Below are 72,089 nucleotides of genomic sequence, written 5' to 3' on the forward strand. Positions count from 1 at the left end.
AGTTCCAAAGAGAAAGATCCTTGAAGAAGAAATAGTCAATTAATGCTCAATTAAGAATATGGATATTTTAGAAGAAATCTTGAATATGAGTACTCATGAGAATCTTAAAGTAAATAAAAATAGTAAAGAGATCTCGATAAAATTATACGTTATGACAAGAAATGGAATCATACTTAAATAACTTGACAACATTTTTGCATACAATGTTGCTCACGATATTATTTATGAAAATAAGTAATATGTACTAAGACATATTGAATAATGACGCGACGACACACAAATGATCGACTTATGTGAAAAGAAACAATCCAATCAAAATAAACTTATGTTTCAAAACGTGAGAACAAGTAGTTTAGACATTTAGAGAATGTCGAACATGCATAATACAAGTAAGTATTTGTTAGAAAAACAAATAGAAAGTAGGACAAGTTCCATAATAATTATCACAAAGAACTGGTATTGATTATATGAGAGTTACATATTCTCCTACGGTGGGATACAATACCATGAGATATCTAACATACACCTTATGGATGTAATCATTATACATTTATATGAATCTATTAATAATTCTATTCCTAAAGGATTAAATGTTCTAAAATCATATAATTCCATAATAAAAGAGTTACAAAATATTCCAGACGAATATCATCATCTCTTATTACATTGGTATAAAAATAACCCTTATTTGTCCATATGTTTTTAAAAGAAATCACAATTTGATGGTTTGAGTAGAAACTCTAGAAGAGATTTCAAAAACAATAGAATTTCTCTAGAAAGTATTTGAAATTATACGTTTTGTATTAACTTGCAAATAAAGCATAAAGCAAATAAAATTGAACTAGTTAAATCATTGAACTTTCCTATGGTGGTTTATTCACCTGGTCATTTGAAAAAAAAAAGATTATCTAAAGATAATGAAGAACTTGAGATCTTGAAGAACCATGATTTTGAGAAATAAGTGCACTTATATCTTTACTAGTTTATATACTCCCTGTTGTAATATCTTTAGTAATTTTGTTACATAAAAAAAATCTCCAAAAATATGGAAGTATAATTAAACTATGTTATGTTTAATGTAAGAATTATTAGCTCACATGAATTTATTATATTCTAATAGATCTAATTATGATCTAGTTGATTATGAAGATGCATTTTATTTATCTAACTCATGCGAGCTAGATCTTACACGAGTTACTTAGTACATATAGAAGATTTTTTATATTATGGCAGCATATGAAGCAGACCAAAACAACTACTTTAAATCATGCTACGATATTGATAATGTACAAAACAAGCCAATAATGTTCGTATGTGAAGACAAAACATTAAATGATGACATCAATATTCAACAAAATTCTTCAAAAGACAACATAGTAGACTTATTTACAAAGACAATTAACAACTCCGATATTTGAAAAGCTTAAGCACAACATTGAAATGTGACAACTCAAAGAGTTTAGGTGATGTACTCATGAGGGGAGTAAAAATACTGCATTTTTTTCTTGACTATGTTTTTTTCCATTAGGTCTTTCTAGTAATATTTTTAATGAGGCAGTTATTAAAGTATATAAAATGATGCAATTCACTAGGATTTTTTTCCCACCGGGTTTTTTCCTAGTAAGGTTTTAACGAGACATTTATTTTATATAATATGGACATCTAAAGAGGAAGTACTGTGAATATTCTAAATTAAAGTTAAATATTATTAGATGTCCATAACTTTCTTAGATTACAAATTCATCCATTAATCTTCATAATTATTTTCCTTATTTATGTTTGGTTTTGTAACTCATTATTCTCACAACCATATAAATAGAAGTTGTAGAGATCATTTGTATACAGAGTTCAATTGTCTTTTCTATTTCCTCATTTCTCTATTCTTTTCTTTGCGTTGTTTATTTACCTCTCTTTCATTGTTTCTTTGTTTTACAACATTTGGAAAATTTGAAAGAGAAAAGAATTAAATAACAAAATAGGAAAACGGTATCTTAAGTCCCATCTAAAGGACCGGCCACCAACACGGCCCCCTCTTTTAGAAGCTACCTTTACAACCGACCAAATGTTATTATTATTCTTATTATAACTTCAAAATCCAATCAAATTTGAACACGTAGCCAAAACTCAAGAGAGAGAGTATTGAGTCGGCTCCTCAACTTGGAAACATCCCAAATTCCAAAGTCCCTAAGCTTTATTGTTAATCACAAAAAGAAGTATAACAAAAACAAGCTATACTTATTTCCTTACTTAAGTTAGTTAGTTAGAGGACAACATTTGATTTTGATATAAGTGGTTCAAAATATATTTATTTTTAAGTGAGTTGAAAAAGATTAAATTTCATACCCACCACTACAAAAGTTATTTTGTTCTTGATTAAAATCTTTAAATGATTGTTATCAAATAAAGTAAAATAAATAAAAATATTTACAAAATATAGCAATATTGCATAGTTTATCTTTTTTTTATAGTAAACACAAATAGTAGTTTATATTAGTGTATTAAAATCTATTATAGTTTATATTGTGATATTTTGTTATATTTGTATGTTTTTTTAATAGATTTTTCATTTTAATTAATTTCTAATCTTTAATTCACTCTCATACATGAAATTTCTCTCTTAAATGTGTTTACTCCTCTAATCAATCTCATTTTATTTTATTTGTAATTAAAAACTTTCAAATACACATAAGTTTCTTAGTTGCGAACAAATTTGAAAATTTGGTGAACTTTTTAAAGAATTTAGGTGAGAAGTTACCAAAATTTATTTGTATTATTTATTTAGTATCATGTTTTAGTAAAAAAAAAAAAAAAAGAAAAAAAAAAGAAGAAGAAGAAAAAGAAAGAAAGAAAAAACAAAACAAAACAAAAATATTGCCATCATGATACACCGAATAAAATGATTCCATTGAATTAAAAAAAGATATATAAATAATTTCTGACTAGACTTGAAGATGACTTGTCTGCCACCTCAGTGACAGCATGTAGTCCAGGATATGGTGTACAATTAATGACTAGACGGGGAGGCTTTCGAGAACAAACCGACTAAAGCGCAACGTTTTGTAACTGTCCGTCTGCTGTCTTTTTCTATGTGCATGAACCAACACGTGGCATTGAGACAAACATGCTTGTACAATGGCGCTCCTTCTGCCAAATAAGACGGACACGTCATTGCTTTATTTATAATACCATCTGCCGCCCAAATTAAATTGATATAATCAACCTCTTTTCGGTTTTTTCTTAATAAAAAAAACTCTTTTTTAGTTATACACTTAAAAAAAATCAAATCCTCCAAATCTAAATTGATATAATACTGATTATTTTTGTATAAATTATTGTGAAAAATACTCTTTTCATAATTTTATATGTCATATATATGTTTTTATGAATGTTGTATTTAGTTTTTATGGACCCACTAAATTTCAAAATATATTATATTTTAATTTTTAATTTTGCATTCCACGACTTTTTTTATGTTATGGAGTCTTACGGATTGAATTTAGCTACTAGTTTAAAAATATTTTCTATGAGATCCCATCGAAGAACTAAAGCTATCGTTAAAACTATCTGAATCTGCTATTATTAATGAGATTTCAGACGTAGAAGAAATTCAGAACAAGCTCAAAGAATTTAGGTTAGTTTAAATTTGGTCTTTAAATTTTTTAACATTTTAGCTTACACTTTTATCCCATATTTTACTGACACTTTTTTTATGTTAGACGCAATTAGCATAATATATGAATTTAATTGTTGGGAAACTTACATGGATGTAACAAAATAGCAAACTATTTACGGTTTGTGTAACAAAGCCCATAAAGTTAACCATTTTTTAAATATTTCAGGTTTACCCTTCCATCTTTTTCTCTTCATCTCGATGAAATCGTCTTCTTCCTCTTGCGATTTCTTTCATATTCTTTCTCCAGCGATTTCTTTCATCGTCTTTCTTCTTTTCCTCTCTTTTTTCCTACGATTTCTTTCCATAATCTTTCTTATTTTTTAATTCTTTTTTTTATGTCGTTAAATCTTTCCATCATCTTTCTTCTTTTTTTTTTTTTTTTTCGTTGCGATCTCCTTCCATCGTCTTTCTTCTTTTCTGATTTTGCGATTTCTTTCAATGTCTATTCTTCTTTTTTTATTTTTTTACATCGTTTAACATTTTTTTCATCTTTCTTCTTTTCTGATTCTTTTTTACGTCGTTTAATCTTTCCATCGTCTTTCTTATTTTCCTTTTTTCCCGCTGTGATTTCTTTCTATTACCTTTCTTCTTTTTTTACGTCGTTTGAATTTAGATAACCAAATCTAAACGACCGTGTACAAAAAAATAGCAAATCTAAAAAATCGTGTATAAAAAATGAAAAAAATTATTCAGATTGAAGTAGCCAAATGTAAACGATCGTGTAGAAAAAAATAAATCATCGGTAGACAAATCTAAACAATCGTGTACCAAAAGAATTTAAAAAATCATTTAGCCAAATCTAAATAATCGTGTAAACAAATCTAAACGATCTTATAAAAAAATAAACGATCGTGTAGCAAAAGAATTTAAAAAAATCGTTTAGCCAAATCTAAACGATCGTGTAGACAAATCTAAACTATCATATAAAAGAAATAAACGATCTTGTAGTAAAAGAACTTTAAAAAATCGTTTAGCCAAATCTAAACGATCATGTACCAAGATTTGAAAAAAAAAATCGTTTAGATTTAAAAGATTAAATCTAAACGATCGTGTAACCAAATTAAACGATCGTGTAACAAAATTAAACGATAGAATTGAAAAAATAAATTATAACTATATCTAAACGATCGTGTACCAAACAATAGCCAAATCCAAATCTAAACGATCGTATAACCAAATTTAAATGTAACCAAATTAAAAGATCACGTAACAAAATTAAACGATAGAATTGAAAAATAAATTGTAGCCATATTTAAATGATAGTGTACCAAACAAGTCAAATCTAAACGATCACAAATATATTACGCACGCGTTGTTGACGGTGTAGTTGACGAGACATTTTTGGTATTTTACACGGTAGGCTTCTGAGCTTTTTCTATTTTCGAAATTGTTCTATACAGTGTAAATATTTTGCCACTTTTTTATATTTTTTAAAAGATCCCTTAATTGTTTTACATTACTTTAGTGGACATTAACATGAAGGATAAATTTACAAAACTTAAAATTTAAAAAGACCAAATTAAAAAAAAAAAAAAAAAAACTCAAAACTAGAAAATAAAAGTGTAATATTTTATAAGGGTAATTTACGTAAATGTAACAAAACCCAAAAGTTCATAACATCGGTAAGATATATTCATAATTTTCAAATTTGTCTTTCAATATTGCAAATGATTCGTCACTTCTCTTTCTTCTTTTATGCGATTCGTTCATCTTTTCTTTCGGATTTCTTCATTATTTCTCTTCCAAATTTTCTTTCTTCTATTTTTAAACGATTATTTATTCTCCTATTTAAATCTTCTATTTCATTTTCGTCATTTTCGGTAAGATTCTATGAAGCTACTTCGTCTTCTACATATTCGAGAATATCAATATTCTTTAAATATCATTTTGACATGGATCTAAACAATCGCTTACCATATGATCGTTTAAATTTGAAGTCGTTTTCCAATTTAAAATGAACTACACGATTATATTGATATGATCTAAACGATCGCTTATTTAGTTAACACGGTCATGTAACATAGTCAACATGATTGTTTGATTTGAAATTTTTAACGATCATTTACATTATACTATAGATCGCTTACCATAATCAACATGATTGTTTTTCATGATCAACACGATCGTTTAGCATAGTCAACATGATCGTTTAAATTTAAAGTCTTTTCCCTCATCATTAAAAAGAACTACATAATCGTGTATCATGACCTAAACGATAGTATCATTCGTTTAGACCGTATAGTACATGATCGTTTAGAAGAAAATTACTCGCTCACGTCTGTGGCCAATGAATCGCCTATATTGACTTGGGCATTTTTTGTTTTTTCTATTGCGGGCCTATGAGCTTTTTCTGTTTTTAGAATTATTCACAATTTTATGATTCATTACTTCTTTTGGTTCTAACCTGTGAAGTGGGGATTTGATAAATGATTTAGTTTGTTCCGCTTTTATTTATATCTCGTATAAATTCCCAATTAAAAATACTTTCACTTAGGTCATGTTTGCCTCAATTGAATGGGATGAATATCAATGGTAATTTAAAAAGTGGATTTCATTTGATTACGCATATTGTTTACTTGTGTTTTGCATTTGTATTGACATATGGAATCTAACGTCCAAACCCATAAACAAAAGCAGCAATTTGGATCGATAAGTAGAGAACAATTGATTTGACTGTATTTGAAAGTTGCATCGTATTGTTGCCATGCCATTATGGTTAGTTATCATTATTGTTACTCTTGCAAGAAAAAAAAATGACACATTATTTATTGTTTATGTTACGTGGTTTGACTCTCTCATAAGTAAAAGCAACCATAACAATAATAATAAATTTGACAAAATTTATAGTTTTTGGTAAACGCGAATATATTTACCATTGCAATCTATTATTATACTCGATCTATCTACATAATTCTATTACGATTACAATGATAACATCGCCTTAATTATATTTGATTGTGAAGACCAAAAAAACAATATAAAATAGACCCATCTAGTTGGTAAGATGCCTTGGAGCACAGGTTGCTTTAATTAATTAAATTCTTCCATCAAAACGCAACTGTCCATAACACTTTGTTTCTTTCTTTTCTTTTCTTTTCCTTTCCTTTTTTCCTTTTCTTGAAGTTAAAAAATATTAATGTCATTTTCATCTTATAATTTTAAGTTTAGGGTTTATCGTTTGTTTTATACAAAGAATCTGTTTGTTTTTCTATAGTTATTTGTAGTGTAAACTATACTTATGTCTCTAACATTATTTGAATTTAATTATAAGTTTATAGTTTGATAATTACTAATTTATTTTAAATTTCGTTTATGAAAATTTGGGTTTTGTTATTAGCTACATTCGTGAATATAATGGGAGAGAAAAATGACTTGCATTCTCATTATTTGTTGTTATATCATTATCTTTTATTGTATAATTTTCATAATATGTTTAAAGAAAAATAAACAAAAATATTGGTTGAACCGAATGAATATCAAATTAAACTAAATTAAACCGGTATTTATTTGTTTAGTTTTTTTAAAAAAATTACTAAATTGAGTTTGATTTTTTGGTATTAGCATGATATTTTTAATACCTTGAAGTCGAAGGTTAAATCTCTCTTCTTTTTGTCATAATAAAAAAAATAAAAAAATATAAATCAAATTAAAAACCGAATAGTAACCAAACGAAGAGTTTAAGCTTTCAAAACCAATCATTTAAACTTCGTCAATGATTTTAAATTTTTTAGAAGTTAATTAGTTTATAATGCATGCATCTTCTTGTTTTGTTATATAATTTGGAAGGATGTTTGTTTTCAAAATTTAAATGAACTATATATACTCAAAAGTTTGTTTGGTTTTCAAAATTTGAATTCAAAATGTATGTTAAAGGAACAAATAAAACTATCATAAAGAAGTAAGAGAACAACAACACCCTTTTCTTGAAAATAACATTATGGTTCTAAAAGAGTCTTATTTTTTTGTTTGGTTTAAAAGAGTGATATTTTAAATGTCACCTCATCCTAAAATTGTATTAACTTATAAATATCATTTAAACATTAACTTCAAATTTCAAAGATCAATTCAAAGATCAACTTTCATGACTAAATTTATTGTTTTTTTAAAACCTTAAAGACTAAGGAAAAAATAAATAAGTTTAACTATCAAAGACGGAAAAATATTATTTTTAAAAATCAGATACTAAATAGAATCTAAGTTCAAATCTTCATCAAATATATATCTCTATTTAACTGCAAACATTAAGAAGTCATGTGTATGAACCAAAATTGTTATTTAAAAAAACTACGTACAAAAGCAACATATTTAAGCGTTAGCTCCACAATGGCACGTTTCACAATTTCTCTGTGATTTTATTTAGATGAATATTGTTGGTGTGTTTACATCAAGGAAAAGAGGGTATAAATACAAGGTTGTATGGAATGAAAAAGGCAACAAATAATACAAGATAATACAAAATAAAATAAGATAATATCTTCAATTTTCTTAAGGACAAAATATACATTAATACCCTCCCTCAAACTCAAGGTGGTAGAGTAGCTGTCAGCTTGAGTTTGATACGTATCTGATTGAAGCGAGTAGATGGTAAGGTTTTGGTGAAGATATCGACTGGTTGCTCAGTGGTGGAGACAGGTTGCAGAAGAAGTGTGTGGCTCAAGAGATGATGACGGATGAAGTGACAATCATTTTCGATGTGCTTTGTATGCTCATGGAAAATATCATTGTGGGCAATTTGGATGGCACTACGATTGTCACAATGAAGGAGAGTGGGACCCTTGCTGGGGAACACCCATATCAGCAAGAAGCCAATGAAGCCATAAAAGTTCGGCGGTAGCATCAGCAAGAGCACGATATTCTGATTCAGTACTAGAACGAGAGACAACACTTTGTTTCTTACTACGCCAAGAAATGAGAGAATCGCTTAAGTAGAAGCAGTAACCGGTTGTAGAACGTCGATCAGTGGGATCCTCAACCCAATCTGCATCGGAATAGCCAGATAATACAAGAGAGGATTGAGAAGAAAACTGAAGTCCATGTCCCAAGGTTCCCTTGACATAGCGAAGGATACGAAGTACGGCAGTAAAGTGGATGGTTCGAGGAGCAGCCATAAATTAGCTAACAATGTGAACAGCATATGCAATATCTGGGTGAGTCACTGTTAGATAGATGAGACTGCCAACGAGTTGCCGATACAAACTGACATCTTCAAGAGGAACACCATCATAAGGGGTTAAATGAACGTTGGGATCTAACGGCGTTGAAGCTGTGTTAGAGTCAGTAATTCCTGAGCGGGCTAAAAGATCAGAGGCATATTTAGCTTGGGACAATAGATACCCGTCTGAGCGCCAAGAGACTTCAAGACCAAGAAAGTAGTTGAGAGACCCAAGGTCTTTCATTTCAAAATGTTGACCAAGGTAGTGTTGGAGATCGGATATGGCCTGTGGATCATTACCAGTGATAATCATGTCATCAACATAGAGAAGAAGAAGAACAATACCCTGGGATGTGTGACGAGTAAAGAGTGCAGTATCATGAGGACTGGAAGTAAAGCCAAGTTGAGTGATGGTAGAGCTAAACGTGGCAAACCAAGCTCGTGAAGCCTGTTTGAGACCATATAGTGCGCGACGCAAGAGGCACACCTTATGAGGAGGAGAAGAAGTACCAGGAGGTGGCTTCATATACACTTCTTCAGAAAGAGTCCAATTAAGGAAAGCATTTTTGACATCCATTTGAAGAAGAGGCCACTGCTTGGCAGCAGCAACAGCTAGTAAACTACGTACAGACGTCATCTGAGCCACAGGAGCAAATGTTTCTTCATAGTCAATACCATATTCTTGGGAATACCCTTTTGCTACAAGACGAGCCTTATAACGCTCAATAGTACCATCAGAGTGAGTCTTGATTTTGTAGATCCACTTCAGTCAATGGGTCTTTTACCAGGAGGTAAGTCAACATAGTCCCAAGTGTGCGTCTTTTCAAGAGCCCGTAATTCATCATTCATCGCTTTCTGCCATAAAGGGTCAGTACTAGCCTCTTGATAAGAGGTAGGTTCAATAAGAGAAACAATAGTAGAGAAACAGTGATAATCTTGGAGATGAATAGGAGGTTCCCTTACCCGAGTAGAACGACGAGGAGGGATGTCTGGAGGAGGGTCAGAATTCCCATCAGAGATGGACGACTGGTCCGAGGTTGCAGAAGTAAGTGCAGATTGAGCAAGCTCATTATCAGGAGTGGACTCAGAGAGAGGAAAAAGATCAATAGATGTGTCAGTGAAGAAAGATTGAGGACTAGAGAAGGAGGCGTGGAAGGAGGATAAACGAGAGAACATAGTGTGCTCCCAAAATGTGACATGGCGAGATATACGAAGTCTGTTGGAAAGGAGATCCCAACAACGAAAACCTTTATGTTTTGTGCCATAGCCAAGAAAACAGTAGCGGCGGGCACGAGGTTCAAGTTTAGTGTGTTCATGAGGATGCAGGAGAACAAAACAAGCACAACCAAAGACTTTAAGGTTGGAATAGTTAGGAGGAGTACCATATAGTCTTTCGAATGGAGAGATGTTTTGAAGGACGGAGGAAGGAAGACGATTAATAGTATAGACGGATGTAAGAGCTGCTTCACCCCAAAATTTCTCAGGACATGAGGCAGAAAGAAGAAGGGCACGAACTGAGTCAAGAATGTGGCGATGTTTGCGCTCAGCACGTCCATTTTGTTGGGAAGTGTGAGGGCAGGAGCGCTGAACAAGAGTGCCCTGTTGGGAGAGAAAAGATAGAAGAGTGGAGTCTTTATATTCCAAGGCATTGTCAGTGCGAAGGGTTTTGATGGGACAAGAGAATTGGGTACGAATCATATTAGCAAACTCAATATAAGTGCGAGATAATTCAGAGCGGTGTTTGAGAAAGTAAATCCATGTAAATCGAGAGAAATCATCAATGAATAACACATAATAACGATAACCATGGACAGTGGAGGTAGGGCCAGGCCCCCAGATGTCAGAATGGATTAAATCAAAAGGTTTATCACAAATAGAAGTGGATTTAGAAAATGACAAAGCAGGTTCCTTAGCAAGTTTGCAATTTAAACAATTAAAAGGGACAAATTTGGTAATACTATTTAAATTGTTAATGGAGATTAAATGACACAATTTTTCTGGAGAAGCATGACCAAGACGAAGATGCCACTGATATGTATCAGAGTCAGTGACAGGGGCAGAGATGGATGGAGGAGGAACCTGAAGTGATAGAAGCTCAAACAATCTGCCCACTTTGCAACCCGTCCCAATCGTCTGTTCCATCTATGGATCCTGAACCTGACAACCATTGGAAGAAAAAGAGACAGTTAAGCCAAGGTCGCATAATTGACCAACAGATACTAGATTAAAGGTTAAGTTTGGGACACAGTAAGTATGAGGAAGATTCAAACTAGGGGTATTGATGGTGCCCATGTGAGTGATATTCATACAATTGCCGTCAGCAGCATAAATGGGAGGTAAAGAGTTAGTAGGACTATGAGTGTTCATAAGAGAGTAATTAGATGTCATATAATTGCAACAGCCAGAGTCAAGAAGCCATCGATTACCTGGTGAGACCGCAAGTGCAGAGGAAGGTGATGAAATCAACTGATTTAGTAAACTTTGAAGATTACTTATCTGAAACTGGGGGGTGGTGGAATTATCCGGAGCAACAGTAGCAGCAGAGGAGTTACTGGATTTAGTAAAGTTCTTTGCTCTTGTAGAATAGTTGCGAGGTCGAGGTGGTTTTATGGGACAATTATCCAGGATGTGACCTGGCTTATGGCAGTACCTGCATTCTATTTTAGGACAATTAATAAATTTATGACTAGTGAGCTTACAATTTTTACAAAATGTGCTTGATGCTCCAGGTGGTGAATAAGTACTGGCAAGAACAGCATCAGAATGTTTAGAAAGATTGATGCCAAGACGTCTTTCTTCAAATAATATTTCTTGGATAGCGGCATCTAATGAGGGCAGAGGGCTGCGGTGTAATAAGGCAGCTCTAACAGATTCATATTCTGGACGTAGTTCCATAAGAACTTTAATAAGACGAAGATGATCTTTACTGATTGTAGCTTGATCAAGTTGAGTCCATATATGTTGAAGCACGGCTAGATACTCATTAACCGATTGACCAGCTTCTTGATTAAGATTAACAAGGCTATTGTGCAATTGATAGTAATGCGCTAATCCGACGGACTTGAATCGCGTGGACAAAAAATTTCATAACTCCTTAGCGTTTTCAAAAGCATCAAATTGTGTGTGGATAGCAGGGATTGACGTGTTACTAAGCCAGGTAATAATTTGATGATTTTTGCTGTCCCATTCTTCAAGGCGTTCTATAAATTTGCTATCATCTTCCTTGTCTTGTTTGGTTGGTTTGGTAATATCTCCCGTGACAATGCGCCATAATTTTCGTCCAATTAAGAAGCTTTTCATTTGATTGGTCCATGTAATATAATTAGAGCCATCAAGAATTGTGCTAATTGGACGAGCAATTTCACTTTTCTCCATCTACTCACAAGAGAAAAAAAAACCAAGTCAGCGAAAAGAAAAAAAATAATTAAATAAAGATAGTGCAATTTTCGGGTCGGGTTTCACGGAGATGGAGCGGGTTTTTTTTTTCAGGATCCGGGTCGACAAGATAATTCGGGTCGGGTTTCACGGAGATGGAGCGGGTTTTCAGGATCCAGGTCGGCAAGATGGTTTTCGGGTCGGCTTCGGATCTGATGGAAAAGCGCGGGTCTGTGAAGGACGGCGTCGGATCTGATGGTTTCGGGTCGGATCTGTGAGAAGGAGTGGATTTTTCAGGATTCGGGTTGGCGAGATGGTTTCGGGTCGTTTGAAGGAACGACGTCGGATCTGATGGAGACGCACGCTCGACTTTCGGGTTCGAACGGCTGGAGACAGGTTTCACGGAGATTCGAGCGACGATGGAGGTCGGAGACTAGAGTGTGAAGCTTCGACGAATGCGGTGGTAGGCTCGGGATCGACTGGGTTTCACGGAGGCCGGCTCGCACGCGCAAAAAAAAAAAAAAAAAGGCGCGGCTTCGGGTTCGCGGAGATCTGGAAGGCACAGAGTGGCGCGGCTTCGGATGGTTGTCGGCGGTGGCGAAAGCGGGCGTCGGATGGGTTGCGGCGGCGGCGGTTTGAACAATAACCTAGTTTAAAGAGGCTCTGATACCATGTGATTTTATTCAGATGAATATTGTTGGTGTGTTTACATCAAGGAAAAGGAGGGTATAAATACAAGGTTGTATGGAATGAAAAAGGCAACAAATAATACAAGATAATACAAAATAAAATAAGATAATATCTTCAATTTTCTTAAGGACAAAATATACATTAATATTATTTTAAGTTTAAGAGTATTTATGAAAAGTATCACTAGTTCAAAGAGTATTTTTTAAACAAAACTCGACGTTTTCCCTCAAGAAAATAATTATAAACCTTTTTTACAATAAAAGTTTAGGAATAGGGTAAACATAGGAGTAGTTTTCATAATTTAAGGGTATTGTGTGAGAGAGAAAAATGGGGTTATTTGATTGGAGGAATGATGAAGGGTGGGAATGGGCGAAGGACGTGGTTTTCTATTGATTGGAAGTTTATTACTTTAATGGACACAGCATATGAAAGTTCTCGGCAACCTTAAATTTTTTTAGGAAATTTTCCTTTTCCCCATCTACCCTCTTATTTTTTGCTTAATCACTTCTTCTACCAAATTTCGCCCTCTAATGCTCTCGCCCTTCTTAATCTTTACCTTTTCAACATTTTAGCCATTTACACCCCACCATTCTCCTTTGTTTTTTACATGAGATCAATTTTGTTTAACTCAATATTGAGTCTACTTTCTAATTCTGTAACGCCCCGACGTTCGAGGTAAAATTTTAGCATTTTAAGTAATTTCTTCGGAAATTTGAGTTTTGGTAAAACGATAAAATAATAATATAATATTGATTAGATTATTATTATCGGGAATTATTATTACAATTTTAATGTTGATATTTTCTTTTATTTTATTTAAAATAAATATTAATATTCTTATTTAATATTATTATAATTAATTGATATTAATATTCTATTATAAATTTATATTAATTTTATTCAATATATATATATATATATATATATCATTATTTATTTTTATTATATTTAAGATTATTATTATTATTATTATTATTTATTTTTATTACATATATATATTTATTATTATTATTTATATATATATATATATTTTTAAAAAAAAAAAAGGAAAGAAAAACCCTAGTTTGCGCGCCGCTCCCCCCCCATTCAAATTTTCTTCTTCACCTCCGCTTTCTCCTTCCTCACGCCGCGCCACCGCCACCCGAGCCCATCCATCTTCTCTTCTTCCTCCATCCCTTCCTTCCTCGTCTCTGCATCGCCGCCGGCGTCGTCGTCTCCGTCTCCGAAAACGAACAGCCGCCGCGACCATCCGTTCGAATATCCTCTCGGTTTCAACTCGCCCGACGCCGCCGCACTTCTCCGGTCTTTTTCTCTTTTCCGCCTTCGTCTCCGCCACCATATCTCTCCTCCTCTCCGTCTCCATCTCCCGTAACGCCTCCCAGTGTCGTTCGCCACCGCCGTCGTTCGCCGGAAGAGAGAGAGCCCTCCAAAACCGTGCTGCCCGTTTCGCCCAACCCGACCCGGTTCCAAGCTGACCCGACCCGAAACCGCTTCCAGTCCGAGCCGAGTGAGCCGCGTGAGCCGAGCCGAGCCGAGCGAGCCGCGCGAGTCGAACCAAGCCGAGCCGCGAGCCGAGTGAGCCGAGCCGCGAGCCGAACCAAGCCGAGCCGAGCCGAGAACCAAGCCGAGCCGAGTCGAGCCGAGCCGAGCCGAGCCGAGTCCAAGCCGAGCCGAGTCGAGCCACCTAAGCCTTCCTTCCCCCACTTCGGTTCACGGTGAGTCTTCGGTAAGGTTTGTTTTGATGAATTCCCTAATGTTACCTCGTCCGATTCGAGTTTGAATGTTGGATTAAGATATGGCCCTATTTTTCTCCCTTGAAGGTAGTACAGAGTTGACGCTTAAGTTCTCGGGTTCCGCGGCAGGCCTGGTTGGAGATAGCTTCCTTTCCTTGGGTAAGTCAACGGATGTCGCTTCCGACCTTTTTAAACGACTTCTACTAAAGTCATCAACTAAAACTTTCGTGTTTCGTTAGGTGGATCTGTCGAGCTTGGATTTTGATCGAGGGGCATAACCGAGTATCAAGTAAGGGTTTTCCTACTACTGGACCCGAGTCCAGGCTGAAAACGTAGTAATCCACAGGGGATTACACGTTAGTGACTGTACTGAATAACTGTATGCGTGTTGACTGTTAAGTACTGATATTATATTTCGTCTGATGTAAATATACTGTGACTGCCAATTGTGGATTGAGATTTTATGTTGAGGGACCTTGAAGTTACGGTTCAGTATGTAGTAAAACACTGGTCTGGATGTGGTTCATGGAGTTTGGACGGGGAAGGACAGTGAGTCCGGTTTTTGGTTGGTTAGTCGATTGGATCCAGGGTTTTCCCTAATGGTGTGCGAATCGGTAATGCATATAGCAACTGAGGGTGTAGATGTTTAAACCTATACTATCTGACTGACAAAGCCTATGGCGGAACTGTAATATGAATGCCGTTGAGATGTGATTGATGTAGACAGTTTAGAATGGACTGAGGGGTAACGGTTAGCTTCATCTATGGGGTAGTGTACCTTACGGATATGTGCATCCTTCGGGAGCACTAGACTGATATGTGCATCCTTCGGGAGCACTAGACTGATATGTGCATCCTTCGGGAGCACTAGACTGATATGTGCATCCTTCGGGAGCACTAGACTGATATGTGCATCCTTCGGGAGCACTAGACTGATATGTGCATCCTTCGGGAGCACTAGACTGATATGTGCATCCTTCGGGAGCACTAGACTGATATGTGCATCCTTCGGGAGCATTGGACTGATATGTGCGTTCTACGGAACCACTAGACTGTTATGTAGGGTACCCCCGAATAGGAAGTTAACTGTTGTTCCCTAACGGGCCCAGTAGTGGGTCCCTTACTGGGTATGTTTATACTCACCCTTTCTCTTCTTTAACTTTTCAGGTAGGGGTACAGCGAGGGGCAGACCGACGAGAGGCAGGAAGGATGCGTGAAGGCCATATGGACGCGTCTGGTTTTCTTATCGCTTCCGCTATGTATTTTGTCAGAATATTTTGACTTGTGATTTTGAACTGGTGACTTGATATTTTATTTTGTGACTTTTTGATTATTTAAAATAGGGCCCGAAACTGTCTTTTGTAAGATTTTTAATGTTTTAATGAATCGTAACTGGTCCGTTTTAAATTTTATGTTGAATGGTCGAGTTTTGGTGTTTGGTAGTGACCTCAGCTTAGTCCGGAAAGTTGGGTCGTTACAAATTCCATCTTTAAATTTTAAAATATTATATTTTTTAATCTAATCAAAATAAATCAAAATATTTATAAATATATATAAAAATATAAGGTCAAGGCTGACATTCTTCATTTGATTAAAAGAAGAGAACATATACAATGACCTATTTGGACATTGAGAAGATGGCTTGGGACAAAAGCCCAAGCCAATCTCCTCGGACAAGGATGAGTCAAGATGAGGCCAAAATCCACCTTCTTCATTTGGTGAAAGAAGCGTACTATGACCTATTTTGAGCCTTGAGTGGATGATAGTTTGGCCAAAAAGCTCAAACCAACCTCATCAACCTTGACTTGGCCAAGGATGAGCTAGGATAAGGCCGAAGACAACCTTCTTTGTTTGATGAACGAATCGTACTATGACCTATTTGGGCCTTGAGAAGAAATGATGGTTTGGGTCAAAAGCTCAATCCAACTGCCTTGCGCCTTGCCCTCAACCTAGACCCATCTTTGGTCGAGGCCAAGCCTCAAACTTTGATGAACAATGCGTGCCAAATTACACCCTTACCCACTTAGCTTGATCAAAGATAATCGAAAACTCATTTCTTAATCTTAGTTGAATGTTCTATATGAGATATCTAAGAACTTATAACTTATTCTTTTAACTAGTTCTCTTACTAACTTAAGTATTAAAGCTTTTTTATTTGTTTTCACAGGTTTTCTTTCTTAAATCACAAATTTGTCATTGATGTCACCTGAAAGTTAATTGTGTTTTCGTTTGATTAAAAGTTGACATCAATCAAAAAGCATTAGAATTTTTAAATTGTTAAATTTTTATTTTTTTAATTAAAATAAAATAAAATATTTTGAAGTAATTTTTTACCTTCTAACATTTAAGTTTCAATGTTATATTACATTGATAATTTCTTCGGAACAACTCATTCTTATAGTAGTAGAAGTTTCTATTACACTTATCAAAGACTTAATTGTTTATTATATTGATAACTAACAATTATTTAGAAGCATTTTTAAATATAACAAAATTAATCAGAATATTTGTAAATTAAAATATAGTAAAATTTTAGATATATCCTTTCATTTGTATTATACTGGAACCACTCAAGTCATTAGAATACCGATTCCTCTATTGAAAAGTGTTTCCTCCTATTGGATTTCTTGTCTATTTTCTTTCATCTCTCTCTTCTCTATCGGAGACCCATATTTGTTCCGATCCAAAATGATTCTATCATTTCTGTATCTGCAATTCAATATATATCAATATAGATAGATATATAAACACATATATTTGCCCCTCTTTCTAGATATCATTAATAGATTTTTTTAATTAATTATTTATTTGTAATTAACATTTAGTAACATGTTTTGTAAATTAGTGAATTAAAAAGGAGATAAACATGTGCAAAAAAGATTTTCCAACTCCTCACTTTTTGTTAATATATTATAGATTATAGATTTAAAATAATATTATAAATTTATTCCACTCATTCATGGCGTCACCTTCATCTTATGTACATGTGATTAACAAAATTAAAGTACCTTTTGTTCTTGTCTCTTCAAAATAAACTAAGTATATATAGTACAAAACTTCTTTTTAAGAGTAATTATTGAGACCTAATTAATTTAATAAGATATAAAGATGGATTATCATCAATAATTTCAAAAGATTTATCATGATGAAGTTGGTTGATACAATTTCAACCAAATGTAACTTTGTTGGAAATGCTACGCTTTTAATATCCATCTCAAAACTCCTAATTTTTTTTTTGTTTGAAATGTATCTATTTCAATTTCTTCACTTTTTTAATCAAATTTTTTAATTTTAAATAGAGAATGCATGTTAATTTTCATTGACTTAAATTTGCTTTTTAATTACTTGATTGTGAGTTTTCATATTAATTTAATTCTTTTAATCTAAACCACCATATAGATCAAAGTTTTTCTTTTATCAATACAAAAAGTACTTATAAAAAAAATATGTAATAGTAGAAATAAAAAAAAAAGAAAAGAGATTTAAAAGAATAATAGTATTACATAAATTCTTCTCTTATGAGACTAGGCTCTTTCTAATGAGTCCTCCTCCTGCGAATTCTTTTTAAGAAGCTAAACTCTCCTTATGGGTTATCCTTTGATAAGCTCTTTTTAGGAGACTAGACTTTCCTTTGTAGGGCTCCTATGGCTCTTCTTAAGAGGCTAGGTTCTCCTTACTGGGTCCTTCTTTTATGAGTCCAAACTAGGCTTGGCTTATGCTTACCTAATGGGTCCATCGAGCTACCACAGAGCTCGCTTAGGTTCCTACCTCATAGGTACACTGAACTCTTATTAAGCTCACTTAGCTAGGCTCACCTCATGGGTCCACAAAGCTTTCTCTAGGCTCGTTTAGGTTTACTTCATAGGCCCATTGAATTTTTACTAAAGCTTGCTTAGGCTCTCCCACAAGTTCTCTTTTGACTAGGCTAAAATTCACCCACAAAAGGCTTGACTTAAAAACCTCATATAGTTAATGAGAACCTAATTCCATATTCTCTCGAACACCACTAGCTAGAAGTTCAAGCAAACATCACATGAAATTCTAGTCAATATTAAGAATACAACAAGAGATTGAGAATGTAAATTTTCATCAACAACATTTCAATATACTTTTACCTCATAGTGGGGGAGCCTAAGAGAAGATTATGATCATATGTCACATAAATTATTGTTGAAATTAATGTAATGATATTTCTAATTTTGGATGCATGTCCAATTGAATACCATAAGATTAATTATTTTCCCTGTGTCTCCAATTTCAGTTCAAACTAAGAAATGCATTAAGCCAAATTAACCAAAAAAATCTTGAATTGAATTCTTGGCATCCTTGTACACCAGTTCTGGCTCGCGTGGACCTCCACGTAGGAATGAGGTGGATGACCAAAATCATGTAATGCCTACACATAAGTTTCTCCTAGCCACTCAACTACCCTACATTTATTATTATTTCAATTTCAAAATCTTAAATCAAACAATTTTGTTTTTAAAACTACATTATTAAATTTATTCTTTTACAATTATTTTATGTTCGTCATTTTTTTTTAAACCACATTCTTCTCCACCTTACAACATATTGTACTTAAGACTATAAGTAATTTAAATAAATAAATCATTTAAAGCAAAGAAAATTATCATTAAAATGTATTATTTGTATCTAAACGTTTAAAAATTCTAATTTTCAATTTCAAAAGAGATGTATGATATTTTTAACGAGAAATTATATTTATAAGAATAAAGGATCAACCTTCCAACCTCTACTTAAATTGTATTATTGTTTATTTCACCAATAATATATTATTTGACCTTGAATGTATGTATTTGAAAAGGAAAAACAACCCTTTAGTATATTCTTTAAAGACCATTTATAAAGTCATCTACGTAGAAAGGTCATTTGAGTCGTTGAGATGACTAATATTTATTTAAGACTGAGTGGCACTAATATTTAAAAAACTTTTTTCTAAAGAAAAAAAAAACACTTTTATTTATTTATTTATTTATTTATTTATTATTGCTATACGGAAAAATAATAAATAAAATTTCCTGTCCATAGTTTCCATTCCGTGGGTTTGAAGAAAAACTCAAAACTTTGCATATGGGTGGAAGTGCCACGTGGGAGTTCAATATTCATGCACGGAGATAAGGGAAGTTATTTGGTGTGGCCAAATCTAATTGAGACTGCCAACAGATTAAACAGAAGAAGGAAAAGGAAATATTATTTTTTCTAGAAAGAAAAAGAAAAGTTCAATTATAAACAATGCTCCTAAAATTTATCGACATCAAAAGTATCTTAATATTTTAAAAAAGTGGTAACACTTACCTTTACTTTTAATCAACTTTTCTCGGACTGGAAATTATTTAGAATCTTCTCACGAGACATTAAACTAATATGTAAATTTGAATTGTCAAAATAATAATAATAATAATAACAATAAGGGTTGAATGATATATGAAAAGTTCAAGGTTAATATTGTAATTTTACGAAAACTATATGTCCTTTTTACTTTAATTTGATCCTACTTAGTTGAATTCTTAAAAAAAAAAAAATCCATTAAATTTTGGAAAATTTTAATTATGTCCTTAAACTTTCAAAAGTGTAATTTATTCATTTACTTGGAAGTTTGTTAAAAATATTAGTACTTGAATCTCATGCTCATTTTGAGCTTCTATGGCCTCTATCTCACTTCTCCCTAGTTTGATCTTGAAATACTCCAAATCGACGTACATAAAAGATTTGACATCATTTGTCAAATATTCTGTATTCTGTTGATTAAGTTAGAATAATGAGTGTTTGGTTCAACTAAACATAAAAGAAGTAAGATTTGATCTCTCATTTGAAGATTACTTACTCTCCCATTTAGGATGGTTGAGTATGATTATTTATAAGTCATTCCCTAATTCATGTCTCTAGTTATGTTTGATAACGAGATATCAGTAAGAGACATATATAGTGTTTGAGGTTGTTGAATATTAATTCCAATATATATTTGTTAGAGGAATATCGGTGTTTCATTGATGATTCATTGATAATAATGACAGATTACAGCCCTATATATAACCATATTAAAACACACTAAAGGAAAGAATATACAAGAATAATATAATATTTCCTAAGAATAATATTTCCTAAAAATACTCTAATTATGTCAATAATATTCATTAGTTAGGTTCGTCAGCCAAGATCTTGAGATATTGACATTTTTCGTTTGGATCATGAACTTTCTTGTATCTCCTTTCAATACCCTCTAGGCTTGGGTATTTTCATGAGATTGGAGTGCATGTTTAGTCAATAACTATTATAGAAACATTGAAAAATACACAAGACGTCTTTTATAACTTCAAAAATCAATTACGTAAATAATTTTCCAATAATGCAATAATCTTTACCTTCCACATCACTATAAATTTATCAATAAGTTGTCATTATCAATTTTCATCAATATATAAGTGTGTGTGTGTGTATATATATGTATGTAGTATTTATTTATGGTTATTTTGAATAATTTCAAAATTCAAGGAAATCCCTAATTTTAAATATATTTAAAAATTCGACGGTTTAAATAAAATAAAAAGAAAAGAAAAAGAAATAAATAAAGAAAAAGAAGGATAGGAAATGTGACCGTAGCATTGGTTGGCACGAGGGGGGCCCACTCCGATCTTCATAGAACAATCGTTCGGTTTTGGTAACGCCAGGTGGCGAAAGATAAAATTGCAATGAAGAAGCCAACATGGAAGAGGGGCAGTTGCTTAGCCTTAGAGTGGAAAATGTAAAATTATAGTCAACGCGGAAAACAGTTTGAAATACGAATGGCATTTTTATGTAAGAATGCGGTATAGTAGGGGTATTTATGGAAGTTAGTTTTTATGGTCTTGGTTACCTTCTTCTCGTTTGACTGTTGGTGAAGAATTCGCTAGTTCAAAAGAAACCAAAGGAAATTTCGACTTATACAACCTCAACCAAGATCATCAAACCCAAAACCAAGATTGAATGAAATCTGTTCATCAAATCTCAAGAAAATACGTCTTTTAATTTCGTTTTTCTCTTTTTCTTTTTGTTTCTTTTGTTTATTTTTTTCTCGAATCAGAGGCTGAAAGTGTTGGGAAGAGTGAGTGAGCTGAGAGAAATCCAAGGAAATTTTCGTTTGTCGAGCTTCTCGTGGAGGAAGTACTGTTGTTTAGTACTAACTTAAACCTTCTCGACAGCTTTGAGATATGGTGTTTCTTCCCTGGTTTCGCTCTGCAAATTCATCAGGTACTCCGATTCATTATGTTTTTATTCTTTTTTGTGGATCTGATTTAACTTTTTAAGATTTTGGCTTGATCTGATGTTGGTTAGTGTGATACTACTTTCATTGCTCTTAAATTTTATGTTCGTTTAGTGTGTGTTATACTGTAATTGAGTTTTTTCGGTTAGATGAATCTGAATTCTATTGTAAACCTAACGGAGTGTTTGTGATCGTAAAGTCTACCGACAGTTTGGGGGGACGTATTGTGATGGTGGATGGATCCTTATTATCCATCCTCTTCGTTGTCTAGTTGTTTTGTTTTGATTACTCAAAACTAGAGTATCGTTGTTTGTTTCTAATGGATTGACTTGGCTTTGATTGTACAGATCGTAAGTTTTTGTTTGACTTTAATCAGATGAAGGAAATAAAGAATGTAGAGTATTTATGAATTTCAGTGTGGATCAACTAGTTTTAGAAAATTGATTGTTTTGAGTCTATGAATCACAAGAACTTAAGCTTGGTAGCATGTTTATCGCTGACGCTGCCAGATACACTCAAATTCTTCACCACTTATCGGACATGCGTCAAACACTTGAGTGCTTGATTATTGATCTATTTTGAAATATTGGTGCAAGTATATTTAAACTTGCCTTTTTCAGTATTCAAATGCACGATCATGATTGACTCAACATTTTCTATTCTATAAGATGCTAAATAATTTGAAAGAATTTTAAGCTGATTTTAGACGTTTCTCAAGCATTGTATGACATTTCTGAATAGGAAACTAGTCTCTTAGATCACTTGAAATATTGCTCACACCCATACTTCTCTTTTAAATTTTCATTCTAATGAAAATATCGTAAACTAAATTAATGTTAAAACTAACCAATCATATGTGTTTCCTGTGTCATGTTATCTGTGTTGTTTTTTCTTCGTGTCTGTGTTTATACTTCTCTGGCTGGAGCTATCAGGTTACTTTAGTGATGAATAGTAGTTTTGATGGTTTGTATAAGTCTTCTTTCACAGCCAACTATCTTCCGGGATATAGCAAACAATTTAAAGCACACATGTTTCTTCTAGATATTTATATGTATGAGATCATATCTGGAAATTTCAATTGTTTTCCATATAAAGACCTCTTGTTTGCAAATCGAAATGTTTCGGCTAATTTAGTTACTTTTTACTGTTTCTTATGGTTTTTTTTTTCTTTTTTCTTTTTCATATACATTCCCTTTCCTGCTATTGTAGAACCAATCTGATTTCCAAGCAGCTTTCATTGTTGTCTTTTGACTGGTGGAGCTAGTTCAAGTTTGGCCGAGTTAACTCTAAAGTTTAAAAACATGATGGTATGGAACAGTCAAGAAATGACCAGTTCCAATGCACTCCCATGCATTATGGATTTGGGGAACTCCAACCTGCGTCTAAATCATCCATAGAGAACCCTGCGAGCATTGTTAACATGCAAAGTGATGGAAGAACCATGGACCTTAGGATGTCAGATGTTAAGCCCGTCCTTAATTACTCCATACAGACAGGTGAGGAGTTTGCATTTGAATTTATGCGTGACCGAGCAAATACCCGGAAACCACTCGTTTCGGACTCTGTTAGTGACCCCAGTTGTGCATCAAGTTATATGGATTTAAAAGGAATTTTAGGCCTTAGTTGTACTGGGTCTGAGTGTGGCTCAGATAATTCTATGATCATTTCAATGGAAAAAGGGTCAAAAGATTTGGAGCAGAAAAACTCTTCATTACACGGAGGAGACAGAAATAACCATGGATCAGCTCATCACAAATCACCGGAGCTATCAAGATATGATAGTGGTCGAGCAATTGGTCATGGCTATGCGTCTTCTGGAACTTCTGATGGCTCATCAGCGAAGATGAAAGTCCTCTGCAGTTTTGGTGGGAAAATTTTACCTCGTCCAAGTGATAGTAAGTTGAGATATGTTGGGGGTGAAACTCGCATCATTCAGATAAAAATGGACATCTCTTGGCAAGAGCTTATGAGGAAAACATCATCAATCTATAATGAAACATATGCAATTAAATATCAGCTTCCCGGTGAGGAGCTTGATGCTTTGGTTTCAGTTTCTTGTGATGAAGATCTTCAGAATATGATGGAGGAGTGTAATGAGTTCAAAGACGATAAAGGATCCAAAAAACTTAGAATTTTTTTGTTTTCAATGAGTGATTTGGATGAAGGGCATTTTTCTATGGGTAATGTGGATAATGACTCTGAGATCCAGTACGTTGTTGCAGTCAATGGCATGGACAGGAAAAACTCAAACCTGCATGGTTTATCAAGTTTTTCTGCAAATAACCTGAATGAGGTAGATGGACAGAGCATTGAGAGAGGTACAGTTCTTAAGGACTTGGTTGGTGTAAATGCTTCAGCCTTAACTGCTAATATTGCATCGTCATCCTTGCAGTCTTCACAACCTGTTCGGACAAGTGCCTCTAATGCTTATGAAACCTTTGTACAGACTTATCATGAACCTCAAGGACAAAATCCTGAGATACCATCAGCACAGTTGAAAAGTAAGTTAAATGATTCACTTGAGAAAGAAATTCATGATGAAAGTGGCTGCTCTTCAAATCCTTCTCATTTTTTTGATGGCAATCCCATGACTTTGGATAAAAAATCAACACCAGTTTCCACATCGCAAGGTGAGTTTCCCTTCTTAACCACCAAGAGTGAGACAGAGCTCCAGAGTTCTGAAGGGCTTCCTTCGATGCTTGCTTCTGGAAATCCTATAGTTTCTAGATCCAGTGATATGGATAACATGATTCATAACATGCCATCAAATGCATATCCTCATGGCCATATAGACAGTGAGTCAAAGATTGTTGATTTGAGTCTCCTTGAGCCTCCAGCTGTTGTGCAAAGAGTCTATTACTCTGAGAGAATTCCTAGGGGGCAGGAGGAGTTACTGAATCGGTTGTCTAAATCTGATGATTCATATGGTTCCCAGTTTCTAATCTCTCATTCACAGTCTGATCAGGACCAAATTCCAGACTCTGCTGTCAAATTGCAAGATAGCAGTAATTACGAATCTGAAAATTCCATTCCCATGGAAAAACCATCACATAATGCTACTAAAGTCCGGAATGATGGGCTTTCCCATATTCAAGATGGCAGAAATGCTAATGAGGCAGTTAGTGGAAGGAATTGGAATATTTCACACGAACCAGATACCGAGTTGAAGTTGCAGAACAACTTTGATGTTACACATGATTCAAAAGTAGATGGGGTTGTTAAGGCTGGCAAGGACCTGAATTCCCCAGTGAATAACAATGAGAAGCTTGCAGGTCATAACTTAAGTAGACCGGAATCAGAATTATTTGCTCTTGGCCAAGTATCCTCTTTAAAGAATCATGAGGATTCTGCGTTGGATCTTTTGCAGCTCAACTTGAGCGAGGTTGTTGGAATGAGGTGCACCAATGATAATAGTCTTAAGCAATCTCAGTTAGCTTCTAAGGAAGAAATTTTAATTAACAATGTTAATGAAAAACCATCCACGGGAAATGTTTCCAAACCAGTGCAAGGAGACATTGTTATAGATATTGATGATCGATTTTCTCGTGATTTCTTATCTGATATATTCTCGAAAGCAATACCTTCTGAGAATTCATTAGATAGTTGCAGCCAACTGCAGAACGATGGAACTGGTTTGAGTCCTGATGTGGAAAATCATGAACATAAGGGCTGGTCATATATCCATAATTTGGCACAAGAAAAGTATGTTCAAAGTGATGTTTCTCTTATTGACCAAGATCACATTGTTTTTCCTTCTGCTCCTAAGACAGCGGGAGATGATTTTACACCTTTAACAACTATACTTCGTGAAGATTCCCAGCTCAATTTTGGTGATGATCAGAAAGTACATAGGACAAGTGGAAATGATGCCACCAATTTTCTTTCACCTTATGATCATTCCCGGACGAATGGCATTGATAGTTCGCAATTTGATGCTATGATGGAAAACCTAAAGACATTGGAGTATAGCCATGAGGTGCACTTAAGTTTTTACTACAGATCTGTAATTCCTTTTTTTAATTTATTTTTAGAAAATGACACAAACTTTGATGATTTTTAACTAAAAATTATCCTCCTGGCAGAATGTTAAGGTAGCATCTAAAGACAGTGGCCTACCTCCTCATGATCCTTCTTTGGGAAATTTTGATCCTAATTCATTACAGGTATATTTCTTTGATGTTATTCAATATATGATATCCTCTTTGCTGGCTGTAAATGACTTCTTCTGCCCGATTAATCATTGTGATGAGTAGCAATACGAGATAATTAGTATATATGAGTCTAATATTTATATAATTGTTAATTTAGATTAATTAGCATTTTAGAATTAATCTGCTGCATCACCTTACACATCTGTCCTGCGGTAAAACCACCTGGTTTTCCCAAATAACTCGGGTTGCGTAATCTTAATTGAAGATCAATTTCAAACTAGCTTCTGTCTTGTTTTTTATCCAGAATCTGTACTATCTTTGCATTTTGCTTACCTTCTGCATGCACATATTAGATCATAATGAACGATGATCTTGAAGAGTTGAAGGAATTGGGTTCTGGTACTTTCGGCACTGTCTATCATGGAAAGTGGAGAGGAACTGATGTCGCGATTAAGAGGATAAAAAAAACCTGCTTTATGGGTCGATCTTCAGAGCTAGAGAGATTGGTAATTTTAATGGATTTCAGCTGTTTGTTGCTGCTGCACTATTTTCGTTGTTATTGTTACTATTATTTTGGACACTTTACAACACACCATTAGTTCCTGGCATTTATTGGGGAAAGTACTAAGAAATAATGCCGGCTATGTCATACTCATCTTGTTTTTTTTCCCTTTAATCATGGGTATCTATGGTCTCTATTCTATTTGGGTTGCCATTAACACCATCATTTTTAATCTTTTACTTTTCTTTCTTTCTTCCCCTATAGACTGTAGAGTTCTGGAGGGAAGCCGACATCCTTTCAAAACTTCACCATCCCAACGTGGTAGCATTTTATGGTGTTGTGCAAGATGGTCCTGGCGGAACGTTAGCTACTGTGACAGAGTACATGGTTGATGGTTCCCTTCGGCATGTTTTGCTTTCCAAGGATAAGTAAGTCTCCAGATATTGCTTTCTGGTTTTGAGTTGGTATATTTCAGGATCTATCCAGATATAAACCAAATTATATCATTAATATGGAGACTAAATCGATTGTCTTAAACAGAGAGACTTTGATCTGTGTCCCAGTTTGTTTTCATTGTTACCTTTTCGATTTTACAAAATTTGAACTTGCAGGCATCTTGATCGACGTAAGAGGCTAATAATTGCTATGGATGCAGCATTTGGAATGGAATATTTACACTCAAAAAATATTGTCCATTTTGATTTGAAATGTGATAATTTGCTTGTGAACTTGAAGGATTCTCAAAGACCAATTTGCAAGGTAATCCGAGGGTGTTTATGCTGTTTTCTGATGTCAGTCCATTTAAGATATATATGGTTTACTATGCGCATGTCACCTATTTCAGGTAGCTGATTTTGGCCTCTCAAAGATCAAGCGAAATACCTTGGTGTCTGGTGGTGTAAGAGGAACCCTTCCATGGATGGCACCTGAGCTACTAAATGGCAGCAGCAATAAGGTCTCTGAAAAGGTGAATGACACGTTTCGCCATCTTATTAAATGCCCTACTAGAAAATTAACCAGAATTTCTCTGTTATTCCAGCTACCATTTGGATTCATGGAAGTTTGGGATGGCATGGGAATTTCCCAATTGCCTGTATTTGATACTGAAATTTGAAAATATTCCAAAAACTCTTTAAATCTGCATGGAAGATAGCTTTGTTTGCATGATATGGTTTCAAATTTAAGACGCATGTATTTTGTGGAATTACAAAAACACATAACTCTCTCTCTCTCTCTCTCTGAATACACACTGACACTACATACATACATACATACATACATACATACATACATACAATATATGTTCTGGTCTGGCACATCCATTATATGGGGTGGCTAAAGAAATAATTCCGAATCTATATTGCAATTGGAAACAACATGGATACAAAACTCTAAAGCGATTGTCCACCTGACAAAAAGCCATTTGATATACAGGTTGATGTGTTCTCCTTTGGTATTGTCTTATGGGAGATTCTCACAGGAGAGGAACCATATGCGAACATGCACTATGGGGCTATCATAGGTAAGATTATCTAGACTCTAACCTTGGTCCTGCTTGTTAAAATGCCATCTCTATGTTGATTCATGCACATATGACCTTTCTTCTCTTCATCTCTCATATATCAAAGAAAAATATAGTACTGATTATGGTCCATAACTATACATGCTATTCGAATTCAGGCATTCTAAATCAAGCTAAGTTTTGGTTATCAATACCTGTTTTAGTTTTATGGAAACCTGACAAGTAATGACTGTGTATTTATGGGAGTTTGTAACTAATTTCTTTTGTAATTTCCAGCTATGTATTATTTTTTAGATTGGAGGTTGTTTTTGTAGGTTGTGTTCCGTTTTTGTGGGCTCTCCTTTATTGTGTGTCTGTGTATGCTTTCAATTTCTTTTTATCAATGAAAGTTTGATTTTTCGTATAGAAGGGAAAGAAAGAAACTTATTCTAATTTTGGATCCCGCTGGTTTTGACAATATGAGCACTCGAGATTAGCAATACAAGTGATTTTAAATCGTCTCTGAGGCGAAACTTGATCTTGAAGATATCACTCTTATTGTGCAGGGGGTATTGTGAATAACACATTGAGACCAACCATACCAAGTTACTGTGATTCTGAATGGAGAAGGTTGATGGAACATTGCTGGGCGCCAAATCCTACAGATAGGCCATCCTTCACTGAAGTCGCTGGGCGGCTGCGCGTTATGTCAACAGGTGCTAGTAGCCAAACAAAAGCACCAGGTCCCAAAATACCAAGGTCATAATGATTCAAAAAGATTGTTGAGTTATTCACATGCTTTCCTTATATATATTTGTTCATTCTATTCTACAGTCTTGAAAATTGTGTGTATTTTTGTCAATAGAAGGTAGATAAGTGTCTTTCTTGGTGTGAAAATATATTATTGTGAACCTCATATAATTCTTTATTATAGTTGATGCAAAAACTGATTAAGAAAAAAAAAAGAAAAAAAAAAATAGTCATAGCCAGGCATTGCTGCAATTGATTTTCCAACCTAGTTTCTGCTTTTGGTTGATTCACAAATTGAGTGATCATCTACTTATATCTGAAACATGCAACTATCTTTTTTCACTCCCCTTTTTGTTAGTTAATATGTTGTGATTTGTAGTGCGGTTGTGAAATATTATAGAATATTGATAAACGGTATGTCTCTCGTTTTAAGGGTGTGTTTAGGTGTTTATAAGTAAAAAAAAAAAAGAAAGTTTCTATAGTTATTTAGAAAGCCAATTCACACTGGCCATAATCCATCGTGTCTTTGAGGTAAAATCTTATATTTCTTATTTGAGGTAAAATATCTGTTTTGGAACTCACCAGCAGCTTCTTGGTTTTTTTACTCAGTTCATACAAAGTTTTGGTCTTGTTTGTTGTTACGTTATACCTTACCCTCTTTAAAAATTTATAGTTTGGCTCCTTTGAAGTTTTAAATTCAGTTTTTCTTTTCTTTTCTTTTTCTTTGGGAATCAAAATTCGTTCAATTGCTATTAAATCTATACCTTTTGGTCTGAAACATATTTTACTTTCCTGACTGTATGATATATTTCTATAATTTTAATAGCGAAAAATCATTGAGATTGAAACTTCAGAAGTTCAAGTTGGTTGAAAGGTTTACTATTTATTATTATTATTATTATTATTATTATTATTATTTTATTGAGAAGATTCAAATCTTACATGTTCTCATGTTGCGTTTACAATTCTCTTCATAAAGATTCGAAGATCATAGAAAAACTTCCAAATGCTATTTTAATTTTTGTAATTGCAGTTCATGCAACTTTTCTCTATTCATATGTAATCAAAATTTCGCATACAGCAAATAAAATAGCTACTTTTAATATATTTAAACCAACAGATCTTTTGAAGTTATAGCACTAAAACGGATGAGACGAAAATGAACAAAAATTGAAACTAAAAATGTAATGGTATCATTAATCATTAATCTTTAAAAAGTGCTTTAAACCACTTTGTTGGAAAGAAAGGAAAAGAAAAAGAAATAGAAAGTCCTTGAGACACTGGGTGATTTCTTTGTTATTATATACTTAATGATTTCTTTTTAAGTTTTCACGAATTCATATTTCCTTAATTATATATTAATTATTATATACTTAATTATATTTTACGTAATGATTTTTAATAATTTTTTATAATTTTTGTAATAATTAATTACTCCTAATTCTTTTAATATGAACTTCCGTATTTTTTATCTGTTTGGCAATTTCTTTTTTTATTTTATTAGTATGTTTTTCTTCTCAATCTATTTAATAACAATATTTAAAATAATTTGATATACCAATAAAGGTTTAAGGAATGATTTACAAATAATCATATTTAGGACATCAAGTAGGCAAACCATTAGAGATTAAGAATAAAATTAATTTTATGCATATGTGGTCCTTCAAATAACAATAGAAATTACATCAAGATTATTACATTGAAATAAAATACAAAAACACTATGATCAATGTTGGTATTTCTACATTAACTATTTCTCATTTCCACCTCGTTTGGGACATTTTCGTCGATTATGTCTCTCTTGTCTTCAAACAGTGCAATGCGAGGGTGTCGTTGTGTCCCTCCTATCCATCTTGTTATGTATCCGAGAAGTGCATGGTTTGCCTGTACTTCGTATTGTTGTCTCATCCAAATAGATGAATGGAAAGTTGGGATCATGCCAACATTGTATGTCAGGGATAGGCTCAAACTGAGGTGAATAACAAGATATGTAAGCGGAAGTCTTATAGTGATGTTCTATGTAGCCCAAATAGACCACACACCAAGAGTTCTACATGTTGCAATGGCATGGGAGCATGGGATTCTGTAACTTTACCACTTGTTACGTGTGCATGTTCATTCACTTAGTTTCACTCAATGTGTGAATCTACCTTTTAGTGTTAACAGATTAATTGTAAATGTTACATCGCACAAACCTGTCTAGTGATCGTAGATGTAACATCGTGCGTGTTTGCACGTCTTTCCTAGTGACGTAATTTTTGTATTACGTTGATGAATAACAAGTTTTTGAACATTGAGTAATCATATTGTATAAGTTTCAAATAATAATATACAAGATGAATATACCTTATGAAACTTTTGCTTGACTAAAGAGTAGCTTCTATTTCTACTTTGACGCGCAGCAAAATATGCAATGGTTCATTAAAATGTGGCTTGTGCGAGGGCAGTAATTGATAGCCTCCTAGCCCCTTTTAGAACATCGTTTACACACAGCCACGTTCGTAGTTATCCATTCATAACGATGACCACCATCATGAGACTGAGTCTATTGTCTACACATCTAAATTAGTAAACCATTGTAACACATCTGGGGTTGGCATCACGAAGTTCTTCCATGCATTCATTAAACTTCCGAAATTGATATTTAGATATTGCATGGTACACCATACTTTTAAGCCAACCGTTCTCGTACTTGTCATTGAAATTGCTCGCTACATGTCATAAAAAATGATGGTGTGCATCTTCCCAACCATTATTGATATTTAATGAAAATAAAATTGTAAGGAGGTATATTTTGTTGCAATAATTACAATAAATAAGAAGAATGATTTTTTTTTAGTTTTAAAAAACTTCTATTTTCCAAATAAACTATATAGTAAAATATTAAGCAAACAAATTTTATTTTCCAGCTAACTGTGACAAGGGGCTAATTTAATTTATTATTATTGTTATTATCATTTATCATTATCATTCTTATTGTTGTCATTATTATTATTATAGTTATTGTTATTATTATCATCATTGTCATTAGCATTAGCATTATCATTATTTTTTTTTTAAATGTGGTATATTTTAACATTTAAATATGACCATTTTTTTTTCATTTTACAATATTAGACCTCAAAATTGTGGGTCACCCTCTATTTACACTCAAACTTCTCCCAGCTGCTTTACTTTATGTCTTATATATATTAGATTTAAGTCCTATATATAGACACACACATACATGTTTTTAAATTCAATTTTGTGTACTTTTTTAACAAAAGTTTGAACTTGTAAGAGGGTAAAAGTTGTAACATTTGTTTCAAGCTTGCAATATTAAAAGTTTAAAATAATTCCTAAACTTTTTTTTCATAATTAATTAATTAATTAATTAAAAAAGTTGGGTTAAATATATTATTCCTTCGTTCCTTCGAGATAGGGTCTTTTTTTTTTATAGTCAATAGACAAAATCATTTTCTATTCATTTTCTTTTTTTTCTTCTTATTTTTGCAACTTCTTCAAATGTATCATATAGTTAAACAAAATGCAGAGGAAATTAAATATATGTTTATTGGATTGCAAAAAATAATAATAATAATAATAGAATGATGATATGATGATGATAATAACAACAATAACTTTTCATACCTTAAGTTTGTTGATAAAATCGAAGTGTAAATTATATCTCTAATATTGTAACTGTACGAAGATAGTAAACTAGTGTTATTTTGTAATATAATAAAACGAAAAATTATAAAACTTATATAAAGAAAAGATACATTATTGAATATCTCGAACAAGTGACTAGATGAAGAAATGAGAAGAAATGAGATGTTATAGAATATGAAGGAGAGTAGATGGAAGAAAAGATTTTTTTAAAAATGAAGAAGTAAGATGGAAATTGTGAGAAAAGAGAAGAAGAAATGGTGCTTTTATAGAAGAAGAAATGAGGGAAGAAGCACGAGTCTAAACTCTCTCCAATAAATATCATGTCATTCTCTTGTCAAATCAAATAACATTATTTTTTATTTTTTTGTGCTAACTGTTTGTGAAATAATGGTGAAAGTGAAATAATGAAAGAAATTAGACAGGAAGACGAGGATTTAAAAGAAAAATAGAATGATTCCACTAAATGTAAAAAAACAAACCTTTTACCTAAATTCCCTTTTAAGTAATAACAAACTACAGTATGTCAAACAAATTAAAAAACACAAAGGTGCATAATAAAAAAAATTAGGAATAATAAATTATTACAAAAAAAACTTTTAAAAAATCATTAAATAAATCTAAATTTATGAAAATATTTTAAAAAATTATTCAGTACACAATGATTAAGAAATCATTAAAATTAAAAAATAATAATAATAAAGACACTAAGGAGAGGAAATTTCGTAAAATAATAAAAATAAGAAATATGATTTCACTAAATAAAAAGTAAAAAGATCCATTGTACCTAGTTAAATTAGTATATTTTAGTACTATGATTTGATTGAAAATAAATAAATAAAAACTAGAGCAAAAAAAACAAGAATGTGTTTGAAATATATTTCTAAGTTGTTTAATTTAAAAATTGAGCATTTTAAAATATAGAAAAATGATTCAAAATAGTTATAAAATAGAGTAAATTTTTTCATATTCTATTGATAAAAATTATTAATAAAATCTAAAAATTTACAATATTTTATACATCTTTAGCAATATAGTTGATTACCATCCAAAATTTCTTTTGAGATATATTTTTTCCATCAAAAGTGTTGAAATAAAAAAAAGTTCTTTGAGAAAAACAACAGAGCCTAAGAATATTCTGATTTTCCAATTGAGAAAAAAGGTATACAAACCTTTTAAAAAATAGAAAACAAAACAAAATGAGACGCGAGGTTAGGTAATCAAAATTTAAAAAACTATGGTACAAACATATTAAAGAGAAAAAGAAAATACAAACACAAACATAGGACCCCCTCTACCATTACTTTTTCTTTCTAAGGCAAGAGCCAAAAGACACTAAACCGCTGGGAAAATAATTACACATATATTAAAGTTAAGCAATATCAAAATTTTGATGATGGTAGTTGAGATTCTCATACAACCAACTGCCAATTACTCAAAAGTCTTTTCTTTTCTTCTCCTTTTGTTCCGTTTCTTCAATAATCCTTTCTCTGCCAGTGTTTTTAATTTCTGTTTCTTTCGTTCTTTCACTTTCTCCTCAAATCCATCATCCACCATCTTCATTTTTGCCACATGTCTAGCTTTGTAAACCTGTGTATAAACGTTACAAGCTGAATTAAATTCGGTCGCCTCTCAATATAACGACAAGAAATGCAAAAACCAAATATCATCTGATCGCCAGATGAATGTTATGAAGTAGAATGACTGAGATGATCAAACGCATGCGTCCTGTCATGCACAGATGATCCCTCAAAAAACAGATGTTGTCTAGTCACCAGTATTGCAAAATAACAAAACAGTTTCACTATAGATAACTTTTGTGGTAAGAACTCCATGGTAATCTAATTGGAGAGCGGGAAGTTGTTTTTCCCTCCAACGTTAATTCAGCTTGAAGTTCAATTGGCAAGCGGAATAAAAGTACACTGACAAACTCATTTCACATCCAAAGTTTTGTCTTTGCGTTGGAGGAGGAAAATAGCCAAAGCATCCAAAACTTACCTTGGTGATATTTTCAAGCACTTCGTTCTCCTTGCATTCAAAAATCTCCAATTGCTTTCCAAGATTGGCCTCTATTTCATGAATAAGGTGCACATCATTCTGCAAAACGAATTGATGTTTAAGGGTAAGAAACAAATATATCTCAGGAAAAGTTGCTTAAAGCGATGAAGACAAAAAGATATATGCTAACTTATAACTTTTCTGCATGGATATACCATGGTAGATTTTTCAATCGCAAAGACTTTGATTATAACTTATAACTTACAATAATATCTTTGATTACAAATTCATTTTAATATTGCACAGATTTGCTAACATGAGCGTAGCTCAAGCATAATTCGCATCTACATGAACTTTTTTCCCTAGGAGTTGGAGATTCAAATTTCATATCCCCACATTGATTGTACTATTACCCACATTCTTTTAAATAAGTAACCCATGTAAATTGGAGAATGTTTAATATGGAAGAAATAGCAAGAACAGCTACTATATGATATTACTAGCATGATGCAGCTTACTGATAACCATTCACTAAATATGAAAAACGACTTCTTTAAGAAACTATTTAACATTTGATGTTGAGCTCATCTCCAAGAAACATGTTGAATTAAAATATTATAATGATCACACCACATTAGTAACACCCACCTGGGTAATAAAGCTCACAGCCAATCCTCCTCTGCCTGCACGTGCAGTACGTCCCACTCGGTGAACATAATCTCTTGGGAACCTGAATTAAAATGCTACTACAGATATGTCACAAGAAATTCTGAGAACACTTCTAATGTAAGCAGAAGAAATCAATTTAAAAGCCCACCTTGGAATATCGTAGTTGATAACAAGATCAACTGTTGGAATATCCAAACCTCGACTAGCAACATCAGTTGCAAGCAACACAGGAACTTGTCCTGATTTGAACCGATATAGTGCAGCAAGCCTCTCAGACTGTGACTTAAATGAATGCAATGCCGCCACCTCCTGATCAAGTGCTTCAAGCAACAACCCTAACAGGTGACAACTTCTGCATACAGTTGGAGGAAAGAATAAACACCAGCTTTGGGTAGAGTAGTTCAAGAAACCAATTAATTAAAGCATTTACAATGCTAAGTCAATAAGATGTGAAAGTTAAAACCTATGCCAATGCCCATATGAACATCGTGGGAGAGAGATAGACAGAGAATAAGGAGGAGTGAAGACCAAAAAAGGCATACTTGCAAGTTTGGACAAATATGATTGCTGATCGAATACCCATGTCTTCCATTTTAGACAGAATATGTAATAAATACAGATCCTTCACATCCTTAGGTATAAATACATATTGTTGCTTGAGCATATCAACTGTCTTGAAACCTTCATAAGCCTCATAAAAGTACGCCTTGTTTGCAGAAAGCTCGAGTAGTGTTTCCAGATCCTTTGTCATCGTTGCAGAGAATAATAGAGTTTGACGGTTGCGTGGCAAGCATTGGAAGATTACTTTCAATTCTTCTTCAAAGCCAACATCTAATACTCTATCTGCTTCATCCAGAACTAAGAACTGAAGTATAAATGGATAATGAAAAAAAGTCACGAACATGAGCTGCTTGGTCATTATCCAAAAAAATGAGAAGTTTTGCAGCTATGGGGTTATGCAGATATGAGAACATGAACATTACGAGCAAGACAAGCAACTATGAAACAACGAAACAGCTTCTTGGCGCATGAGAAAAAGAAGCCAAAATCACTCGAAAACATGTTTTTAATAATTTAAAACCAATTTTCACAACATTTAAATTAAATTTAAAAGTATAAACTTAAATACTCAATTAGTTGCAAGTTTTCAGCGCATCTTGGAGTGATCTAAACAGGACAAAAGTGAAGTTAACAATTTCACAATCACTCCCAAGCATAGTATGAAAAATCACTTTCTTTATCTTATTTACCATCAATGGTATATCTCGTCTTATGTGCAAGAGAAAAAATTGAAAAATCTCAGAATCTCAACTCCTGAACTGAGAAGTTCTCACCCATTAACCATTAGCTCCATGTAGAACTTGGAAAATTTTTTTCCCCTTTCATCGTTTCACTTCCAAATAAATGTAAATACATATATGGCATTTCTGTTCATCAACCGATACCCATTAATCATCTGACCCCTCAATACTAATCAAATTCAAATTAGCTAGTCCCACATCTATAATAGAAACGAACAAAGAACCAACTTAACGAACCTTAGTCTTGGAGAAGACGACAGGGATATCAGGATTCTCCTCCAGCAATACCTTAACCCTTCCCGGCGTTGCAATTACAATATGAGGCCTCTTCAACAAACTCTGCGTCTGGCTCAACATATCCATTCCTCCCACAACCACAGAGCATCGCAAATTCAAGCAGGAACCAAGTGCTCTAAACTGCTCAGCCAATTGATAGGCCAGTTCCCTAGTGGGAGTAACCACCAACGCAAATACACCAAAAGGGGTCTCTGAAAGTCGTTGAAGAATAGGCAACGCAAAGGCAGCAGTCTTCCCACTCCCAGTTTGAGCAATACCAAGTACGTCGAGGCCAGCAAGAATCTTAGGGATGCAGTGGGTTTGAACAGCCGTGGGCTTCTTCATAACCAATTCTTTGCAGGTCTGGACGATCCATTCAGACAATCCCAGGTCGGAAAATGTAACATTGTTGGTGGATTTAGTGGTAAGTTCTGTGGATTTCTCAATCTGAAGGGAACTTTTCGGAGCAATGTTCTCGACGGCGGCGGTAGGGTTTTCGGAAGGTTTATGCTTTTTCCGATGGGGTTTTGAGAAAAGCGGGAAATTCGCGTCGACGATTACTTCTTGATCCATGGAACGGGGGAAATCAGCGCATGGAAAGTCGGTGAAAGGCGACGAAGAGGAGGGACGGCAGGGTAGCACAGCCCCTATTCTTAGGTCACCAATATTTGGGAAAATTTGTCAAAAGAAATAATCAAAAACTCAAAAAAAAACATCTTTATATATTATATTATTATAAGGTTTAAATTTAGATTAGTTTTGGCTTTTTGAGTATTAAACTCAATTCTTCTTTTATATTTTTGTTTGTTTGAAAAATGCATAAAAATTAATCTATTGTTGGAGGAATCACTGACTTTTGTTGACTTTGACTTCCAGACCCAAATTTTTCTCAATATTCTATTTAATTAAAATCATAATTAATCACATTAATTGATGAAATCAATTTTAATTAATTAATTGAAATTTAATATCAAATATTAAATTATTATTTTAATCATCAATCTCCATCAATCCAAATTTAGCTAATTCAAATTCCTATTTGAATTTCCAATGTAAATTTTATTTAAATATTATTTTTCTCTCAACTTGTAATCATTAATTATATCAAATGTTACCCGATGTTTTATCCTCTAAATGAATTTGAATAATTCGAATTTTCCGATCACACTATTCTAAGTTTAATTTCGAAGCGAGCTAGTGAAAGAACTAATGTACCTATAGATAATAAGCTCCAACGATCCATGACCGGCTAAACTCTTTAACCTAATTAACCAAACATCTATTAACTACAGGACTATCCACTCTAGCATGAAGCTGCACTCACCTCGCTATAAATATATTTGTATCTATTTTATATAACTATGATTAGTAAGTCAACCTTTCATAGATTGTTCGTAATCTCGACTTAGTCAAAATATCGTTTTATCTCCGACGTTACGCCTTGTAAGTTCCATTGATTCTTTAATAAACAATTAATTTACTACTAAGTCGAGTCCCTCAAAGGTCAATGCAAGGACGCGACCCCTTATTCAAATATTGGAATCAACACATAAGGGAACAACTCTCTGTCCCCAACTATTTAGCCAATCTTACCTCTAGAAAGTTTATTGGACAAGTGTTATTTATCCTCACAATTTCAAATCTGAAGATAATTCTAAATAAATAGAAATTCATAATTAGATCAGGATCAAGATCAAGTTACATAGGTTATCGAAATCGAGACAGATAGTTTTAGATAACAAATGATACTATAAAGTAAAAGTGACTATGTCATGATTCGATCTTATACAAACTCTTTACATAATAAAATACCTAAATACAAATTAGGTGCATCCATATTATCTCCAAAATAAGGTGTTCAACCCTAGTTCTATATACTATTTGGCCTACTAACTCAAACTTAATTCACTTTTATGCCACTCTATTAAATTCAAATATTCATGTCATAATAAAGAAACCTTAATTTATTAGATTTATAGTTTAAAAGGAACAAGTCACTTATTAAAATAATAATTTATTCAACAATAATTCAGTAACAATTTTATTAAATAATAGAATTAGTTAACATTTACCGACTACAAGTTTTAGGACATAAAACTTAACAAAAACTTCAAAACCTTCTAAGGTTAAATGAAAGTTTGAATGAAAAATTTTGAAACTTCAAAGAGTGTACACCCCAAACTAAACTAAATTTAATGAAAGTTTCAACTAAAATTTGATGTTTTAAAAATTTATGAAGCAAAATTAAAAAAATTAAAAACCTTTAATATAAATTTGAGTTATGAAACCGTGAGTTTTTAGCTCAATTGACCTTTTATCTTTTTCACTTTTTATTTTAATTCAACCACTACAAAAGCAAGAGATCAAACCATAGATACAAAACCTTTTACATCTATCGATAGCATTAAGCTATGCCCCAATGAGGGCCAACAATGAAGATGGCAGAGATTGTTCTTCCTGAAACATGTTGATTGCTCTAATGGCAGTCATCTTACTTATAATTAGAATTGCTAAATAAAGAAAGAATACAATACAAAGGTGTACAAACACATAGCTAAACTCTTGATGCTTCAGCCCAAAATCCTCAAGAAGACTGACATTTGACTCTCTTATTATGTCAAGGTTGAGGCCTGTCGATGTCGAGGCCGAGACCGATGCACCATACAATCACTTGAGGTGTTCAATTATGCATAAAGCAAGGGCCTCTGTGCTTAGCTCCTCCTTTGCTGGCTCTTGACTGCATCCACCAACATCAAACAAAGCAACACCAAGAACAGAAACAGCCCCTTTAACATCTGTGCAGCGGCGCGGGGTAGATGTCTAGAGGTTGGAATCGCAGTTTATCCTTATGTGGCAGTGCTCCCTCCTAGACAGATATTCCAAATTAAAATTGTCCTATCCCTTACGTTTAAGATCAACTGCTTAATTTTGTTAGAAAAAAATGATTTCTAAATGAAAGTGAGCATAAAGAGAAAGCAGTGAATGGTCATCTCCTTTAACAGTTGGGTTACCTATATAATCTTGTTCAAGCTAGGCTCTTCTCTACATATTTAGGACAAGTTTGGATTAACCAGAGAACACAGTGTTTTTCAAAACCATCATTTTTATTAACTCTTTTGATACAAAGAGTTTAAAATATAATTTAGAAATGTTTCAAATGTTATTTTGATTAATTATCGAACGCTTAAATTTTTTTCAAAATAACTAATTTTCAAAATTAAACACTTGAAAAGCTAAACCGAACGGTCTTAGTTGATTGAAACAGGAAGAAATGAGATTACCACATCCAAGTCTATCTGAAATGGCTTGACGAAGTCCTCGAACATGGATGGCGACAGGTCCTTCATTTTCTCTATAACTTCCTACAAAAGAGAGCAAACAGGGGAATGATAATTCAATTGGTTAAAAATGATTTCAGTTTAAATCTCAAAAAGTAAAATAAAAGCTCCTCTGGCACTAGCACTAATACAATCAATAATGATTGAACCAAAAGAAGCAACGGCAAAGAAAATAATTTCAATTTTTAGTTTCATAGTATTTATAAACGGCCCTATTCTCCATCTCCCTTTTGTAAGCAGGTATTTGTCCATCTATATTGGTTCATATTGCAAGATAGTAGTATAAATGGACAAGATTTTGATATTTTGCTCATGTCACAGTAGAGAATACATTTTAATTGATACTAATAGCCTTTTCATCTAAGCATCTTTCGTAATCAGGGATGCTTTAGTCTGGATTCATGTATCGGTGCACGTGTGTGCCTGCTTGTGTATGTGTGTCGCTTGTATCTCTTTTGTGGGATGGAGGTTTGGGGGATTAAATCACTATTTTAAGTCAATACTGTAAACAAAATTGCATCCCAATTTGACGTAAGCAAGCAAAGTAGATGTTAACTTACCAACCCAGTTATTCTAGTCTTAAACAGTAGTTCCTCAGCAATCATATCCAGTATGTGCCTGTTTTCCCTCAAACCGTTCATCGCCAATTCTTCCGTCTCTTCAATATACTGCAGAAAAGTACTCATGCTTAAAGATGAGCTCCAAAGATCATTCAAGGGTTTTCCTTTTTCTTTTCTTTTCTTTTCTTTCTACTTTTTTTAGCGAGTCAAAGGATAATTTTATACCACAAAACCAGTAAGTGTACTTAAGAATACTGTTAACACAGCTCTTGTTCTAGAATAACAAATTATTGGCTAGATTGACCATTGATTGCATAGCACACTTGATTGTTTATAGACTTGCATCTTGAGACATTTCTAATTTTGTGACAATGATGGAAATCTATGGTTATGCATGAGACAAAAATACTAGCAAACATACAATTTTTCAAGTAGTTTATGGATGTGAATTTTCCAATTACTTTTTGCTATAAATATTTGCATATTAGCAAGATGCTCTTGTATTATATTTTCATTTAATATTTTGGTGTCTAGCTACAAGTTGGATAGATGCAATGATGTGAATCATGTCATACATGTAGTCTCTTCATAGCACAATAAGATACAGTCAAGGGAGATTTGAAGCAACTAAAAGTACCCTTGTCAACTCCCGTGAAAATAACTCAGACAATTCAAGTGTCATGTTGGCCGGAATCACTCGAGGATCATCCCACTGACAAGAAAAAGCAGAAGATAAGCCCGTTAGATGAAGGTACAAAATCAAAAGTGAATAATTCCGGGGTTTTTGCCGTCCTTTTAACCACTAGAGAAAAAGATCACCCTATATCTAATCAATTCGCCATCTGGATTATCTGTCTGATCCGGCATCCCGATCCTCTTGGTTAAAGCAGCAAGCCCAAGTCTTGAATTCTGAGGACTAATTACCATCTCCCTAGCAATCTGGAAATATAAGGAACCGAAGAAGTTTAACTTAAGATAAAAATTGCATACGACTTTTACTTACAAGCCTGCCTCTTCAATTAAGAAAGTAATTTTAAGATAATTCGTTTAGAGCAAAGAAAAACAATCCAGATTCCAGCTTTATATGCTAAGCAGTTTACAGCTTCTTGAGTGTAAGGAAATAATTGTAAAATTTTATTTAATATTAACAGCCACGGCAGTTAGTTCTGTTTCAGATTATCCAATATAGTAATAATTTTTCAAATTCTTCCACGAATAAGACTAGAAGTATCGACCTTTGTTATCTTTTCTAGGTCATCCTTTCCTCCATCAGTTATGTCGTTACCAAATATAAGACGTTCAGCACAGCGTCCTCCATGAGCAACTACCATTTGCATTTTCATGTAACCAAAGGTGATGTAACCTTGATCAACCATATCTTCTCGAGGGAAGAAAACAGAAATTGCCGTTTCCTAATGTTGAAAGAAAAACATGTTAATATATAATCCTTCCAACGGAACAAGTGGCGTCTGAATTCAAATTGTATGGAAGAAATTATCACCTTGCCCCCTGGTAGAAGCTGAGAAAAGGCATGCCAATCAAAACGAGGAAACAAGTGTGCTAACAATATATGACCAGCTTCATGTACAGCCAGCAGTCTCCTTTTTTCTAAGGACACCTGTTGTTCAGTCACCAAAAAGTAATATTATCAATGATTCAATAATAATGACCATAGTTCCATGAACAGTTAATCCCCCCCCCCCCCCCCCCCAAAAAAAAAAAAAAAAACAAAAGTTAAAAGGAACGAGAGCAAGATAAGTTATACTCTTTCTTCACATTTCTGTTGCTCTTCTTCGGTGAGAAGTACACCCATACCCTCAAGCAGTTGTTTGTCTAAAACATCAACAATGTCTTGTTGGTTGATCCTAGAATGTCCCTTCCTCACCTAGTATCCAGACAAGTGAAGAGTAAACAGAGTCTCTACTAAGAAGTGACAAGCGTTGGTATCAAATACCAATTAGTGATACACTTCAGAATCAGATGTAGAACAAAAGGATGGTATTTAAGAGATATGTAGCATACCGACATTATCGCCGCCTCATTGACAAGATTCCGTATATCTGCTCCAGAAAAACCAACTGTGCGGAAGACAAGCTGTTGAGTACAAGATGGTGATCGTAAGTAAAAGTCCAAGACTAATTTGAAGCTCAATGAGAAAATGCAACATTAAGAATTGAAATATTAATAAAGCAACCAAAGAACGCAAGTCAACACTGCTACTTCAGCTTGAAGCATTGATATTTTTAAAAAAGCAACTATTGGGAGTATAGACGAAAAACAAACCCAATTTACATGAAAACCCTAATTAAGAGAGAAAAACCAAGTGCTGATAATTTTATTATTTTCTAATACTCATAGAGGTACAAAGGGAAAGTATTTATAGGCAATACGAGCCTAACTAACATAATAAAAATAGGGCAAAGAAAATTACGTAACTACCATTGGGCTTTCAACATGAACTAAACCCATTATTTCTAACACTCCCCCTCAAGTTGGGACGTAAACATCATAAAGATCCAACTTGCTAACACACAAATCAAAGCTTTGTCTGAGGAGCCCCTTTGTGAGGATATCAGCATTCTGTTGGTTTGAAGGTATGTAAGGAATGCAGATGCTACCATCGTCAAGTATCTCTTTGAGAAAGTTTATCAATCTTCACATGTTTAGTCCTGTCATGTTGGACCGGATTACTGGCAATCCTAATTACTGCCTTGTTTTTGCATAATAGCTTCATAGGCACGTTATAGTCTTGACAAAGATCAGACAACACCTTATGGAGCTAGATCTCCTCCAGATCCTCAAACTCATAGCCTTGTATTCGGCTTCAACGCTTCTTCTAGCCACAACCCCAAGCTTCTTACTTGTCCAAGTAACAAGATTGCCCCATTCAAATCCCGGAGGCAGACTCACGTACACTTCCTCTTTTAAATCCTCATTCAAGAATGCATTCTTAACATCAAATTGATATAGGGAACCGACAGCAAAACTCTAACGGTGTTTAAATTTGCAACAGAAGAAAAAGTCTCAAAATAATCAATCCCACAAGTCTGAAGGAATCCGTTTACAACTAGCTTAACCTTATGTCTATCAAGGATACCATCTGCTCTATACTTGAGTGTAAACACCCATTTGCATCTTGTGTCCCATAGGGAGTATACAGAGATCCCAGGTTTTGTTCTTTTCCAGGTTCTCATTTCTTCCATGACAGCAGCTTTCCGCTCCAAATACTTTTGGGTATTGTGGTACAGTCAAGACTGGCAATAGAAGCTCCGAACTATGGTGAGAGATTCTCATATGACACATAATTATAGATGGAGTGCTTTGTACACAACCTAGTACCTTTACTTAGTGCAATAGGAAGATCAAGAGATGGATCGTACTTATTGGTATTTCTTGAATGGTCTGACTTAGTTTCGCTTTCAGTATGTTCAGCAACAACCTCATTCTCATCAATCTTGTCCTCTTTGTCTATAATGACCCCATCAATACTGGTCTGCTCAACCATATCTTAAGGAATAGGTGTTTTGGACCAGTCATTCTCACCTGCCTTACTGTCGGTATGTGAGTCAGTTAAATTCGTCTCGGACCTATCATTCTCACTCATTCTGTTATTACTATTTGCGTTAACGGCATACCTTGATCTCTTATTAGTTCAAAACCCTAGATTGGAGTTGTCTAAACAGCAGAAGGCTCAACTTCCTTTTTGAGATTCCTCCTTTAGTAAGTTTTTCACGGAACTTGATTTGTAGGTAAAATTGTACTATGAGGAATAGGGTCAGGTAAGGTAGCCACAAGTAAGGTAACCACAATACGACAAGTAGACTCTAAGGGAAGCATATAGTTAAAATCTTCACTCACACTCTCCCCTAAAGTAGTAGGAAAGAAAGGACGATTCTTAATAAAGGAGACATCCATGGTAATAAAATACCTACGTGAATATGAGTGGAAGCATCTATAGCCTCATTGGTGCAAAGGATACCCAACAAACATGCAAGTCTGAGCCCGAGGAGTGAATTTAGTTTGGTTAGAATCGTGGTTATGAACATAGGTTGTACATCCAAACACCTGATGGGAAACATCAAGGATGAAACGGGTGAAGGGATAGGATTCTTTGAGACAATCTAACGGTGTCTGAAGGTGAATGACACGAGAAGACATGCAGTTGATGAGATGAGCTGCAGTGAGAACAGCATCACCCCAGAGATAGGAAGGAAGAGAAGTGGACAACGTAAGGAAACGTGCAACTTCCAAAAGGTGACGGTTCTTTCACTCGGCAACCTCATTTTGTTAGGGGGTGTAAGCACAAAAACTTAGGTGAACCCTTTAAAGGATAAGAACTTGTTAAGAGGGTGGTTTTGAAACTCACAATCATCGTCACTCCGCAGGATTGCAATCTTGTATAGAATTGCATTTCTATGGTGTGATAGTAGTCCCGGAATGTGAAGGTGATTTCGAACTTGTCAAAGAATAGGAAAACCCAAGTAAGACGAGTATAGTCATCAATAAAGGTCAGAAACCATCATTTCCTAGAGGAGGTAGTGACCTTGGATGGTCCCCAAACATCACTATGGACAAGCGTAAAAGGTTGGGTTGGCTTATAGGGTTGCTAGGGAAAAGAGACTCGGTGTTTTTTAGCTCATATGCACACGTCACAAGATCTACCAAACATCAACTTTAAAAAAAAGATGAGGCAATAAGTATTTCATATATTTAAAGTTGGGGTGGTCTAAACGGAAATGTCACAACATACAATCTTTTTCGAAAGTAGTGAAATAGGAAGATAAAAGACTAGTCCTAGAAATGCTACTAGAGTAGGCATCATCATCAAGCAAGTAAAGTCCCCTACTGTGCCAGGTAGTGCCAATCATCCTCCTCAAGCTCGAGTCCGAAAAAGAAATAGAATCAGGAAGAATATTGCCTTGCAATTTAATTCACAACTAATCTTGCTTATTGACAGAAGATTATATGAAATTTGTGGCACATGCAACACATTGTGTAATGATAACCTGTCAAAAGGAGAAACCTACCCTGTTCCCGCAATGGGAGCCAAGGAGCCATCAGCAATTCTTATCTTCTAATTTCTAGCACACGGAATATAGGACACAACGTGTTTAGAGGAACCAGTTAAATGATCTGTGGCACCAGAGTCCAGGATCCAAGGGTTCTTGCCATCAATACTAATGAGCCTAAAGGACTGAGGTATATCTGACTGGGCAATAGCTCCAAGTGTGGTCGGACTAGCAGTCTCACACACGTAGGCTCGTCCTGTGCTTTGTTTGTCGGTGGAAGATCGTCTCTTACCTCTTAGGGGACGACCATGCAATTTCCAGCACTGCTCCTTGGTACACCACTGCAATATACACAAACAGGTATTGGTTATTCACTATTCTTTTCACTATCATGAACAGGGGTCTTCACATTAAAGGCAGTGGAATCAATAGCAAGGGTAGGCATAATCCTTATGAAACTTGTATGATCCTCCTCAAGATGGACTTCAAAACAAACTTCCATCAGAGAGGGAATAGGTTTTTGGCCTAGTATACGTCATCGTACATTGAACTTAAAGTGGAGACCAACAAGAAAGACATAGATCCTGTCAATTTCTCAATCCTGGAGTGTTGTATTCCATCACTAGGACAGTTCCAGATAATTTTCCTACGCATAACCACTTCCTACTAGATAAGAGAGTTTTCTAAAATAAGACATCACATCCATAGTCCCCTTTTTGTACTCGTGGACTTGTTTATGCAGAGTATAAAGCTAGAGGCATTCTGACGCTTGGAGTACAGTGTCTAGGCCGTATTCCAAATATCTTTGGCGGTTGCAGCATACAGTAATGCTTACCAATTTGAGGTTCCATACTATTGATCAGGGTGGACCAAATAAGAGACTCCCCCAATTTCCAATATTATTCTTGGGGTCTCCTAGTGAGGGACGAGGTATCTCTCCTATTAAAAACCCAAACTTGTCTTTAAGAATCATTCTAATAGATTGACCATGAAAATAAGTTTTAACCATTTAGTTTCTCCCCTGAAAAGTACCCTGGAGACTATGCCACTGTATTAGACACAGAAAAGAGAAAAAGTAAGGAACGAGGTTATCAGATTCCCATAATACATTGGTGGGGTCAAGTGGGTGGTGGAAGGGGCCCGTAATGTAGCTTCAAGTGCTGTAAATTGTTGTCGAAGCATGTCTAATTGATGTTGAGCAACATCAAGAGACAAACCTTGTACATGTGGTCGTGATTGCATCGAGGATTCACCCACCTCAAAGTTGAGCGGGCTTGAGGGTTTCCAACGTCAGGACAAAACTAAGATTTGTGGCTAAACCAGAAGTTGGTGGCTGGATAGAACCTGAAGGCAACTCGTGTGATAGTGTGTGGACTGACTAGGCAATACCAAAAGCAGGTCCGTATAAAGAGTGCACCTGTACGGGCGGCACTACGTGAGAGTTTGGCTAGACAGTAGCTGACAACACATTTGATGGAGGAATCAAAGCTGGTGGCACGTGCAAGCCTTGTGCGGCTGACGGAATGGAATTGTTGGAGGACTGCAGCTGAGTAAGGTTGGCTGGTGAGTTTTGTAATTGCCAGAACCATTTGTCAATAGCGACGCTAGTCCGGGCTTCAATGGTGGCGGCCCCGGCGGCACTAACGTTACCGGCAGTCTCTTCTGCTAGGGTTCCACAATGTGTAAGATCATCTAGGGTTTCTTCAATATCGTGCTCTGATACCATATTGAAAGTAGAGACTAAGAACAAACACAATTTTACGTAGAAACCCTAGTACAAGGCGAAAAACCACGATGCTAATAATTTTATTATTTTCTAATACTCATAAAGGTACAAAGGGGAAGTATTTATAGGCAACATGAGCCTAATTAACAGAATAAAAATAGGGCAAAGTAAATTACATAGCTGTCCGTGGACTTTCAACATGACGTAGCCCCATTATTTCTAACAGTAACTGTGTTCTTTACTTCCCCTCCCCAACACCCTATCCAAGTGTATCACCTCAAAAACCTATAAAATAACTAAACGTTCATTGTTCTGAACAAAAGAGAATATATGTAATAAACCCTTTTCTACTTGTACGAAGAGGACAATATCGACTGCAAATCAAAACAAAGAAAAACCACTTCATGGTCAAGCCTTCTCAAAATTCAGTCAGCAGATAAGGAACAAGCTATAATGGATCAGATAGAAGCTTGTCCAACCCTTTTTCTATAAAATCCTGAATTTTGACCTTGAATTTATGAAATATAATAATGGCTAGTAATTAGTGAATTGTAAAGGAAACACCACTTTTAATCCCTACACATTTATTAAACTCACAAAAGATAACTTAGTTAGAAAACTTGAAAACAAAACAAGCTATTGGGAGAACTATGTTGGGGCCAATGGTGGCTAGATCACCAAAACCAATAACTATGTACAGCAGTTAAGGAGTTGTTTGAGAGATATCTTAATAAACAGCACTATGCATTTGAATCAAATTCTTAGTGTAAATATGCTTGACATGCAATTCGAAATCAATTTTCTGTTTGCAAAAGGATCCAAAGCAGATTGAAAAAAAGGAAGAAACCAAGTTCACCTTCCCAAAATCAACGTCCTCTGCAAGTTGCTTTCCTGCACTGTGCACACCAAATATTTGCACTCTCTGTTTTGTATCTGGCAATCCTATGTACAAGCGACGATCAATGCGTCCAGGACGAACAAATTCTATGTCTAACTCATCAGGCCTATTGGTTGCACAGATGAATATCACAGCTTGTCTAAGTGAGAACCGGTCAATACCAGTGGTTTCCTTCCTAATTATTACCGGACAATAAAACTAGTCAGTTAAAGAGGGCAGTGCTGAAAATGTTTGCAATCCCTAAATTTATATGACTGAAATTTTTATCTCATATCAATTGGACTGCACTATACGACACTAAATACTCAGAACAGAAAGAAAACTACCTAAAGCCTGGGGTAGAGGAAACCCCAGCACAGTAAACTTTTTTAGTATAACATGCAGAGATGATGTTTAGGATCCCACGTCAAAAAGTCAAGGGAGCTCATAATCTTAATACAACAGATGAGTTACTTTGCTCATTGTTAATTGGTTTTAAGATGGAACCCAAAATATAGCATTAGAGCCCATGAAGACCAAACATGCATCCAGTCCCAAAAAAATTGTGATCCAATTAAAAAATGGTGAACCAAAAGAGGCACCATCTTCAAGGGGCATATTAGAAAAATCAATGGAACTCGTAATCTTAATATGATAGATGGATGGACTACCCCTCTCGTTGCCGATTGATTTTGAGTTGAAACTCCGTGTTATCTAATATGTTAGTTAAATTACTAATTGACCCAAAAGCTTAAGTTGATGGAATAGAAGTATTTGTCTTATAAGCAATTTAGGTTTTCTTATATAGGAGAGAGAACTCTGTTAGAACTCTACTTCTTATGCTGAATTCTGCTCTTTATTGAATTATGAAACTATTACAATATAGGAGAATTGAGTAGATCTCAATTCGTCTCACAACTCTCAATTGTACTTATCTCTCTCTCAAGAAGTTACAAAGGACTAACTTCACTAACAGATTTTTCATGCCCCCTTTCCCGCCTAACAGAAAACTTTTTATACTAAAGGTTAACCGACCTATTACTAATTCACACGTGTGTATCCTGTGATTTACTTTTTATTCTTTCTCCTGCTATATACAAGCTTCATAGGGGATCTAACAAACTCTTACAAATATGGAAAAGAACAAAGACTAGAGTAAATAATGTCATAAATAACAAAATTTTGGTTGGAGAAATAATGCCATAGATAATTGAGTTATTCTTAGCTGGGCACACCACATAAAACTATTTCAAAAACACCTTCTAATTAAGGTCAAGGACATATTTAAGAGTGATTCTCAGATGATTCAAAACCATTTTCGTTATTTTCAAAATCACACTAAAACATGTTTTTAATCATTCAAAACCAATTTTGATGATATGAAAAAATGCATTTAAAAGTGTGAAATTAAATATTAAATCAATTTTAGATGATTAAAAGCATGTTTCAGACTGATTTTAGATATGAAGAGTGATTTTAACAATTTCAAAATGACTCTCAAACACAAAGTAAACTAAATCCAGACTTAGCTAGAAAGTGAAATGACCTCATTTATGTTATGCTGGTGTTATACTACTACAGTCTTAGCCATTCCAGTCAACTTATATGCTCAGTCATGTTATGCATAGTGAAAAAGAAATCCATATGCTAACATTCAAATAAAACACTTACTCGCCGTCAAGTTGGGAAATCAAAGCATCAAAAGTTGCCCTTCTTCTTGGATCATTTCTCGCATGCCTTCCAGCAATGGCATCAATTTCATCAACAAAAACAAATGATGGAGCCTGCATACAGAACAGCGATGAGTAATACTATAAATGAGTGAGAGTTATGATTGCAGCACAGAATAAGGAAAAGAAAATGTCAAATAAAGCCTTTTACAGATAAACTCAAATAACATTTTCATGCTAGAACCTCCCGACATTTCTTTGCTAACCCGTTGCATGCAAACTCAAACTAATTTTTAAAACATCAGCATTTACAATCTACCTAGATAAGCAGAGGAAGTTCTTTCAACGAAAAAATAAAAAAATAAAAAATAAAAAATAAAAAATAAAAAGCAGAAATTGATGCTGACCCAAAATGCTTTAGTTTTTTCTTTTTCCTCTCCTCTTTGGCAACTGAGCTTTCAACGAGGAAAATAGAAGGTAATATAAAGCCATACACAAACAAAAAAACAAAAACAAAAGAAAAGAAGAATCCCACTAGCTACAAGAAGAGCCACTGATCCAAAAGGATCAATTCTAACTGATAATTGCAAAATGGTTTGGTGATTCATTTTTCAAGAGAAGGGACATATTTTTATTCTAAACAAGAAAAAATACCATTGACCCGTGCAAGGACTCCCATGTTAGAGAGAAAAAAAATGGAGAAATAGTGAGTAAATTGGTTGAGACAGAGAGTTAATTGGTTCGAAAAGAAGGGAAGGGACATATTTAGCCCATTGAGAAGATTTCAAGAGAAACCAATATTTTCCCAAATATGAATCTTGAAAATAATAATAAACAGTAATAAAATTAACTTCATTAGTAAACACAGACTCAAGTAACATAGCCTACATTTCTTCTTGCAGTAGAAAACATCTGATTGATCATTGCTGCCCCACTTTTTTCACTATCTGTAAACTCTGCCCCTGATGCAAACACAAAGGGCAATCCACTTTCCTTGGACAGTGTCCTCGCGAAAAGTGTTTTCCCAGTACCTGGAGGTCCAGAAAGAAGAACACCCTGTTTTACCCAAAAAGCAAGAAGTCATGTTCTGTACGAGTGGTATACGATAAGGGCATACACAAGTGAGAAGATGTGCTGACAGAGAGCACAGTGAATATCATTGATACATTGACAAAATACATCTTGTCAACTGTCAAGCAATAAGATGGTACAAAATAACAGAAAGGGTAAATAATAAAAGAAGCAAAACAGATCAGATAAACCCAGTGAACCACAGTAAAAATATAATTCTATCATGTTCATTTTTTTAGATTCAGAGAACAGGGCAACAGAACCACCCATGCTTCACACTGAATGGAAGAAGGTTAAGGAAAAGAGAAATGGAAGATTTACCCGCACAAATGGCACCCTTTTATCATAGTACTGCATAGGATTCCGCATATAAATCATCAATTCATCAAGAAGACCCCAAGCATCACCACCCAAAACTACATCCTTGTGCATTGATGTTGTTTCACCAACATTCCCGACTGGCTGGCCAAATAAAAATGACAGAAGCTAGAAACATTAGACAAGGACACCAAAGAATACATGATTGGCAAACAGAAAGAAAATACCCAAAAATTTACCAGGATAAAGTTTTCTGTATTTTCCATGTCAAAAAGTTGTTGGTACTTTTTATAAAGAAGCCGCTTAGTAGTAATACTTAGAAGCATAACAGACTCTCTGATGAACCAAAGGATCAATATTCCAGGCAGCAATGCAATCAGAACTTTGAGAAAATAATGGATTTGGCGCTTCTCAAGAAGATCAACTTCAACTCCAGAACTGGTGATAGCCTCAAACAAGTGAGGATCAAGGGGAATATCAACCTATTCAATGTAAGAACGATAAACAAAGTTATACTCAAGAGAAACGGTCCATGAACTGGCACTATAACAACCATGCAATAAACTTACAGTATATTCTAATGGAAAACCTTCTTTCATTGTTACATACAATCTTTTCAAGTCCTCAGTGAAGACAACGGCAGCAACCTGTCCTAAGACAATCCACAGCATCAGAGTAAACCAGCTAAATACAAGATTACATAGAAAACCTTATTATTGCCAAATGTAAATACTTTTTTTTTTTTCTGAGAGACTGCGACAATAAACTTGTTTGTGATATTACTGGCATTAAAAATTAAATCTGTTCCAAATGCAACTGATATAATAACAACTCACTGATACCCAATTAAATTTGCTTCCATATAAATATCTATCTTTTTTTATAAAAGCTTCCATATAAATTGTAATGAAAGACAAATACAGTATGTTAATGTATCAGCCACTTTCTAAGCAGAATTTATAACTTCAAATACTTGCCCCCAAAAAAAGAAAAGAAAGAACAAGAACTAAAAAAAATTAAACACTAAGAACCCAGGAGAAAAAACACTTTAAAGCTGTCAACAGCAATAAGTCAGATTGGATTGCCAAGAAAAGCCAGCATATAAAAAAGAGCATTGTACCTCAGAGGAATCAAGTTTGTCAAGAAAGTATGTGTAAGGAAGTTTAGGTCGATAATACCACCATCTCTTAGATACCCAAAGTCCCCTTGTTCCTTGAGTATCTGTTTTTTTTTCTACCACGTCCTTACGAAGACTCTTTTCAACCTCTTTCATGTCGAATTCAACAACATATTTAGCACGCAGAGAATCTATATCTTCAGTTAATTTCTCTTTCCTAAGGATCTCCCTCCATGCTTGTAGCCTTTCACGCCAAGTTCCAGAGTCCTTTTGTCCTGCAAAAGTAGAGTAAAGCACAAATGTTTCTGGATCTGAAGAATAAAAACTGAGCATATCACTAGCCATAGGTAGATTTTAAGTAAAATATAGCACAATTCTCTATGGCCTTTTAGTTGCGATATTATGACTTGTTTGAATTGAGCTTGATTATCAATTTTTATGAAAGTTTCAGTACCACGGCTGCTCATCCTGTAAAGAATACAAGCTCAATTCAAACAAGTCATAATATAATCTCAAGTTGCAATTTATGGAAGCCATGGCAAAAATTCATTTGTCTTTTCTATCTTGCACAACATCAACCAAGTTAAATAGTTATATTGCACTAATTAAAATATGCCTAAAATTGTACATGTACAGTGTAACTAAATATCTCATGTAGACATTATATATTTTTTAAAGAAGGAAAAACAAAAGTTGCAATATGTCTTGCAACACAAAATTTGTTTGGGTTCTCAATAAGGCATTGAATTCATTAAGAATATGCTGAATAAACAACAGAGAGAATAAAAACACACAAGTTTATCTATATAACGTAACCTGATATCCCCAATTGTGCCTTTATCTTCTCCTTTTCATCACCCTTAACTTTTTCATCGCCGTCAATAATCTTTTTAACATTATCTTGCAGAAGCTCTGAATCATCATCCCATGCATCTTCTCCAACATAAGAAGAATCTTTAACAAGGGTTCCGTCAGTACCTTCAATAAATTTCTTTATTTTCAGACCTTTAGGCGTTGTTTTCCTCCATAACCCTTTCTTAAACCTGCACAGGCAGTACAAGGGCCGATTGTGACTTCCAAGGCAAAGCTGAGAACAACCAAAACGAAGCTTAAACTCAAGTCCAACACTTTCCAATTATTTGTATTAAATCTGTAAATTTCTGAAAGTTTCCTGAGATATTTAATAGAGGAAATAACCTACTGGCATTATAATTTACCCATGCAGCAGCATAAAGAATTACGTTTCAAGCTAGGTCGACTGCTGTTAGATTTCAAAAGTGTGTATGTTCATTTATTGAAGCTTTGAATCAAGCTCCTTGCTGAAGGAGAGGATGAAAGAAAAGTAGAGAGATTATTACGCGATACTGAAATTGAGCTGTAAAGCCAGAGATAATATCCCTATCTTAGAAACTTTTCACCATCTAACCGTCATAATTTAATGTATTTTATATTTACACAAGAATTAGGAAATCTTAGACTTTATCACAAAAGACTTATGTAGCGCCATTAAAAATTTTAATATTCTGTATTCACCACGCGAAGCACATATACTTCTGCAGGCATAGATATGGGTGGTACTTTGCCTTTCCTATAGAATAAATAGGCAGCACAGAGGAGACAATATTAAGAAACTGACCGTACAGATATGTTTTTACTTGATATATTGCTTTGACAGTTGGAAAAGAGTAAACTGAAGCTCACTTTCTAATATTATTAGGAGACGGCTCAGGAATCAATGCCTCCATATAAGCCTCTGTTAGCTTTAGTCTTTCGCGATTTACGAATGGCGCTCGAACTGCCATATAAATTCTTTGACAAGAAACAATCATCACAAGAGCATAGAGAAACAGAGCACCCACTCGTTTTGGCTCCCAGTTCTTGAAGGCCTGCAAAAGAATTGTAGATGCAGAGCAATTGAGACAATCCATAGCAAATAACTTCAAATTTCAATCGCACGGCATTTTCCATTATCAAAATTATGAAACTTTCTTTCGCTTGTTGGGATTTCAAGTTTTCTGTCTTCTCTGACAATTTATGAACCAGTCGGAGAAAAAAATAATTCACGAAGAGAGGCTTTAAACAGAGGTGACTAGAATAAAAAGCTACATCATCTGCATTGCCTTTTAAATTTAGGAAGATGATTCAATGTCTATTTATTACTCGACTTTTCAAACAAAAATAAATAAACCAGTGTTTGAATTGAATTGAAAGATTACCTTCCAGCGATCCCAACGATTCCAGTTTATAAATTCCGGAAAAGTTTCATTCTTCAACCTCTGCAGCTCAGTTCCCATATTCTCTAACCGTTCATTCGCCCCCGCAAAAAACTCAACCAACCTCCCATCAGTATTTTTCAAATCAAACCCAGTTTCCTTTCTAATAGACTTGCCAAAATTCAACCAGAATCTCTCGGACCCACGACGAACTGACCTACTGAAACTTTCCCAAGGAGACTGATCAGCTGCATTACCATCGGCGGATCCTCGAACTCGAAATTTTGCCCTCTGACGGGAGTATTTAGCTCGCCGCTTGGCCGGAAGAGTGAAAAGAATCACATTTTGAGATTGTTGGAGGAACGGAGTGGCGGGAGATAGAAGTTCGTTGGGTCTGTAACGGGTTGCAACATCCATACTCGAAGAACTTGAGTTGCAATTGGGAAGATAAGGTGAAAATTGAAATGGGGACGTGGGTAACTGGGGTTTAAGCTAGGGGTTTATGTGATATCCAGATATGGATAGAGTTATTACACTAAAATGCGCAGCTAAAGCTAAAGCTTCATCATCAATTTGAGAATTCAATCCTGAAATAATGGAAACTACAAAATTTTCACTGCTCTGCCGCCGTTTCCGTCGTCCTTTCCGGTGGATTTTTGCCCGTGGAAGAGGTTTGAGTTTCAGCTGCGTGAATTGATTGTAGTTTTAAGAAATGGACGAACCCGCCGATATATCTGGGTTGGATCTTAATTTGGATTCGGTGTCTCACTGGGCCGAATAACGTGGGCCAACCTTCCCACGGTTTCTTAAATCCAGGCCCACCTTTGGCCCGTATGTTGTTGGGATATGTGATCCTATAGCAACTTTTAGACTTCGTTTGGAAGGAGGTCGAAACAAAAAATTAATAACATTATTAGTCCTAAAGTGTTGTCGATAATTTATAAAAATAAATGTTACCCCAATAACCACTCCTTGTGTGCTTACGTAGACCAGAATGAGGGATCAAACTTTTAAATTCTAAAGAGAAAGACATCTCAATTACTAAATTCATTCGATGTTTTGTTTCGTAGATTTATTGTATAATATTAATATTTGTTATTAAAGGTGAGCAGTGGACGGTTGGGGTCGGTTTTCCAATCAAACCACTCCTGAACCGACTACAAGTCGGTACCTATGTTGCAAAACCGACTTCAGCCGCTACTTCCAACAAAATTGGTAGTCCAATCACCGGTCGCTTTTGGCTGGATTTGTTTTTCTTCTCCTTCTTCTTCCTTTTTTTTCCTTTATATGTTTCTTACCTCCTTTTTTTTTCCTCCCTTTCTTTTTTCTTTGTTTTATGAGATGTGAAATATATAGGTTCAGTTTCTTTTCATCTTTGACCTTTCAATTTCCTTTTACAAATATTATGGATATGGATTGTGGTTTATGGTTGGAGCAAAATTTTCTTTGATAAACGATTTTAGAAATTAAGAATTGCATTATTTTGTTTTATTTCTTTTTTAAACCTAAACTTATAATTATATAAATATATATATATATATATATATATATATATATATATATTATTTTTTGAGTTTCTAGAATCGAAACCCGACCCCCGATTGTATTATTCTGACCGTCTGACCTCGGTTCGTTCGGTTTCGGTCGTTCGTTTCAGTTTTTCGGCCCACCATGTTCACCTCAATCTATTATATGGTTTACATCATTACATGTTTAACTTTTTAAATTTACTATATTATTATTCGTTTATAAATACATAAGTCTCGACTATTAATTATTGAGACATAAGAGCCTTTATTCAATACTTTTATTTCTTATATTTAATATTCATACTTATGAACAATATATGTCATCTAAACGAATTTCTCAACAGAGAAACATCATTTTTTTTTGTTCATCTACATATACACAATAACATGTATGATGCACATGAAATTTGCAAAAATGGTAAGTTTTAGAAATTGATTATATATATATTGTGGGGCTTTCAAAAATTGACAAACTATTTACACTCTATCAAATAAAACCACTAAAAACAAAATTTATTACACTTGATTTTTTACGAGATGTAAATATTTTACCAAATGTTTTTTTTTTTCAACTTTTTATATATATGTATAATAGTCTCTTTACATTGTTATACCAACATAGTTTTAACCACTTGAAAATAAAGACAAACTAGGAACTTGTTAAAATTTTAGAGGTAAAGTACATTATTTTTCTTTCAAACATATTTATGTCGTTATATATTGATCTTTTCATAATTGTCTATGGTCTAGAACACACTCATACATAAAATATACCATTTCAATTTGATTAGTTGTAATATTACAAAGGACACCATCCATTCAAACATGTCTTTATTGTTGTCATGATTTTTTATATCCATGGCCTACATCATACCAATACCAATACAGACAAAAATATATAGGTTTTTTAAAAAATTATAACAAACCAGTAAAATATTTACACTATATAAACCAATTTTGAAAACGAAAAAAGATCACAAGCTCACAATGAGAAATATCAAAAATGTCTCAATCAATACGCGATTAATTGGTTACACGTGCGCATGTAATTCTTTTTCTAAACGATCACAATACATGTCCGTGTAGAAAAAGATACACGATTGTCTAGGTAGTATCAATACGATCATGTAGTTCTTTTTAATGATGGAAAACATGTTTCACATCTAAACGATCGTGTTGACCATATTAAATGATCGTGTTGATTATCGGCCGTTTGGATCATATCTACATAATCGTGTAGTTTTTTTTTAAATGATGGGAAAAGAGCTTCAAATATAAACTATAGTATTAACCATGCTAAACAATAGTGTTAATTATGGTAAGCAATCGTGTAGATTATATCCATATGATCGTGTAGTTCTTTTTAAACAATGGGAAAAGGTTTTCAAAATCTAAGCGACCGTGTTGACTTTTTAAGCAATCTTTTAGATCATATCCACACAATCGTGTAGTTCTTTTTAAACGATGGAAAAAAATCTTCAAATCTAAACGATCGTGTTGACAATGGTAAACGATCGTTTAAACTTCTACACAATCGTTTACTTTTTCTTGCAAAATCATTTTGACAACTTTTTTTTTTTGTTACGTCCAGACAGATAAAGATAAAGATGGATAATAAGAAGAAGTAGCTAAAGATGAAGAACAAGATAATGAACCATCAAATGAAAGTGATGAATAAGAAAATATGAGGAGGGAAAACAAAACAAGGGCAAAACAAAAGTATTGTGATATTCCACTATGTTTGTCTATCTAAGAAGAATAAATAACTATTGACTACAATTCATTATTCTTATTATTATCTCCAATAATTTCTTGCAGCTAAAAGAAAGAAAGAAAGCATGAAGAAATAAAGAAAACCTGGAAGAGGAGCTAGAGCTAAAGAATTTGGAGGAGAATATGAATAAATCGCAAAAAATAAAAAGAAAGAGAAGTGACAAATTATCCGCAATATCAAGGGTAATTTTGGAATTTATGAAATTATTTTATCGGCTTTCTGAGCTTTTTAATTTTGTTACACTAATCGTAAATATTTTGGTGTTTAGTTATATTTATGAAAATTAAAATTGAATAATTGTAATGGAAAAAAAATGTGACTGTTCGTTCAAATATATCTTTATTGTTGGATTGTGATTTTTTTATTTATGTTATATATAACGGGCGCATAAAAGATCATACCAGTTAATGTAGCCACCTTAATACCAAAAGCTGTGACAAAAAAACAACATGAGTTATGAAAATTTGCAAGAGCAAGATGAAGATAAAAAAATCTATATATGTATAGAGTAAATGAAAATTGTAATAGAAAGATGAAGAGATGGTTCCAAATATAGTAAAATTGCTCAAATATTTATAAATATATCAAAATTTTATTTTATATATGTGATAAAATAAGATAGACATATAAACTCAGACATATATTTAGTATCTATCACTATCTATCATCAAAGTGGTAGATGTCTATCTCGATCTTATCGTCAATAGAAAAGTAATTTTTTCTATATTTATAATAAATTTATCATTTAAAACTATTTTTTTTCCTTCTTAGCTTGAAGCTATTTAATTAATTAAACATTACAATGAATGAATTAGATGGAAATTTAGTGTACTAGAGAATAAATTTTGCACTGTTTTGTGGTTTTTTTTAAAAAAAAGAAGAAAACTGGCGCTATCGAGATATTTTGTTTTTTTAGTACAATCAAGATGAGAGATTTGAGTAACAAATCTTATAATCCATAGTACATACAATAATTACCGAGATCTTAGAGGTTTCCTCTTCTCATATAATTTTTTCTATTGAATTTGTTTCATTCTTTGTGTTTGCAAAAGTTTAACACTCTTTTTAACTAAAATATCATCTTAATATTTTTGTTAGAAAGATATCATAGACATATTTAGTCAAACATATTGTTTGATAAATTATCTAGATATTTAGGAAAACAACATAAAATTTTCATCTCATCTAAATGATTTATGGTCAAGTTGATTGTTATGCTACAAACTCAAATCATATCAACCTTACATCAAAGGAAGATACATTGAATCAAAATCATACCTATTGTAATTAATAATTCTTAAAACATATGTAAAATCATCAAATCAATCGATGAACATATAACTTGTAAAATTATAAGTTATTGTTTATCTTTATCCGAGATAATTAAGAAAAACATGGTAGAAGACATGTCAAATAGAGTTAAACGCTATGTAAATTTGTGGAAGTATGGGTTCATGTATATTTACAAGGCTTAAATCCTGAAAAAAAGAAATAAGAATCTCCATTTCTATTGTAGGATTAAATGGAAGAAATTAGCTAAGGAACAAATTGCTGCAAGTTTGGATGGATAGGAGAGGCAACACTCACCAAACGAGAAAACCATGTGATGAAACTCAAAATAGTAAAGAAGGGCATAACAAATGGTTGAGGAAACAAAAAAATGTCCGCTAGGTATTGAGAATAACCCAAAAGCATACCGTAAAGTTCAACCGCCAAGATAAGACAACCAAATATGAGTCTAAATTATTTTATGTTAGTGCACCTTCAAAAGACAAAATATGTTAGTGTGCCTGCAAAAGACAAAAATAGTATGGAAGAACCCTAGACAGTGTGATTAATTCTCCTCAAACTAAGGAAACGTGCTTAATGGAGGACAAACAAAATGAATTCATACTTTTTGAAGCCTATAAGTATGGACGCATTAAGCATACAATACATATAATAATACTAGATCATAAAAGACGAATATCTGCCAAAATCCTTCCATACATTTCACTTGGGAATCAAGTTGTGAAACAGTAGAATCCGCCACTAAAGCCAAAGCGAGCAACAAATTGTGATTAGCGGCTTGATATTAATCTTATCTTTCACTTTTTTATTTTGTAATGTATTATTGAATTAAGGATCGAGAAATCTTTTACATTCTCAATATGAACAATATAATTTCCACTTCTAATTCATTCATGTTTCTGTCATTCCCCATGATTAGCTAAATCTTTCACTGAGTTGAGAATATGAATTAATATTCTAAAAGAGCATGCATCAATAAACTTTAGTTCATTTAATTTGAAAAAAAAAAGTCTAACACTTGAGTAAATTGAAAGATTGATTGAAGTATAGGTAGCTAACTACTCGAAAGAATAAGTGGTTGAGACCTAGTTAAACGAAAGTGAAAATCATCTAAGAAACAAGAGTAAATCTGTCATGTACAACTACATCATTTTCATCTATAAATAGAGTATATGTGGCATTAAGGCACCAAAAGTTAGCTTGTCGTAATTAGTCGTTGGACATATAAATGTTACTAATGCATGGCTTGAGGGGAATGTTGGAAAACCTCCTCAACCCTATTCATCGTATAGAATTCATTTAACTCAACCATTTGTTTTATACTTGATTGCTCAACACTCTTATCTTATACACTTACAAAAAGATTGTTTGTGTCACTAAGACAAAAAATTCATTAGTGCAAAAAATCGTTCACGCAATTTGTTTTTTAAAACTCTAAATATAAGTTATTTTGGATTTTTGCTAAAAGATAAATTTTAGACATTCAATCATAAAAGCCAAATTCCTATGTTCGACCATGTATCACCAAAAAATCTATTTTAAGTTTATACTTAGACTTAGTAGAAAAACTTGTAACACTAACTGTAGTCATCACATTATAGCTCTCATCACAAGCTAAACAATGTTCTTCGTAATCCACAGTATTATTACACAAGCTATAACAACCACAACATGAACACATAACATACCATAATTTTTTCTTCTTAGTATTTTTTGAGTTCAATTCTCTTAGGTTGAATCCTCATCAAATTGCTAATACAAACATAGTGAAAATAGCCAACTATTCAACACTGTTAGAGATTGAAGTGCATATCTAAAGATAAGAAACCAAATCTGGATATATCTTAGTATAAGTACAACAAATATGGAGGGTAAAGAGTTGACCCCTCGATTTTAAAAAAATAAATACATACTAATTATCAAAACTATGTTTGTGTTGACAAAAAAAAAAACTTATAATTTAACATTGAGAAATCTATTATTTCCCTTAAGGTGTTAGAGTTCGAGGAATTGTATCGAAGAAGTTTGAAACTTGTATAGAATTTAATATTAAAATTGCAAGATCATACCAACGTTAAATTGCAAAAACGATTCTTATAGCTCGAATAAAAATTAGAATTAAGAAGGGTTTTATTGGATGGTAGAGGGTATTTATAAGATTTTATCTAACTCTGATAACTATATTATAATTTTCTAGTAGGACCAAATTTACAAATTGTACAGAAATGGAGTGGACAAAATCTTGAAGAAATCAACCTAGTTCATCACACAATCTCGAAAGCATGGATCGTCAACCTCATCTCAACGATAAGAGATATGTGTGATCAAAGCCACAAATTGATTATTGCCCATTCGTTCTCATTGTTCTTCTCGTCCATTCAATCTCTTTCTCCCTCCACAAATCATCTTCATCCTTCCATTTCTTCCACATAACAATACTTCCCCAATTCGCTAATTCGCTTCCTTCTCTGTTTTTCACTCACCCAACAAAATCCACTTCACTCTTCTCCTCTGCTTCATCATCATCATCAATGGCGTCTGCAGCTTCCCGTGCCACTTTCCATCTCCTTCCCACCACATCCTCTTCCACCTCTTCAACCCGCTCTGCCCTTCTTCAATTTTCCCCATCTACCACTTCCTCTTCCTCAATTCGCCTCCGTAGCGCCGCCACTCCTCGCCTTGGCTTTGCCGCTGCAGACCCACTTTTCTCCCTCCATGTAGCTTCCAAGATTCGGTCGTTTGGGGGGAAGGCTTCGAGGGGTGTGGTGTCCATGGCTAAGAAGAGCGTTGGGGATTTGACTGCCGCTGACTTGAAGGGGAAGAAGGTGTTCGTGAGAGCTGATCTGAATGTGCCTTTGGATGATAATCAGAATATTACTGACGACACTAGGATCAGAGCTGCTATTCCAACAATCAAGCATTTGACGGAGAAGGGAGCTAAAGTTATTCTATCCAGTCATTTGGTGAGTGTACTTTTGGGACTTCTTGTTTACTAGTTAGACTTGTTCTGTTGTTTCTGGATGACGGTACCTATAAAGTCGTTTGAAGTTATTGATGGGTTGATGGTTATGGTGATTTTCTAAGTTACAGTCTCTTGGTTAATGGAACTTGTAGAGAAAAGGTTAAGGGATGTTAGCTGTGATGGTACATTGCATGGAATGACAATTGGGCTTTTGGTTTTCTGATTAGCCATCCATGGAAACTTGTGATTAGGGATCAGATTAGAGTGTTGATAGTATACTGTTTATGTTGCACAAGCTTGTGAATATGTTGTTAAACAAAGGAAGTTTTCAGGGACGACCAAAAGGTGTGACTCCAAAGTACAGCTTGGCTCCTCTTGTGCCTAGGCTTTCTGAACTCCTTGGCTTTCAGGTACCTTTTGCTTCATATGATCTGAAAGAAGGGTTTGTTTTACTGTTCTTTGATTCCTTCCTTTTCTGTATGTTGTTCATTAACGCCTCAGAGTTACACTAAACATTTCTCGATGTCATGTCCAAGCAGGTTGTGAAGGCTGATGACTGCATTGGTCCTGAGGTTGAAAAGTTGGTTGCTTCCCTGCCCGAGGGTGGAGTTCTTCTCCTTGAAAATGTGAGATTCTATAAGGAAGAAGAGAAAAACGAACCAGAGTTTGCAAAGAAGCTTGCTTCTCTAGCTGATCTTTTTGTGAATGATGCATTTGGGACTGCACATAGAGCTCACGCTTCAACCGAGGGAGTCACCAAGTTTTTGAAGCCATCCGTAGCTGGTTTCCTCTTGCAGAAGGTTGGATCTTTTACGCCTTATACATTTCACTGGTTACTTGCACAAATACCATTTGTTATTAATTATATACTATTTTTCATTTTCACTGATCTTGTATGTTATTTTATTGCTACTATGTCTAATGATTTCTAACCCTGCGGGTAATCACTTTAGGAACTCGACTATCTTGTGGGGGCCGTGTCAAGCCCAAAGAGGCCATTTGCTGCTATTGTTGGTGGTTCAAAGGTCTCTTCGAAGATTGGAGTGATTGAGTCACTTCTAGAAAAATGTGACATCCTACTCCTCGGTGGTGGAATGATCTTTACATTTTACAAGGCACAGGGACTTTCAGTTGGTTCATCTTTGGTGGAAGAGGATAAGCTAGAACTAGCGACCTCCCTCCTTGAGAAGGCCAAGGCTAAAGGAGTATCCCTTTTATTACCAACCGATGTCATCATTGCAGACAAGTTTGCTCCTGATGCAAACAGCAAGGTTTGTTTGTGAATCTTGGTTCTTAGATCCATTTCTCAAACCAATGCATAGAAACACAAGCTTCTGAATTTTTATTGATTGATTCAACTAGTCTTGGTTTTCCAGTCTCTTGGAAACTTCAAAACTATGGATAGGGAAATAAAGAACATATTTTTTTTACATTTGCAGATTGTCCCAGCATCTGCCATCCCTGATGGATGGATGGGACTGGACATTGGACCAGATTCCGTAAAGACATTCAATGATGCTTTGGACACTACCCAAACTATCATCTGGAATGGACCAATGGGAGTGTTTGAATTCGACAAGTTTGCCGTCGGCACAGAGGTAAGAAAGAACTTCCCCATGGTGACAAGCATTTTAATACTTTACATTGATGCCATTTTCTTACTTATATAGCCGATTTGTATTTATATGTGAGATATAAATATTGATTTGAAGTTAAACCAAGGAGTAAGGACAGTGTTTCTCTTTTAACTTTCATGTTATCACACCCCCCCCCCCCCCATTATGATATACCGATCTCAACATGTTTGTTATAATGCCGGAACTCTGTGAGATCTCGAATATTCATGGCTTTCTGAGGTGCCTGATTTGTTTGGTTCATCAAAGTACGACATGATAGAGACATAAAAACCAATGCAGTTCAACATTTGCACTCTATGTATAGCAGATGTGTTTATGTCGTTAGTACCAATCTGAAATATGCACTTGGTTGCAGGCAATTGCTAAAAAACTCGCAGAGCTCAGCGGAAAGGGGGTGACAACCATCATTGGAGGTGGAGACTCGGTTGCAGCCGTGGAGAAGGTGGGAGTTGCAAGCGTCATGAGCCACATTTCAACTGGTGGGGGTGCTAGTTTGGAGTTGTTGGAAGGCAAAGAGCTACCGGGTGTCCTCGCTCTTGATGAGGCCGTACCTGTCGCCGTGTAGGTGATGAATTATTATTCGATTTGATTTTTTTTTTCTCCCATTGCAGCTGAATGCTTAAATTGCAATGTGTAATAGAGAAATATATATATTGTCGTAGAAGAAGATGAGTTTTTGTTGTAAAAATGGTATCTTCAACTGTTGTTCCCTTTCTGTCTCTGCATTTGGCTTCCCTTGCTTGCTGGGAACAGATTGTAGGGATAACAACTGCTTTAAGAGTTGTAATAAATTTGTGGATGGATGTCCATTTTCCTCTTCGTTATTTTCATTTTTACCATGGATAAAGTTCAAGAACGATGATTAACTACAACCTTAGATTGCATTTATGCACTCTTTCTTTTGCTACATGGTTAAAAAAAGATAGTCTAGAAAAAAAAATCGCCACGAAAGTTTCAATTGAGTATCGGAGAGAGTTGCACAACTAGACGTCTACTTCTAAGAATAATTGGTAGGAGTAAGCTAAATTTGTTGACTTTATGCATGGTTTTTTTTTTCAACATATGGGGTATAAGAAGAATTAAACTTCTAATCTGTAAGATGATGTACAAATTTATGTCCATTGAACTATGTTTATATTGACAAATTTATGTATTGGTAGTTTGTAAATGATTTTAAACCCTAAATTTATCTCTTGTTTAGCCTCAAAACTTTTAATTTTAATAACTTTATTTTAAATAATATTTGTTTCGTTGTTATTTTCATTATTACTATTGATTGATCACAAACGGTGCATGGTTAACTAGTTAAAACATATTGATTCAATCAGTAGTTCAGAAGCTCAAACCTCTCGTCGTTAACTTTCAAAACATAATAGTTTTGATTCTTACTTCTAATTTAATTTAACAAATTGATTATATAGTCTCAAGTATGTGTACCAATATGTAAAACGAACATGACATAAGTGTAAATAAACTAGAGGTGTGTAGGTAGATAGCAAGGATCTAGATGATTGCATAGAACCAAAGTACATATTTTGAAAGTTTACGAATTAAAATAGACCAAACATGAAAAATTGGGTGCTAAAATGAGATTTAATGCTTATCTCTAGACAATATTATGTGTATAACACATTTGCACATTTCTAACCAACCAAGAACATATCATTCAACTCGTTCGGTGATAATTTTTCTCCTTAAAAATTAGGGACAACTAGATAAATAGCAAAATAAATACTTTAGTTTGATAGATAACAAAATAAATAAATAAATATACAAATGGAAAAATCCAAAAATTAATTAAAATGAATAATATGAATAGACAAAACTAACCTCATTTTAAAAATCCAACCTTCACAAAACTTAAAAACTCAATCAAATATATATATCTGTCAAGCCTCGAATCAACCCTAATTGATAGATTATGATCTTATATTCAGGATTCTTGATAGATTAGGATCTCAATACACGTGTACTCAAGATTCTCTCTCCCTCTTCGTGCGTGAACCAAGAAGAAACCACCTAAAAAACTATCATACATGAAGCTCTTCGGTTGAAAATCTATGAAGATGTGAAGCTCTTCTACGCCTGTTCATTAGAAATCCTCAAGGTGGAGAAAAGAATTCTTTGATCAAAATTCATGAAGCCATGAAGTTTTCCATTATCCATTTGTTCGAAATTCTTGCGAAAGAGAAAGAAATTATCCGATCGAAATCCATGAAGCCGTGAAGGTCGTAAAGGATAAACAAAACCTTAAAGAAGAATGATAGAATTTCCAAACTTCTCAAAACAAACAATGACGGTCTTCTCTAACAAAGGAGGTGTTGGATTTCAACATTATGTGCATGATTTAAAGCTAGGGTTGTTTTTTTTTTCTTTAATTAACAAATGGTTTAAAAGAGATTATTTTTTTAAAATCTATGATATACAAATCTACCATCTAAAAATATTTTGTAATGTCATAAAAAATAATAAGCACAAAGAGAAGTTGTTACTACACAAAAATTAAACATGGGAGAGAAAAAAATGAAAACCGTAAACCATGTTAGTGACAGTCACTCAATGATAAAGTGAGTTTCAGTCACTTTCTTAGATTTGAAAAATCTATAAGATATCAAAATACTTTATTTGAAACTATATTTTAAATCTCAACAAAAATTCTTATATAAAAGAAATTAAATATTACTAAAATTGTGCAAATTACCCTTCTTATATTTTGAATCGCTAGGTATTTGATTCATGAATATATTACTCTATATCTGAGAACATGATACATGATACATATTTTAGTTATCTTGATATCTATGGTATATATAAAAGGATGGAAGTGAAGAAACATTTTAGCCTCATTTTACCCTTTCGTTATCACTTTGTTTAGTCTTGCACTAGTGACATTTTTGTCATTCACATATATTTAATGTTTAGGGTCATTTTCACATTTAACAAGATAGAAGTTACCATTTGTTAACTTTCCATTTTCTTATTTTTACTTTTTTCAAAATTTTAAAATTTTCTCTTCAATTAATTATATCATTTAAATTTATCCAAATCCATTCATATTTCTCTCTCTCCCTTAATCTTCCATCTTCCAACTATTCACATTCCATTATCTCATATTAACTCTTTTGGATCTCTTGCAACCTTTCCTAATTATTCATTTTCAAATTTTGGGTATAAATACTTCATTTTTTTCATTTATGTTAACAAGTCACAACAAAATGCTAAGGGTAGAGAAGAATCAAACCATGCTTTTTTATTCTCTTCTAATTTTTTTCTTATTTTGTTGCCTTTTTTTTGAAAACTTTCATAAATATAACAAACTAATAAAATATTTATGGTCGTGTAACAAAAATCATAAAGTTAGTCATTTTTTAAATATTTCAGGTTTGTCCTTCTATCTTTTTCTCCTCTCTCTATGATTTTTTTATCGTCTTCCTCTCTACCCTTCTTGTTTAGCTGCAATTTCTTCCATTTTTTTTTATCATCTTTCTTGTTTTTTTTTTTTCTCTTTTTTTACGTGCGTGCATGTCTTTTTTCTTTTTCTTTTTTTTTAAATTCACTGCATGCATCATATCGTCTTTTTTTTTTTTTTTTTTTTTTAACGTTTAGATTATTCTTTTTTTTTTTACGTTTAGATTAGGTAACCAAATCTGATGGTGTGTAAAAATCTTGAAAAAAATGGTTAGACATTTAAATTAAGAATATTGAAAAAAATCCTTTATACCAAATTTTGAAAGAAAAAAAATTGTTAATCATTTAGATTTGAGGTAGCAAAATCTAAACGATTGTGTAGCCAAATCGAAACAATCGTATACCAAATTTTGAAAAATAAATGTTTAGATTTGGGGTTAACGATTGTGTAGCCAAATCTAAAGGATCGTGTAGCCAAATCTAAATGATCCTATACCAAATTTTGAAAAAAAAATGTTTTAGATTTGGGGTATCCAAATCTAAACGATCGTGTAACTCAATTAATGAAACGATCGTGTAACTAATTAAACGATAGAATTGAAAAAATAAATCTAAACGATCGTGACCAATAATAGTCAAATCTAAACGATTGTGTACCAAATCGCGTTACCAAATATATTACGCGCATTGTTGACGGGACATTTTTGGTATTTTACACATTAGTCCTTGGACTTTTTCTATTTTTGGAATTGTTCTATATAGTATAAATACTTTGCCACTTTTTTTATATTTTTGAAAAGACCCCATTTTTTTATATATATATATAGAAGTATGCTTGTGTATATTCCTTCATTTATAGATTTCTTTTTAGTACACAATAGAAGTTGGAAAAACTTGAACCACCAACTTTGACATGTATATATGTATGCTCTTTATGTTTAAATTATGTAATATTGAGAGTCTTTTATTAATGTAACCATGAGAATCTTGCTCATGTTTTTTTCTTCATTTATTCTTTTTATCAAAGCTATTTTTATTAATGAAATGGTTGAGTGGCTTATACTTTGATTTTGTGAAAACAATGTAAATATTATTGTAATTTATAAAGTATACATAAAGGTAATAAAATGTGTAAAGTAAGAAATATTAAAATCTTTCCTTTAATTTTTTACCTACAAAATCATTAAAAAATTTATGATTTCACATTTATAATTTCATAATTTCATAATTTCAAAAGAAATATGATTTTGATGGATGTTTTTACCCTTTCATTATAATTTTTTTTAGTCTTGCTTTAGTGGTAATTTTATCATTTACATATATTTAATGTTTGCAATTATTTTCATATTCAACAAGATAAAAGTTACACTTCGTTAACTTCTCATTTCATTATTAAAAAAAATTGATCTCATAATTGATATTAGTTAATGTTCTATGTTATTAGGGACATAATGTAACTTTTTTATCTTCCACAACATAATTGATATTACATCATGTTATATGTTATTGCAGAACTAACAACCTTTATATCTTCCACTTTATTTAGATATATAGATTAGATGTTAAGAAATGAAATTTTAATTGTGCAAACAAACAAATTCAACATTCAATCAATGGAAAAACAAAGAGACATAAGAGAAGAAGATGATGAATTTGGAAAATATTGAAATGACTCTTCCAATTCTATAAAATTAAGTTAAAATGATAACTTTTTCGTGTGTGATTTTCATGTGCATCGCACCCGTTGTTTACTAGTTTTAAAAAAACAAACAAATCAAACAAACCAAATCTTTACTATTTTTTTCGTAATTAATGAAATATTTTGATATTTTAAAAAATCAAACAAATTAAATCTAAAAATAAAAAAAAGATCTTTATATATATTTTTAATAAAATAAAATAAACCTAATATCTTGAAACTCTCCTACAAATGTGGAAAACCCAAATCTATACTTTTTTTTTTAAGCTTGCTAATGAGATATCTTTATATTTTCAAAAAGAAAAAAAAGCCTATAATGAAATATTTTCGGTTAAGATGAATTTAGTTTTTATTAATAAACAAATATATTTAGAGATTATAAAAAAATTCAAATATACCAAATCTTTTCATATATTAAATAAATCAAATTAAATCAAATTTGTTCGAATAAATCAAATCAATCTAATAAAAATGACAAATTCAAAATTTAAATACGTCGTTAATCATGATACATTTCTCTCAAGCCGGTTGATTTGCAGAAACATAAATTACGTTTACTATAAGACTATAATTTATTGAAAATTCCTTCGTAATCACATTTCCTACGATTCCAATTACTTCAAATAAAATATAAAGTATTTACATTGTATAAGAATAAAATACAAAGTTTAGTCATATATTCAACCATATGAAGTCAAATCTGGCATATCGAAAATATCAGACATGTACACCGTGATTTTCCATAAAACTTAGTGAAGATGAGGAAGACAAAGGAGACAAGAGAGCGAGAGAGATGGGGAGGAGGAGAGGGGGGAGAGGAGAGAGAGAGAGTTGCCGTTGAGAAGAAGATGAAGAAATTAGAAATGAGAGAGAAGATGTGAAGGGAGGGTTTCGAAGAAGAGAGAATGTAGTTTTTTTTTAAATTTGAAATAGTGTAATACGACTTGTACCGTATAGAAAATAAAACATTTATTTGTAAACATAAATAAATTTAAATGTTTTGTGATTTTTTCGTTTAATAAATGTTTAACACCTTCTCGGAATTACACTTTTAAATTTTAATTTAAAATTTGTAGGAGTAAAAATAGAACTAATTTAAAACAAAGAATTCTAAATTTTCTTAAACTTTTAAAATGATTAAAAAATAGTTACTTTTATATTAAAACCTGTTGAAGTTTTATTTCAAGAATACCCTTAGAACTTAAAAAGAATTCAAGAATACTCTTCTTAATTTAAATTTTATACCAATTTTCTCACTAACTAAAATAAAAACTTAAATTTTAAGTTAAGATCATAGTTTTAATTTTATTTAACTATTAACATATAGTGATTGATTAGAAACATAACTAGATTTTATAGTTATAGTTGTAATTAACACAGTTAATTAATTGTCAAATAAAAAATATATTTGACTATTAACACTATTTTTTGTTTGACTAATTATAGTATATTTTAAGGGAAAATTTTCGTTTTGGAAATTTACTCTATTCTATATGAATAAGAAATACTTTTCTCTAAATTATTGACTATATAGTATCAGAGCTATTAGGGTTTGCAATATCGTAGTGGGTGGTTTCCTTTTCCATTAGTGCTTAAGTTTAGGTCACCGTTAAGTAGCCGTTTGTCGACACTGCCGGACTCATAATAATGTTAAAACTGCTAAAAATATTTACAAAATAAAAGTCTATTCGATAGTTTCGAGATCCCACTTTCATGAAAATATTAATTTCTATGGAAATTTCAAAAAGAAAAAAAAAGTGATATAAGTTGTTATAATTAATTAATGAAACTTCTATTGTGACTTAATTAGATTATATATGATTGCCATTTTTAATCACAGTTTCTATAAAGTACGACAACATTTAGATGTCCGTTGTAAATGGATGTGTAAATGTTGATATAAGAACATAATTTAAAACAAATGGAAAAATAATTATACTACAAAATAATATAAAGTTTAGAAATATTTGAAGGTGTAATAATGAGAGAATTTTGTGAAAAAAGTTGGAATAATGTTAAAAATAAATATAGGTTTTTTCTGTTTGTGATTATTTGCAAAATAAACTATTTTAGAAATTAAAGTTTTGGGTAAAAAATAAAGCTAAAATTTGAGAAAAACATAACACATAAAAAAAAATTGAATCAATAAAATTTTAAATATGTATCAGAACTATAGATTAAAAAAAAATATTGATATGAACTAATATAGTTAGTCATAAAAATCGAACTTTTGTTGATAGGTTGAAATTTCTTGGAATCTTGAAATTTCGTTTAAATGGAGAGAAATAGAGTATCTCAAAATATTCTCGAAAATTTGAAGTTTCGTCAAAATTGGAGGAAAAAAATGTCTCCCAACTAAAACTTTGAGCCCTTTGAAATCTAAATTTTTTTTTGGATTTTGATGGAAATTTTAAACCATAGTTTGGATTGGGTACTACGAGACTTGTTGGGATATGTTCATGCTTGAAGTTTTTTTTTCTCGTTGCAAGAAAATGAAGATTCTTGGAAGCAATGACAATATGCTATAAGATGGAGAGTACTTCTCCTAATATCTCAAATGTGAAGGTTGATTTTGATTGTTTTGGAGGTCGTGTAAATTTGTTAAATGATATGATTTTGTCAACCATACAAAAATCTTTTTCTTTTGACCAATCGGATATTATTGCTCTCTTTCATGTCACTAAAAATAAGGTGACTCATACTTTGTTATATATAAAACTCGATCGAAAATCTAAATAAATAAATAATAGATGTTGTGTCCTCACCATCAATTTTGTCTCTTTTTAACTTTCCAAATTCTCGATGTCAACAAAGTTTGTATGCCCCTCCGGCCTTCTCCTTGGCCTTCCGTACCAAGAACACGCATCCAAAACCCAAAACCAAATGAAGATTCTTTTCTTGGGATCTTATCTTAGATTTGTTGGGTTATTTCGTTTTTATTGATGATTTTTTAAAAATAAACTTATCAATACTATTGTTATTTTCAAATTTTATTTTTTCACTTACGCTTTACTAAAGATTTAAAAGACAAAGTTCAGACTTGAAACTAAAAAAAAAAATGTAACTTTTAAAAATTTGTTTTTGTCTTTTTCAATTTACCTAAAAATTCAACCATTTTCTTTAAAAATTTTCACATTAATTATAAGCAATGAGAAGTAAATAGACTTAATTTTTATTAAAAAAAAATGGTTAACAAATAGAACCTTCAAGA

At 33.3% G+C, this 72,089-nt stretch overlaps 4 protein-coding genes across 6 annotated transcripts; 2 read left to right on the forward strand and 2 right to left on the reverse strand.

Annotated features, from left to right (window-relative positions):
* Positions 1 to 21,505: 21,505 nt before the first annotated feature.
* LOC103496289 (uncharacterized) lies at positions 21,506 to 29,040 on the forward strand. 2 transcript variants are annotated; one of them, XM_008458081.3, is made up of 9 exons: positions 21,506 to 21,871; positions 23,094 to 25,860; positions 25,967 to 26,047; positions 26,389 to 26,541; positions 26,802 to 26,965; positions 27,149 to 27,296; positions 27,382 to 27,504; positions 27,972 to 28,059; positions 28,605 to 29,040. In XM_008458081.3, exons 2-9 carry the CDS (start codon positions 23,194 to 23,196, stop codon positions 28,802 to 28,804), a joined length of 3,624 nt encoding a protein of 1,207 aa, XP_008456303.2. In that variant the 5' UTR covers positions 21,506 to 21,871; positions 23,094 to 23,193; the 3' UTR covers positions 28,805 to 29,040. The 2 variants fall into 2 exon arrangements, 1 of the variants encoding a protein (XP_008456303.2); XR_007815481.1 differs by lacking the exons at positions 27,972 to 28,059; positions 28,605 to 29,040 and having other exon boundaries at positions 21,516 to 21,871; positions 27,193 to 27,296.
* Positions 29,041 to 33,648: 4,608 nt separating this feature from the next.
* LOC103496288 (DEAD-box ATP-dependent RNA helicase 36) lies at positions 33,649 to 37,375 on the reverse strand. 2 transcript variants are annotated; one of them, XM_008458080.3, is made up of 6 exons: positions 36,642 to 37,373; positions 35,646 to 35,968; positions 35,252 to 35,455; positions 35,083 to 35,164; positions 34,435 to 34,533; positions 33,649 to 34,026 (listed from the first exon to the last, which is right to left on the reverse strand). In XM_008458080.3, the coding sequence occupies exons 1-6, from the start codon at positions 37,251 to 37,253 to the stop codon at positions 33,868 to 33,870; spliced, it is 1,479 nt and encodes a 492-aa protein (XP_008456302.1). In that variant the 5' UTR covers positions 37,254 to 37,373; the 3' UTR covers positions 33,649 to 33,867. The 2 variants fall into 2 exon arrangements, with proteins under 2 accessions (XP_008456302.1, XP_050935285.1); XM_051079328.1 differs by lacking the exon at positions 33,649 to 34,026 and having other exon boundaries at positions 34,429 to 34,533; positions 35,083 to 35,177; positions 36,642 to 37,375.
* Positions 37,376 to 39,053: 1,678 nt separating this feature from the next.
* LOC103496287 (ATP-dependent zinc metalloprotease FTSH 12, chloroplastic) lies at positions 39,054 to 55,280 on the reverse strand. Its single transcript, XM_008458079.3, has 19 exons — positions 54,583 to 55,280; positions 54,068 to 54,252; positions 53,183 to 53,409; positions 52,370 to 52,641; positions 51,819 to 51,896; positions 51,489 to 51,731; positions 51,253 to 51,393; positions 50,749 to 50,916; positions 49,862 to 49,974; positions 48,170 to 48,386; positions 42,601 to 42,672; positions 42,344 to 42,463; positions 42,080 to 42,196; positions 41,814 to 41,990; positions 41,398 to 41,517; positions 41,216 to 41,290; positions 40,579 to 40,686; positions 39,962 to 40,042; positions 39,054 to 39,546 (listed from the first exon to the last, which is right to left on the reverse strand). Exons 1-19 carry the CDS (start codon positions 54,994 to 54,996, stop codon positions 39,469 to 39,471), a joined length of 3,006 nt encoding a protein of 1,001 aa, XP_008456301.3. The 5' UTR covers positions 54,997 to 55,280; the 3' UTR covers positions 39,054 to 39,468.
* A 5,968-nt stretch (positions 55,281 to 61,248) lies between these two features.
* Positions 61,249 to 64,595, forward strand: LOC103496286 (phosphoglycerate kinase, chloroplastic). The gene is made up of 6 exons (XM_008458078.2): positions 61,249 to 62,135; positions 62,467 to 62,544; positions 62,674 to 62,934; positions 63,088 to 63,405; positions 63,574 to 63,732; positions 64,127 to 64,595. Exons 1-6 carry the CDS (start codon positions 61,704 to 61,706, stop codon positions 64,334 to 64,336), a joined length of 1,458 nt encoding a protein of 485 aa, XP_008456300.1. The 5' UTR covers positions 61,249 to 61,703; the 3' UTR covers positions 64,337 to 64,595.
* Positions 64,596 to 72,089: the final 7,494 nt, after the last annotated feature.

This window comes from Cucumis melo, chromosome 11 (assembly GCF_025177605.1).
Source record: "Cucumis melo cultivar AY chromosome 11, USDA_Cmelo_AY_1.0, whole genome shotgun sequence".
NCBI lineage: Eukaryota > Viridiplantae > Streptophyta > Magnoliopsida > Cucurbitales > Cucurbitaceae > Cucumis > Cucumis melo.

What these genes read in the sequence shown, in the direction of transcription:
- LOC103496289 (XM_008458081.3), top strand. Translation starts at nt 23,194, where the DNA reads ATGGAACAGTCAAGAAATGACCAGTTCCAATGCACTCCCATGCATTAT. An exon ending in CTCAAAGACCAATTTGCAAG is followed by an intron (nt 27,297 to 27,381) that starts GTAATCCGAGGG and finishes CACCTATTTCAG; the next exon opens with GTAGCTGATTTTGGCCTCTC. An exon ending in GCACTATGGGGCTATCATAG is followed by an intron (nt 28,060 to 28,604) that starts GTAAGATTATCT and finishes CTTATTGTGCAG; the next exon opens with GGGGTATTGTGAATAACACA.
- LOC103496288 (XM_008458080.3), bottom strand. Translation starts at nt 37,253, where the DNA reads ATGGATCAAGAAGTAATCGTCGACGCGAATTTCCCGCTTTTCTCAAAA. An exon ending in ATCAACTACGATATTCCAAG is followed by an intron (nt 35,165 to 35,251) that starts GTGGGCTTTTAA and finishes ATTTTAATTCAG; the next exon opens with GTTCCCAAGAGATTATGTTC. An exon ending in TGCTTGAAAATATCACCAAG is followed by an intron (nt 34,027 to 34,434) that starts GTAAGTTTTGGA and finishes GTTTATACACAG; the next exon opens with GTTTACAAAGCTAGACATGT.
- LOC103496287 (XM_008458079.3), bottom strand. Translation starts at nt 54,996, where the DNA reads ATGGATGTTGCAACCCGTTACAGACCCAACGAACTTCTATCTCCCGCC. An exon ending in ACAAACTTGATTCCTCTGAG is followed by an intron (nt 51,897 to 52,369) that starts GTACAATGCTCT and finishes GTCTTAGGACAG; the next exon opens with GTTGCTGCCGTTGTCTTCAC. An exon ending in ATGAGGCGGCGATAATGTCG is followed by an intron (nt 42,464 to 42,600) that starts GTATGCTACATA and finishes TCTGGATACTAG; the next exon opens with GTGAGGAAGGGACATTCTAG.
- LOC103496286 (XM_008458078.2), top strand. Translation starts at nt 61,704, where the DNA reads ATGGCGTCTGCAGCTTCCCGTGCCACTTTCCATCTCCTTCCCACCACA. An exon ending in TTATTCTATCCAGTCATTTG is followed by an intron (nt 62,136 to 62,466) that starts GTGAGTGTACTT and finishes GGAAGTTTTCAG; the next exon opens with GGACGACCAAAAGGTGTGAC. An exon ending in CTGGTTTCCTCTTGCAGAAG is followed by an intron (nt 62,935 to 63,087) that starts GTTGGATCTTTT and finishes TAATCACTTTAG; the next exon opens with GAACTCGACTATCTTGTGGG.